This window comes from Arachis hypogaea, chromosome 11 (genome assembly GCF_003086295.3).
Source record: "Arachis hypogaea cultivar Tifrunner chromosome 11, arahy.Tifrunner.gnm2.J5K5, whole genome shotgun sequence".
In the NCBI taxonomy this organism is placed as follows: domain Eukaryota; kingdom Viridiplantae; phylum Streptophyta; class Magnoliopsida; order Fabales; family Fabaceae; genus Arachis; species Arachis hypogaea.
Genome location: NC_092046.1, coordinates 4,184,571 through 4,238,791, shown reverse-complemented (window position 1 = coordinate 4,238,791; position 54,221 = coordinate 4,184,571). Strand labels below are relative to the sequence as shown.

Sequence of the window (54,221 nt, the reverse complement as noted above, 5' to 3'; positions counted from 1 at the left end):
GAAATTTTTTTTTGGTAAAAAAATTCAAAAAAAATTTTGAATTCTCTCTTACCAAAAATATAACTTTGAATTCTCTTATCACACACACACCCAAAAAAGAAGGTTATGAATTATGGATTAATTTTGATTATAACCTATTTTCATGTTTGTATACAAATATGATTAATATTTGAAAAAAAAAAATTTAAAAGCCCTTTTTTTTTCATGTTTCCCAAACATATTAGCAATTCCTTGGAGCCATGGATCGGCTTAAGTGAGAAAACAAAATGTAATTAATCTATATCCTTATTCATAAAATCATAATCTAAGTATAACTAGTAAGTAGTAACAATGAAACACAATACACATCACAACCTCATAAATCGTTACTCAATAGTTAAATGGGGGATAACAAAATAATCAGAAAATTTAAAATAGACAAGGAAAAAAAAATAGAAGCCAAGGTACGTTTGATTTGTGTTTTTTTTTTATTCTCAGTGTTTTCTTTATTTAAAATTGTATTAAAAAAATAAAAAATAAAAAAATAAGAAGTAAAAACAAAAAATAAAATTTTATTATTTTTACTATTTTCTTTCCTTCACAAAATCCAAAACACACCCCAGGATGTCACCAGAGAATCACTGGGTGAACCCACTACAGGCTTGGTGTACCCCTTTAACAAAGATGAAACAAAATGGTTCTCTTTTTTTCATCTAAATTTTTGTTAGATTTTGGATTTAAAATTTATAATGGTTAAATAAAGAAATTAAGTTATATGCACAAAATTTTAAACTCAAAATTCATTATCATTGATTAGAAAATAAAAATTGAATAAGTATTGAGAACTAACTTTTTATTAGTGAATATTAGCTAATTTTTAATGTAAACTTTTTTTTAGCCTCATTTTTTAAAGGATTTAGGATTTAGAATTAAGATTTAGGGTCTAGAATTTATAATTTGGAATTTAAGTTTTGAAAATTAAAATTTAGAATAAAAATTTTAAAAATTTAATTCATATTGGGAAAAAAATTTAATTCGGTAACTAAATTTATAAAAATTGCAGAAGAATTTTAGAGGTGAGCACGGGTCGGGTTAGTTCGGATTTATGGTAAAATTATAATCGAACCAATTAAATTGTAATTGGGTTTGGTTTGGTTTTAATTTTTTTGTGTATTTACCTAAACCAAACCAAACTAATTAAGAACAGATTGATTCAGTTTGTGTAATTGGGTACCCGATGAAACAGAAATTTATAAAAATAAAAAATAAAAAAACAAAATTTTTATCTTAAAAATTTTATAAGTACAATAAATATGTAAAATCAATAGAAATAATCCAAACATGTTAAACACAAAATATATTAAAAATTAAACACATTAAAATCTAAACATATTAAACACTAAAGACATTAAAATCGAAATATATCAAACATCAAACATATTAAATTTTTATATTTTAAAAGGCATATATATTTTTTAATTTTTAATTTTTTTATTTAATTAATACATGGTCAGATTCACGGATTGGTTCGAATTTCGCACCCCAAAACTGTTACCTAAATCAATTACTAAAGAGAACTATCGATTTGATTGGGTCAGACCAATTGCCCATTAGTTCCAAAACCAATTTAATTAATTCAGTTCAAATTCGTACAGATAATCGAGTACCCGCTACGCATACCTACTCCTAAAAAAATTTGACTTGATTGAAAAAACTAGCAAAGCAAAAAGATTTGGACTGATTTGTGTCTCACTACTATACATACCCAATTATATTAAGAAGAAAGGAAGGTGAAATCAAATCAAATAAAGTCAAATTAATAACTTAACATGTTTGATAAATTAAACATTTGTCACCCGGATTCTTCATGATATCCCCCACAAGTATATCATCACGTGATGATGTACTATGTCTTATATAGTTCATCTTCTTTGTTTTCAAAACATTTACTATTGTGGCATTTAAGTATTGTTATGTTGCATTGTTTTAAGAGACAAAGAAAACGATGGTTGCATATTGATTAATATTAATTTGAAAATATTTGATAAATGAAAAAAATTAATAAAAAATTGTTAAAATTTATTGTTTTTTACTTTATTTAATATATTCTATAATTAATAAATACTAAATAAAATAAATTTAGACTGTTTGACCCGATTATTTTATATTTTTCTAGCATTATTGGTGTTAATTAGTTATTGCTCTTGAAATTTGGCATTCCCTCACTCAACCATATATGCTACCTTCAACAACATTTATTGCAAGTTACTATTCATTTTTTGGTATGCATTTCAAAGCACTGTATGATTACCATTTTCTACTTTATCATTTCTCTCTGAATATTCTCAATCCTTAATTAAATAATAAAAATAAGAATTTTGTTAAGATTACCTTTCCTAATATAAGAGTGTTAGTACTTTTGATTTAATCAATTGCTTATAATTTATTTTTAATTTTTTTAAATTTTAAAATTAATTCATTTTAGTTAATAATTTAATATAACATATGACAATTTTTTTACCAACACACGTTTAAAGAATTATATAGGGTATCGCTGTAATAATAATTTCCTAAAATTAAAAAGGAGTCACTTAGATAAAGACCCTTAAAACGCCTTTTTTTAAAGATGTTTTTAAGTAATTAAAATTTAATATATATAATTAATTAAATTATATTATTTTTTATTAAAATTATACCATATAAATTGATTTGGCCAAAAAATCGATAAACAATACTTTAAACCAGTATAAATTAATATTTTTTTATAAAAAATAATTACAATATTTTTATTATAAAAAATGACTAAAATATATATATATTTTAAGAACCCTAAATTCTAACCCTTTTTTTTCTTTGTGTCGTTATAGGGTTAGAATTTAGAATTTTTTAAATTAAAAAAATATATAATAAAAATATTTTAGTCATTTTCTATAATAAGGTTATTGTAGTCATTTTTTATAAAAAAAACATTAATTTAAATCAGTTCAAGGTTTGGTTTATTGATTTTTTAATCAAATTAATATTTCTGATCTAATTTTAACAAAAATAATATAGTTTAATCAATTATATATATTAAATTTTAGTTAATAACAAACATCTTTAAAAAAAGACATTTTAAACATTTTTATCGGAGTGTCTCCCAATTGAAAATGGGGTTAATTGTTTGAATAAATAAAACTAAATGGGGGGTGGGGGGTGGGGGGGGGGTTAAAAAAAGGAACATAAACCTATTTCATGAGTAATGAATAACCAAATGCATGAAAGATTTGAGCCAGAAAAAAAAAACACATGAAATTAAGATAAAATAATATGTACACTATATTTTGTTTTTACTGAATCAAAGTAAAAAGAGCTAAATAAAGTAATTTGTACATTATTATAGTTTGTTTTTACTAAATTATTTAATTCGATAAAAATACAAACTATAATATCCAAAAACACACCCCTAGGTCAAGCTTCATAGAAACAAGATGATGCATATTTAAGTATAATTTTTTTTTCTAAATCTTCGTAATTCGATCATATTTTAATATATTTTTAAGTTGTGCCAAAAGTTAAGAGCTAAGATACTACTATTAGAGTATTGACCTAACGATACTACCCACTATGAACATATAAGAGTTGATGAGTACCGTGCCATAAATTTTTTATTTTATTTAAAAATTTAATTTTGATATATTATCAGAAAAAAATAATTTTACACGTGCATCTAAATGTGTAACGTCACATCACTAAAAATAATTACTTTTCACTACGTGAATGATCATTTAAAAAACAAATGTGCTTGCATAACGGTATAAAATATTTTACACTATCAATGCATCAAAATTAAACTCTCTGTTTAATTATCAAATCACACATACATGAATTAGTCTAGTATATTACTATCTACTAGATTTGCATAGATTTGAGGAATAGTTTTCTAAAAGGCGTTTGAGTCATTTTCCACAAGTTGCTTTTAAGTAATTTTCATGGTGGGGTAAGCATTAGGAGAAAAAGAACATGCTTCAGTGGTGTCACATGGTGCCATTGTAGTGTTGGGATGTGATCTTATCTTGTCTTTTTTTTTTTTTTTTTTTTTGGGTCTAATCAGATTGGTATACCTTCCCCCCTCTTTGTTTTTCTTCTTTATTTTGCTCAAATACAATGATTCAATAGTTGTATTATTTAAGAAAGAAGAATTTGACTATTTTAACTTCATCTCTAAATAAATATAAAATTAAGTTAAAATAACAAATATTTTAAATCTTATAAATAGATCAAATATTTTCTTTTTTAAACTTTTATAGAATTAGACAAATTTATAGTGATAGAATATAGCTAGTGAATCGATGAGTTTTACAAAAAAAAGAATGTTCCATTAAAAAATTTACCAAAATAACATTTAAACTTATTAAGGATGTGGGTTTTATTGATAAATTTTTGTTTTATTTTTATTTTTTATTATTAATAAATATATAAATTGTGTATATCTAAGTTACAATTTGTTTTGCCATTGTTAATAAAAAAAAAGTTAAAATCATTTGAATTTAAGTTTTAAGTTCTTTAAACTCAAATGAGTGTTGACATCTAATTTAGGTTCAAATATTATTGTAGCTAATTTTAGGTTTAATTATTCTGTTAGTTTTTATAGTTTTATTAAATTTTTAATTATATTTTTATATTTTTTTTAATTAGATCTCTATATATACACTGCTTTTAATTTTATAATTAGATTATTTTCAGTGTAAAAAATATTACAGTTAACTTGATATTTTTTCGTAAATTAAAAGTATTCATAATTAAAAACATAACTAGATTTTTAATCGCATGTATTTTGGGAGAAATATTATGTTAATTTTAACGTTTTTAACATGAAAAAGACATAATTACAAAATTAAAAATAATGTAAAAATCCAATTAAAAAAAAATATAGAAATTTAATTAAAAATTTAGTAAAACTAGAGTAATTAAACCTTAATTTTAAGATTAAAACATGAATTACTTAGTTAAAAAAATAAATAATAAAAGAAAAAAAATGCACACCTACCACTAATAAATTTAACTAACATGAAGACCAACTTGTGTTCATTGGCAGACATTATTCTTTTGTACATGCATCATATATACATCCAATTATTGATAGAATCTCTATGTAGAGAAGCCACCATACATGGTTCATATAAGATTATAAAAAGATATAGCTAGATCTACTGTCTTCCTAACCCCTTCAATAATTAGGGTCATGACCACAAGGCTATCATTGGATTATTTTTCATAATTTTTTTTAACTGTTTTATTTAAATGTTATCTCAAGCATACTCTGGAAAAAATTCATGTGCTGGACTGTTTTTAATTATTAATTTTGGCACAATATTATTATATGTTATGTATCTTATTTGTAGCATATGATGTACAAAAAATATAAAATAGTACAATATGGCTTCAGAATAAAATGTCATGTATATTGTCTTTCCTGAATTATCTTATTATAACTTCTCCTTTTCAATAAAAACAAACAAACAGACATGGATGAATGATTTAGACATTCAACCAATATTTACAAAATTTATGATGATGATCACCATTTCAAGATAATTTAATTCTGGATTGCTTTAGTTGGACAAAAAGTGCAAATAAATCTTAAAAAACTTTCAATTTTTGTTTTCTTTTTTTTATGTAAAATATTTAATAATAAATTTAATTAGATATTTGTATTTAGATTTATATAAATTTTGAGACAATAAATAATTAAATCAAATATTTCTATTGATATAATAATATATAATTGAAGAGATTATATCTGATTATACTTACATGCATATTAAAATCTTAATACATGTTTGGTGTTGATAAGACCACTGAACTTAAAATAATGATTGGATTGGTTACACAACTCACTCCATCTTAGTGCACCTTTGCTTGATATGCAATATCATCCTAAACCTTTCTTTTGAAGTTTAATTAACCCTTAATTAAGGTAAAGATGGCTATCTAATAACAAGACTTCATTCTTAATTTATTAAGGTGCCTTTTTTTTAACTTAGGTGGTACAGCAATGAACTAATGTGTGTCTTATTCTCTTATAATAATAGTATTACACAAGCAAAAACAAACAAAATAATAATGTTTCTATCCAAAATTGGAGGGATTCTCTTGAACATCTTTGATTGTATGGTTCTTCATTCCCTTTCTAATTTTTCTACGTAAATGCTATGATGCCTATCACTTTGTACCTAAGTTACTAAAAAAAGTAAATAAATAATATTTAATAAATTTTATATGATATATTTTTTATTTTAAATATTTTATTTTTTACTTTAAAAAAAATTAGACAATTTAAACACCATAACAAAGGCACCATAGAACTCACCATTTTTCTAACTCTGAATACAAGGAAATGGAGTTGGTGGTGTTGCAGAGTTAGTTGCTGGTTGGTCTATTTAATCATTTTAGTCTTTGCAAAATTTTAATTACTAAATAATTTTTATATCATAATTTTTTGTTTACCTAAAAAAATTAATTTAAAAATTACTAAAATTCTTTAAAAAAATATGTTTTTTATTAAATATTAATGGAATTCGTTTTGTGTAAATTTTTAATATAATTTAGTGATTTAAAGTAAAATTAATTTTGTGTAATTTATTACTAACCAATAAAATTGCTGCATGAGATAATATTATCAGTCTTTGAATTTATATTTACGTCTTAAGCTGGTTTCTAAAATTTTCATTTACTCAATTTGGTCTCCTAATTTAATATTTATAATTCACATTGGTCCATAACATTGTTTTCATCACAAAATCATTAACAATATATTGAGATAGACTAAGGACTATTATGTTAGACTCCATAATAATTATTTGATGTAGCAATTAATTGAAGTAAAAACTTTTAATTATCACCTCAAATAGTTTTTAGAGAGATTAACGTGGCAATTATTAATCTATCTCATCATGTTAACGGTTTTGTGAAAAAAAAAATCGATAATTAATTTGAGTCATATATATTAAATTAGGAGATAAAACTGAATAAATTAAAATTAAAGATCAAATTAAAATGTAAATATAATTTGAGAAAAATGGAGGAATAAATTGATTAGTCCAATAACCTAAATTAATTTTTAATAGGTGTGTTTTACTTAGATTAAATGGTTAAATTTGTCCATCTAAGATCACTCGTTTTTAAAATTGGCTTTCAAAATATTTTTTTAATTAAATTCGTCTTTTGAAAATTTTAAATTAATCGTATTAGTCTTTTAGTCATTTTTATTGCTAACAGTGTTAAAATTTGTTGATGTGACATGTTAAATGGCACTACATTAACCACAATATATACCTGACAATCTTAATTGCCTGCTAATATAATAAGTTTATGCAATTAGATCAAATCAATTTTAAATTGAAAAAGACCTTAAGGCATTAAAATTCTTCAACTTAGATTTGATTTGATTTAATTTTATAAATTATCATGTTAACCTTCAATTAGGATAGTCAAATACATGCAATAGTGTTACTTTATATACCAAGATTTTATTCGATTTAATTTTATAAATTATCATGTTAACATTTAATTAGGACTATTAAATACATGTAATAGTGTTATTTTATATACTAATCTTTTAAGAATCAATTTAAAAAACAAATAATCTTTTAAGATTAATTTCAATATTTAATCATTTTACTTATTATTGTGTACCATTCTTTAATCTAACGTAGAAAAGCACATTTTTTATAAGGCGAATTTTTTTAGTGATGAAAACTCAGAATATGTTATGCTCAATTATAAAAAATGGTATGTTCGTGAAGGATATATAGATATTTTTTTTAAAATTAGAATTCACAAATTAGAGGTTTAATTTTATTTTAGAAATAAAATTTAGAATCAAATTTGAAATCATAAAAAAATTTGAGTGTCAGATTTGTGAGTCAATTTTTTTTTTAAGTGATAAACAAATCGGTGGATCAATTTCATAAAAAAAATTATAAACCACAAATCAAACCGTCAAATTTATAGTATCTACAAAACAAATACACCAAATATTCACATTATTAAAAAAAAAAAAAACACATGAACTCCAAGACTAGAAATAAAAAGCGTATTCCTAAAGCCTGAGAATTTCAACGCTTTGATCCTCTTTGTCACGAAAAACAAGATGCCAAGTTCAGTTTAGGCCATTGGTCTGTATCATCATCACTCACACCATCTTTCTCTCAAAAATTGCATCACCAAAATCCCAACAAACTTCTCTTTCCCCTTTTCTGCTACAACTACAACCTTTCTTTAATCTGTACTATCTTGTAACAATTCAATTCAAACCCCTCTCTCTCTCTCTCTCTGGTGAGTTTTAGAATGAAGCAAGTGAAGCAGAATGAACATCATCATCATTGTCTCCCTCAAAGTTTTTCACACCCCATGTTAATGTCTCTTCAAAGTTGAGAACTTTATCCAAAAGGGGTTCAAGAAAACCAAAAAAGGAGTCATAAAACAAAAATGCGTGGATTGAAGCTAAGTGAACGATTCAAGAGCACTCAAGTACATGCTCTTAGTTCTTCATCAGAAAAAGCCAATGGTGGTGGTGGTAGCACTAGCACTAGCACCTGCAACAACAACAAAGCTTCCAACAAAGCTTCATCAATGGCTTCCACCAAATCCAACAACAACAATAACAGTAAACACAGAACAAAGTTACCATATTCTTGGTCAAAGCTGAAATCCATCACCACCACCACCGCCACCAACAACAACAACAACACACCTTCAGCTATTTCAAACCTTGTTGCATCTCTTCAGCTTCCTTCAACTGAAACCATTGAGCCAACCATAGAACCTTTTCTTAAGCCAATTAACCTCATAGATTCCTTAGCAGAACTCTATAACAGAATGGAGTGTTCTTCTTCTTGTTCACCATCACAGCCACAGAAAGAAGCAATGTTGTTGTTGTATGTGGAACAGTACTCGCTTTTGCGTGGAATTGGAGACCAGAAGATACTGAGAAGGTGTCTGAGAATGGCGCGAGAGAACGCAGAAGATGTGATCTCAAAGGTTGTAACTTCGGCATGGTTGAGATTTGAGAGAAGAGATGATGAGCTTGTTGGTTTGTCTCCAATGGAGTGTGGTGGTTATGTTCTTGAATGTCCTAAGAAGAATCTAGAACATGGGTTAAGTAATAGGCTTTTTTCAGTCAATGATAAGTGCCAGTGTCATAAAGATTCATCAAAACAAGATAATTTCACTGAGATTGAGAATGTGAATGCCAATGTTTGTTTGGAAACTGAGAAAAGTGATGTTTTATTTTGTGTTGGGAATGAGGGAATTGGGTGTGTTAGGTGCAAAATTGCGGCACTTTCAGAACCATTTGGAGCAATGCTCTATGGTGGATTTTCGGAGGCAAAGATGAAGAAGATTGAGTTCTCAGGGAATGGGATTTGCTCTGAGGGAATGAGGGCATTGGAATTTTACAGCAGGACAAAAAGGTTGGAACTTTTTTCTCCCATGATTGTTTTGGAGCTTCTTTCTTTTGCTAATAGGTTTTGTTGTGAGGATTTGAAGTGTGATTGTGATGCTTATTTGGCTTCAATTGTTTGGACTATTGATGAAGCTTTGATTCTTATTGAGTATGGAATTGAAGAGAGGGCTAAACTTCTTGTAGGTTCATGCTTGCAAGTTTTGCTTAGGGAGCTTCCTAATTCTCTACATAATTCAAAGGTTGTTAAGGTTTTTTGTAGCTACGAGGCGAAGGCGAGGTTGGCCATGGTGGGGTATGATTCTTTCTTGTTGTACTATTTCCTAAGCCAGGTTGCCATGGAGGAAAGCATGATTTCCAAAACAACAGTGATGTTGCTGGAGAGAATGAGGGAGTGTGCTAGCGAGAGATGGCAGAAGGCACTTGCTTTCCATCAATTGGGGTGTGTTTTGCTTGAAAGGAAAGAGTATAAGGATGCACAACGTTGTTTCGAGGCTGCGGTTGAGGCAGGGCATGTTTATTCTATGGCTGGTGTGGCCAGGACCAAGTACAAGCTAGGCCAACCGTATTCGGCCTACAAGTTAATTAGTTCTCTCATATTCAGCCATAAGCGAGCCGGGTGGATGTATCAGGAGCGTTCTCTCTACAATATGGGAAAGGAAAAGAGTCTAGATTTGGATGTAGCAACTGAATTAGACCCTTCGCTTTCGTTTCCATATAAGTATAGAGCCTTGGCAAAGGTTGAGGAGAGGCAGACAAAGGAAGGAATCATGGAGCTAGATAAGTTCATTGGATTCAAGCTCTCCCCGGATTGCCTAGAATTGAGGGCTTGGTTGTACATTTCTCTGGGGGATCATGATAGCGCCATTCGAGATATTCGAGCATTGTTAACTATAGAACCGAATTACATAACTTCACATGGGAAGATCAATGCAGAATACTTGCTCCAACTTTTGAGCCGCAGAGTTCAGCAGAAGAGTCAAGGTGATTGCTGGATGCAATTGTATGATCAATGGTCTTCTGTTGATGATGTTGGTTCTTTGGCGATTATCCATCAGATGCTAGAGAATGATCCCGGGAAGAGCTTGCTAGAGTTTCGTCAGTCTCTACTCCTCTTGAGGTAAGCTTCTCCAGAACCAACCTTCAGTTATGACTTTTTCTTTAACTTAGAATGCCTATTATGTTTATTGCACTTTGTATTGGAATCATAGGACTTGAGTTTTACTGTAATGATGTTTTGGTATGTTAGGAATGCATATTGAATTCCTTGGAATATCACAATTTTGTGTTTGATTGATACTGGTTTTTCCAAAACTAGCACAATGTTGCTATTTTTTGTCTTCAAATTAAGCTTAGTATTTACAATGTGTATAGAATAGAAGTCCTCAAATCTACATAATTCACAGGTTAAACTGTCAAAAGGCCGCAATGCGCAGTTTGCGGTTGGCAAGAAATCACTCTAGCTCAATGCAAGAAAGGCTAATATATGAAGGATGGATACTATATGACACCGGCTATCGCGAAGAAGCTCTTGCAAGGGCTGACAGATCCATTGAAATTCAGAGATCATTTGAAGCGTTTTTTCTGAAAGCATATGTGTTGGCAGATTCTAATTTGGATCCTGAATCTGCTTCCTATGTTATCCAACTTCTTCAAGAAGCACTTAAATGTCCTTCAGACGGTCTTCGCAAAGGACAAGTTAGTAGTTTCTGTTAGTGTTCTTGATATTGGTTTCTGTGTTCTGTTCTTGTTTCATTGTTTTATGCAATATTTCGCAGGCATTGAACAACCTAGGGAGTATTTATGTGGATTCCGGTAAGCTAGAACTTGCAAGAGAATGTTACAGTAATGCCCTTGCAATTAGGCACACAAGAGCTCATCAAGGTCTAGCACGCGTTTATCAGCAGAAGAATCAACGAAAAGCTGCTTACGACGAAATGACCAAGCTAATCGAGAAGGCGGAGAGCAATGCTTCAGCATATGAGAAACGGTCAGAATATTGTGACCGCGAGATGGCAAAGGCTGATCTTGATGTTGCAACTCAGATGGATCCTTTAAGGACATATCCATATAGATACAGAGCAGCAGGTACTTAAGTTTATCATTCACTCTAATATCATTAGTCAGAATTATTAAATTTGATGGTGGTTTTTGTATTCCACAATCAATGTTATGATTCCTAAGCTCTCCTAGACTAGTAGAAATCTTTTGTAAAGTTCAGATGTGGTTTTAACCTGCAGTTAGAAAAGTTACTCGTTCCGTTTCATTTTATCTATTGCGATTACTTTTTGGTACATCCCGGAATCTAATATCCAAATATATTGATCCAAGGATGTACCAAAAAGTGATGGTGACAGATAACACATAATTGAGGATATACTTCTTATGATTACTCTAGACTCTAGAGACACACATCACTTGTAAAATCGACTATTTTACTTAGTCTCATTTATATGACCTCAATGATTAGTGATGATGGATGAGCAAAGAGAAAATGAAGCTGTGGAAGAACTTAGCAAAGTCATAAATTTCAAGCCTGACCTGCAAGTGCTTCATCTTCGAGCTGCATTTTACGAGTCGATGGGAGACCTATCCTCTGCTCTTCAGGATTGTCAAGCAGCTCTTTGCTTAGACCCGAACCATGCAGACACACTGGAGTTGTATCGAAGGACACAAAAGCTGAAATCTTGATACTAAACTCCGTCCGAATCGAAGTGATAAAATGTGGAGTTCCCAAGTGACTGAATGTTTTCCCTCAGAAGTCTGAAAAATCCTGCATGAACCATCTAAAATGGGAGGACATGGATTATGGAATCACAATGCAAGAAACAAAAATTGTTTGCATAGTGAAATTGGAGGATGATTCAGGTGTAAATTAGGATGATTTTTTGAGTGGTTACTCCATTGATTTTGATATGTGATATGTGCACAGAATTTGTCTCATACTATTTGCACATCCTCTTGTACAGTTACAGAGTTATAAAGAGATCCACACCTGTTGTTTCCTCTCTATAATTTATTATTCTGTCCTGAATTGTTTTGCCAAAAATGGAAAAGACAGAACAAATAATTAATAACTTGTCCTAAGATTTCATGTCTGGGAAAAGTAAGATACATGCACATGTCTATGTTAGAAAGAACACTACAACCCAAGTGAGTGTGGCAAAAAAGGTCATAATGATTGACCATCTTAGGTTGTGTTTGTTGCTGTTTTTCTTGGTGCAAAGGATTGTTATTGTTTTTGTCTTTATTTTAACAACCTGCATAGAATTATACCATTAGGTGGAACCAACTACAGGAATCAAATAATGTTATAATGCCTTGTTATAGATCATATTTGTGCTGAGTCTATTCATACTTAGTTATCTTTTGATAATTTAATTAAAAAATAAATAAATAAATAAAAGTAGAAAATTTAAGGAAGTATTTTCCATTCCTCAAATATTTACATACACCATTCTCTCCATGAGACAGATTCTCTCTTCTACACAAGTACACCCTACTTCTGTTAGCTTCACAAGAAACATGTAAAACAGAGTAAACACAGAAAGAAATAAAAATAAAATAAAAAGAAAGGAAGGAAGAATCATAAAATGGCATGAAACTGATTGCTCAGATTATCATCAAACTGTGGGGGCTAATTTCATGGATTAATGTCTGAATTCGCATCCATAATTTCTAATTCTGCCCACCATAGTGGTGATGATTTTGGAGTTGCTCCATCAGGCTCCATAGCAGTTATTTCCTTCAGCTTAGCAACAACCTCTCTCATATTTGGTCTTTTCTCTGCATTTGGATGCACACAACTCTTAATAACTTGAGACCATTTCTCAACTTCACTTTCTTTCAAATTGTTCAGCCTTGTATCCACCATATCTTTCAAGGGCTGCCTCCTTATATACTCTGCCGTCCAATCCACACGAAAGCCGTTTTCCACGGCGTAAGGAATCCTACCGGTTATCAATTCAAACAGTATCATGCCGAAGCTATAGACATTGTCCTTTATATGTGTCCAAGTTGTTTCAGAGAGCTGAATGGCTTCAGAATCTTTTATGTTGTTCCAGAAACTAAGGTCTGATAACTTGGCAGCATAGTCTTCAGTAAGGTATATAGAGGAAGAGATCAGGTCTCCATGGGCGACGGCCGGCGTCAGTTGATGCAAATGTTCTAGGCAATAGGCTATTCCCATAGCTATCCTCACTCTCATTCCCCAGTCTAGTTGTTCTGCTTCTAGGACTACAAAGGCATACATAAAGCATTCAAACAACATTAACATGTCAAGGACATAATCGACAATTCGACATTAACAAGCTGAAGTTGAGACTAGCTCTCCCAAAATGTTGGGGTGGAAACAGGTCAGGCCAAACCAGCCAGGTTCTATGGCCTATGCCATAAATTCGGGCCTGAGCTTGACATATTACTCGCTAAAGGCTTAATTCTCGGCTTGACCTAATCTGAAGCCTGTTTTCAAAACCTTCAAATATAACTAACAACTCCCTCCCTCCTAAGATGCAATTCAAATCCCTCCTTTCTTCTTGATCAAGAAATTATTGACTTTACATCATGAAACTTGCATACCTATTACTTGAAGGTATAAAGTGAAGGCCCTAGACTTGTTTTTCATTTATGTTTCTTCTATCTCAAGAACTTGCATCTAAGCTATTTCAATAACTTCTTAATTCTCCCATATATGTTTAAGTAAAATGAGAAAAGACTAATCAACTATAATTAGCATCTTATGGTTATTAACTTAATCATGTAATTAAAAATTTCAATAAGAAAACACATCTCTCACCATGCAGATGCTCAAATAGTGTTCCATTCGGAGCATACTCGAAAACCATAACCCTTGTGAATGGCTTTCTCTCTTCACAGTATCCAATCAGGTTCAAAAAATTCTTGTGGTTCACCCTTGACAATGTCTCTATCTAGAAACATCAAAATCAAAACAAAGTTGAGAAACAAAAACCACAGCATATATAAACTGCAGCGCATTCGCCACATTTTCTTTCATGCACAATGCACATACCTTCTTCCGGTATTGCGCTTCCATACTTTTCAACCAGTTTTTAGATGAAGTAACTGAAGAATATGCCACTGCTATCTCAACTCCACTGGAGAGTGTCCCCTTATAAACAGTTCCATCTGGTATAGAACCAATAATGTTGCTGAAATATTCACAAGCTACTTCAAGTTCTGCTCTTTTCAGACTTGGAACACCTGAAATTGCAATCGATTCATGAGTATGCTGCTTTAGTATAACAAATGAAATTGGAAAAATAATCAACATAAGACTCAAATTTTTAACCAAAATAAAATGAATGTCAATCTCAGTGTTAATAGAAATTATTTTAAACACGACAAAACGTTCTTACATGGTTTATTAATATAAAATTTTTACTTATCTAGGTATGAAAATATATAATGGAAAGATTAATTAACCGAATCAGTTCTTGAGGTTTTAATATCGTAGAACACTTTAGTCCTTCAAATTTTAAAATACACAAAACAATCTCTAACATTTACCTCCATTAGACAATACAGTCCCTTTCCAATTTAATCTGTTTAATTGCAATGACTATTTTAAAATTTTAAAAATTTGTTAGGGACTGTTTTGAAATATTTTAAACTCTTCGAGGACTGTTTTGTACTTCACTCTTCAAATCAAATTAGAAAAAGACGGTATTGTCTTAACGAAAATAAACGTTGAGAAGTGTTTTTTGTATTTTAAAATCTTAGAAACTAAAATGTCCCATTTTAAAAACCTTAAGAATGACTTGGATAATTACTCTAATTAGAAGTATCTATAAAGTATCCCACACGATACAACAACTAATGATTATAGAATTTCTGGCGTGCATTTTGAAGTTGAATTCTGTAGCTTACATGAAAAAGAAATAACTGTCAGTTAGCAAAAGTTAGTTAGTTAGTTAGTTAGTTAGTTACCTGTTACAAATGCTTTTTGAAGCTGGCCACTCAACCCTGTGGCCCAAGGTTTCACAGTCACAACTTTATTACTTCTGAAGCAAGCAAAAACAATTGCTGACACCAAAACCAAGAATGAGAATCCACCAACTGTTGACCAAACTATCACAAAATGTTGCCTTGAATAACTCTTTGATTCCCCTTTGTTTGCTGCCAATGGAGCCGGCGATGGCGCTGAAATCCAATTCGACACGACGCTAGGTGGACTGGCCGGTAATGGCGAAGGTAAAGGTGAAAGATTGCGAATAAAGGTATTGGATTTGGATGGAGATGGTGAAGGGGAATGAGAATCTTCAGGGGATAATGGTAGTGGAGATGAAGGTGAATTTGAAGGAGTTTCTGATGGTGAGAAACTTTCAGGATTTGGTGACAATGATGAAGAGTGAAAATATGATGGTGATGGTGAAGTAGTTTCTTTGATTTTATTATTATTATTATTGTTACTTTTGTTTGGTTTGTGTATTTTAAAAGATTTTGGTGCTTGTAGTTGTAGAAGTTGCTTCCTATGTTGTCCAATGTGCCTGTCACAAGTTAGAAATCTTAGAAACATGATCTTGATATGATATATTTACCCCACAAATGAGGAGACTATAGGCAATACTGGACTTGGAATACAAGTATATATATAATGGATATGTTCACTCCTGTTTTGATGATAATGTCATTTTTTTATAAATTGATACGAACATACAATGTAAAAAAACTTAAAAACATAAACGTGTGATCATGCGTGGATTGATATAAAAAAAAGAAATAAGAATAACAAAAATAATATATATATGAGAAAGTATAAGGGCAACAGATTTTGTGATTTTTAGCCATCAATTAGCCATCAATGATATTTTTAAGGAAAAGTATATGGAACAAAAAGGTAATCAGCCAAAAAGTAAACAAAACCGTTTAATTAGAATCATTTTTTGAATAATATGTTTGAAAACTGTTCCTAGGATCACGGAGCACAAACCAAAACCCAATTTTTCATGGAGCCCAAACATATTTTGGCTGGTTTTTGGCTGATATACTTTTGGTTCCCTAGTTGTTCTCTATTTTTAATGGTGTAGAATCATTCAATTTCCTTTTGATGGTTAAGTGCTGGCCAGAATTTAACGAAAGTGTTGGCCCCTAGCACTCCTCATATATATATATATATATATATATGAAACACCGACATTTTGCGGAATTATCATATCTACGTGTTTGACATATTTTGGATACGATATTCATCTATACTTGTCGACACACATGTCTTGTGTCCAACCTTATTCTTAGCATATATTCTTAAAATGGGTTTAGAAATAATATATATTATTATTTATTAAAATAAAAAATATTTTAAATATTTTATATAATTAAAAAAATATTAAAAATTAAAAATTAACTTTTATATAATGTGTTCCGTGTCTAATAAGAATTTAAAATTTGCCTGTTCTATACTTCTATGTCTATATATATATATAGTATTTATCTTAATTTGTGGTCAAGTGAATTAAATTATATATGAGAACAAAATATATGTAATACTAATATCAATGCACTACTCAGCCATAGTAACTGTCTTCTTTCATACAACATTATTTTCGGAAATGTTTGGTAACCAAAGAAAATCAGCCAAAAAGAGTCATAACTTATCTTATTTAGCATTTATTAATTGTTGCGACAATTAATTAATGCTAAATAAGACAATATAAAATAGATATATCTCCCAGCGATATAGATATATTAAAAAACTTGACTTATTAAATAAAATCACATGATAAATGATTTTACATATTAAATGTGTCATTCATACAAAGATTTCTTTCCAAAGATAATACACATGTCTATATTTGGTAATAATATTTAGAAAAGTAAAAGAAAACAAAAATTGAATTCTGCTTTTAAAAGTACTACCATTTCAACATTTTTTTTTAAGAAAATAAAATCCGCAATTTGTCTGTCCTCAACAAATTTTTATTACACTAAATTCAGGAAAATAAATTCGTCCATCTGTAGTTTTAATTAAATTTTTTATTTTTATATTATAAAAATAAATCTCTAATAATTTATATTAAAAAACAATTAATTCTTTATAAAACATTAATATAAAATAAATTAATTTTCTTCAAAATTAGGGAATAACCAATTCATCTTAAGAAAATAACTTTTAAAAATTTTTAAAAAATAAAAATTTAGTAAAATAATAATTGATTTAATTTTCAAAAAGAGGATAAAAAAAATTTTGAAAACAGTGTCCAACATGATAAGAAAATTGCTAAAACTATCAGAATTTATTATTTGTAACATCAATTAATCATTAATTTAATTTGTTTAACTTAGTAATTCAATAATATTTTTAAATATTAATAATTAATTAATAATAATAAATAATAAATTCTGATGACGTTCCAAATATTTGTCGGTTCTAAAATTCCTAAGACCAATTTGTGTATTTATTAGAAGAAAAAACAAAAACATGCAATTTTAACTAAAGGAATGAATGGGAAGCAGCAAAATCAGATAAAGCAATAAACAAAAAAGATAGATATGTGTATATATGTGCATGAAGAGTGCTTACCATGAGTTATATGTGCTATGAATTGTTTCTACTTGTATTTGATCATGATTGTTCTTTAGGGTCCAACACTGGCTCTTGATGCTCAAGAACACCACGCAAAGTACCACCATGCGCAGCCATTGCTGTAACGGAGTCATGATATATGGAAGAAATGCAGATTCTTGGTTAGATTTTAATTTGGGTCTAAGAATAATAAAGTAGGTGTTGACACGGTATGTGCAGGTTCATGGTTTTGGAATGTTTCTTGGTGGAGTGAGTCGTCAGCTCAGCGATCATTCAACTACTCTCCTTATATCTCTGCTCCACCGCTTCAAAACCAATCGCACGTGCCAATCATGTGCCCATATCACCATTGCTTATATGTCTTAGCAAATCTAATAGCTTTCTTGTCCCCAAAATATAGCTAGCTTCAGTCTTAAATTTTCAATAATATTTAAATAAAAATTCAGTATAAATAATTTAAAATTATCTTATTTAATATTCTTCTTTCTAAAATTAGGAAAGATATTTAAATTCGTGACCTCGAAATAAATAGGAGAAGACTATGTCATTTAAGTGATAGCTCGTTGGCTATCTTATTTAATATTTATTAATTATTATTATAATAATTATATAAATATTATGTATATAAATTATAACTATTATATTATATAAAATAATTTTAAATATTATTTTTTAACATTATCGTAAACTTATAAAATACGTGGGTTAAGCTTAAATATGAATCTTATCATATTAAAGATAAGATACATATATATTATATAAAACAAAGATTTAATTTAATTTTCACGTATACCGTCAGTTAAATTTTTCTTAAGTACAGCTAATAATATAATACTAAATCAATAAAAATAATAATTTAATAATGTATATGATTAATATTTTACATTTTTACTGTATTAAAATAAAAATCACAAAACAAATCAATAGCACATAAAAAAAATAATAGTTTTCTTTTGTTTTCAATAATTTATTAAAAAATCATGCATCTTTTATGATAAATATTAATGTATTTCAAAAAAAATAAAGACTCTAGTATTTTTTATAAATTTAAAATTTAAATTTTAAATTTTAAATTTTAGATTATAAAATCTAATATAAATTTTAAATTTTAATTATAAATATAAAATATCATCAATAAAAAATTAAGATTTATTTAATTGACAAACAATGTAAATATTTTTTACTTAACAAAAATTATTTAAGGATAAGTCATTTTTATATAAAATAATTATTTAAATATATTAATTTTTTAATAGCCATAAAAATATTAAAAGAGGCGCTTATTATTTTAAAAATGGAGTAAGGTTCTTGGATTTGGCATGGCTTTTCAATAAAAGAAATGGTGAAGGACTGAAGGGTATATAAAACATAAGGATTAAAGCCACGGCAAGCATGGCAATATGGAATCTTCTTTTTTTTTTTTTTTTTTTTTTTTTTTTGCGTTTCTTATTTGATGTTTTAAAAGTAGTTCGTGCTAACACTTGGCCGCCTCTGATCTTATGTTTAATTTGTTTCTTATTAAAATTATTTTTAGAATAACCACCGTTCATATAAACATGTGTAATTATTAATTAGGGTATTTGATAGGAAATACAGTTTTTAACTATCTTCTTACATATATAGTTAATAGTTAAAAGTTGTTGAATTTAATATATTTAATTAAATTATTATATAATAATTTTTAATTATTAATTTTATATAAAATAATTATATATAAATTTTTATTTTTTAATAATAAATTTGTAATGCAAAACCAAATTTATTTGGATAATATTAAGTTATTCAATGTTTATATTATGAATTTATTTGGATAATATTAAGTTATTAAGAAAATTATTTTTTTATTTTAATTATTTAGTAAAATTTTAATAATAAAAATAAAAATATAAACAGAATAATTTAAAAAAATTACAATTTATATTCTTTTAAAAGATTTTTTACTTTAAAATAATATTTTTAACATCATAATAAATAAAAAAATTATATTTTTATATTATTATATCTAAACATAATTATTAAATAAAAAATATTTTTATATAAAATATTTAAATATAAAATTAATTTTATATTTTTAAAAAATTTAAATAAATAATTTAATTTAAAAAAAAAACTCATCCAAACAAAACCAATATACGAATGATTTTGTGTTTATTTTTTTTTTTGCTTTTAGGCTTTTAGCGCGGATATGACCAATACATCATCATGAACCTAAAATATGTTTGAATCTATTATCTATTATCTATTATCTATTATCTATTACATATCTCTAATTTTAAGGCTAAAATGTGTTACATGTCACTCTCTCATTATAATTGAAATCAAATTTTTCCCTCCAAAATTAAAGAACTATCCCCTCTTCTCTCTTCCTTTCTCTATCTCTCTCATTTCTTCACTCACTCTATCTCTCTTATATATCATTATCAATGACTAATTATGAATTTGACAATCAAAATATACAACACAACATTCTCTAATTGTATTTAAATTAAATTAAAATTAAAATTAAAATACTAAAATTGAAATATAGCTATATTATATATTATATTTATATATTATTAACTAATTTAATAACTAAAATGTGTCACATGACACTCTCTTATTAAAATTTAGAAAAAATATTCTCCTCTAAAATTAGTAAACATCCTTCTTATATTTTCTTATCTACCTCTTTTTTTTTCTATTTCTCTTTATTCTTCCCACTCTATATATAATTTATAATTCATATTTTATATTAGTAATTTGACAAATCAAAATGTGTCACCAGATATTTTCATTATAATTAAAATAAAAAAATTTCTTAACTTCCAAAATTAACAAACTCCCTCTCTCATTCTTCTTCTTTATCTTTCTCTCTCTTTTCTCTCATTCTTTATTTTTCTTTACCTTTATGTTCTACAAAAAATAAAATTAACAACATAATATAATTTAAATAAAAAATATTATTATATACATATTTTTTATTTAATTTTAAATTTTTACTACTTATCTTTTTAATATATATTTTCATTTCTTTTCTTTTAAATATTTATTACATATAATTTAAAAAAAATATTAATATTGTAATTAAAAGTAAAATTAAGATTCAATTGTTTTAAAAAAATGAGTTAATTTTATAACTATCAATATAATTTTTTTTATGTTAATATCTAATTATATTTTTATATATATAAAAAAATATTATTTTTAAATAGCAAGCATAAAAATTAATTATTTCTATTTGTACAACAAACTTAATATCTAATCAAATGTAAAAATATACACGTTAAATTCTTTCAAATTTTAGATAACGAATATTAAAATTAAGTAAAAAAATTAAACTCTTTTATTTGAAAATAATAACTAAAAAATTTATTATTTAATTTTGTTTAAAACTCGGGTCTTCTTAGTCGACGGGAACTTTTGTCCCTTACGACCATTTTATAAAAGTAATTTAATGCTATAAATTTTTTGTGTCATAATCTATAATACCAGAATCAATATAATTTTAAAAGATTTATATTCCCGTAATAATATTAGGGATAAAAATACTAGTAAAAAGACTAAAAAGGAGTTCAACAATAAACACAGCAGAGAGTCGTAGTAAAAAAACACAATTTCAAGAAGTCATGGTGGATATTACCATTAACAATCCATGGAATCAAAACTTATACAAAGAGTGAGTCGCATTAAGTTGAAGAAGAGGGAGAATGTTTTTCTTTTTTAAAGACTTTATTATTAATCTTTATTTTAAAAAACATTTCTATGTGATATTTACGTGGCATTTATATTTAATATGTCAATATATTATTGTTTACTTGTTTACTAATTGATTACAAGCTTGTTTAGACCAACTTTTTAGATAAATAAAAATTTGTTAAACTTTTAAATTATGAGAAAAATTAGTTTGTCTTTCGAAAAAATAATCATAACAAAAAAATATTTTCTCTTTAAAATATAAAATTGATATAAAAATATTTTAAAGAGTAAAATATCATTTTTGTTCTCAACGTTTGTGATAAGTCTCAAAGTTGTCTCTAACGTTTGAATCGTCCTATTTAAATCCCTAACATTTTAAAATTGACTTCATGTTGTCCTGCTGTTAGGAATCTGTTAACGGAATTGACGGCAGGACAAAATTGTGACGATTTTGAAATGATAGGACTTAAATAGGACGAAAACGTTGGGGACGAAAATGATACATAAAAATAAATTTTAATTTTATCCTTCACTAATATCAGTCTTTTATGATACATAGTTATTCAATTATTTTTAATCACATTTAAGTAAATTACACTTAATCACATTAGTTTGATTCTAAATAAATTTATTTTTTTTATAATTTTACTTTTAAAGATTTTTACTCATCATGAAATGTTTATAAAATGACTAGAATCACATTATTTTATTATATATTTATCAATTTTTCCCCATAAATTTATACACTAGTCATTCTACAAATATTTTATGATGAGTAAAATTTTTAAGAATAAAATTATAAAAAATTAAATTTATTTAGAATAAAATTAATGTGATTAAGTGTAATTTACTTAAATGTGATTAAAAAATAATTGAATAACTATGTACCGTAAAAAATTGACATTATTAAAGGATAAAATTTAAATTTATTTCTCTGTATCATTTTTGTCCCCAACGTGTTCGTTCTATTTAAATCCTTAACGTTTCAAAATCGTCTCAATTTTATCCCGCCGTCAATTCCGTTAACAGATTTCTAACGGCAAAACAACATTGAGTCATTTTAAAATGTTAGGGACTTAAATAGAATGATACGATACTTTACTCTATTTTAAAATATTTGACAAAAACTAAAAACATACTTTATCCGAACTATTGTGTTGTTCCATTTATTTCAAGCTTAGGTTTTACGGTGATGGCTATCTTCAAATCTAATTTTCCGATTGGGGTTGGGGGAGATATTTGAAAGGGACCACAAAGCCACATATGTAGCATTTCATTGGAACACCCTAAAAGAGCTTTTGGTATATGCTTTCTTTCTTGACCTAATTACGCCCTACAAGTGCCTAATTTTTTTATATATTGTTTGAATTACTCAAATATTGAATAATTTAGTGTTTAATAAATTTCTAAAAGCATTTGTGATACAAATAATTTATTGGGAGTATATTATAAAAAATTACTTTTTATTAAAAAAAAAATACGGTCTACAAAAAATATATTATCAATTTACGAAAAACATATTATATAAAAATACTTTTTATTCGTAAAAGTACAATCTACAAAAAATGTCAATCCGTGAAAAAAATATATTTATTAATTTATAATTTTCTATTAAATACTGTTTTGTCTAATATATATGTATTTCACACACTAATATGTAATATCAAAATAAATAAAAAATCGCATACAAGTTCATGAGATATACATAAAAGAGTAATATTTTAATTCCTCCGAAAAAATTGTAATAGGGTAATTTAATTATTAAATTAATTTCTAACTTTTTATTTATTAGATGAATTATTTTTCATATCAAATTGTATTAAAATAATTGTACAAATTAATTCATATCTATTTAATAAAAATATAATAATTTCTAATATTTTTTAAAATTTTTAGATCAATCCCTTCGTCCAAATGAATAATATTAAATCGAATAATGTTCTTTATTTGTTCATTGTAAGTTCTACACATACATGGCAGGATTTAATAATTTAAAATATAGTTATCATAAAGATATAAATGTTACATCAAGATTCAAGAATCATGGATTGGTGTAATTGTCATGTAACATAATTCACCGTAAATTCGAGAGTATGCTTGTTTTTCCATTGAACTTCGGACCTAGATGCATGAGTGCCATGTGGACTAAACTGCGTGAACATAATTTTAGGCTAGAAAACTACAAAAGAAAAAAGTAAATTAATTAAGAATAATAAAAGTTGACTAAAATTATAGTGACCCTAGCTAGTGTTCAAATGACGGATATATAAATTATAAAAAAATAAGTAGGAAAGAATAAAAACTAATTTAAATTTATTCTATATTCTTTTTTTTATCAACCATAAAAAAACTCGAACTGACGATTTTTTAGTTGAGTATGAAAAGATCATATTATTTGAGTTATAATTTATTGATAATTTATTCTATATTCTTAATTATTAATAAATTTTTTAAATAATTTTATGTGTAATTAATATATAATCATAAATATTATAAATATAAATTTTAAATATTAAAATTAAAAAATTATTTTAGTTATTGTCTTTCTAATATTACGATAAATTATCCTACAATATTTTTTAAGGTTAAAAAAACACTTTAAATTGTGGAACAACCACTTAATAATTTTTTTATACCGAAAGGATGAGTTTTCTATTACTAAGTGGAAAAGGCATATGGCGTGAAAGACTCCAGTACATATAAACTTGGCTCCTCTTTTTACGAGTGGTTATCTTTTTTTATGGTGTCTTAATTCTATTTTTTTTTTAAGGTGATTTAAATTTGATAATACAGATCTAAATTTGAAAAGATACACTGAAGATTATTTTTTATTCACAAAAATATTTTTAAATCAAGAACAAATTTAGACTCTATTAGAAAAAAGAAAAAATATCTTATAATATTACATATTTTTGTATAAATTTAAGAATCAAATTCACTTGTTTGCTTTCATAAGGTATACTACGAAGGCAGAGGCACTGAAAGCAATACAAGAGATGGACCAAATGCGATTGTGGGGTAAACAGATCTTTGTGGGAGAGACTAAGTATCGGAAATAGTTTGATGATAAGGCGAAACATGTTACAGAAGATGCCGCTAATACCAGATATATTTAGCAGAGTTTAATTAGCTATGGGAACCACCAAGTGACCGTGGTGGATGGTTTGAACAGCATGAAGCAGATAGGAGAGGCAAGTAGAGTAGGATGCAGCCCAGAGTTGGAATTTGGCGTCCGTACTAAATCACAGGAGATACCATTAAAGATGGGGTGGGACAAGGCAGCGGAGATGGTGACACAGGTGGCACTGGCTGACGAATAAGGAATGGATAGAAGGGTCATTTCCCTCAAAGAACTGGATGAATGGCGTACGGAAATTTCGGTAAATTTGAAAAAAGCAACGAAAGCTCTTATAATTAGATCGACAGTTATGAGATTGCATTTAATTGATGAAGACGCTACTCCTAGGATAAGGGGCCCAATAACGTAGATCAGCATACTAAAGAGAATATGTGTGATGTAGGCCAAAACCACATAAGCGCTCATGAGCTAGCTTATCCGGGAGGATGGGCGGTTCGAGTAACCCAACCAGGATGTGGAACATGGGATGTACTCCCAGGTAGGAGCGTGGTGCCGCGTGAGGATAGGAAGGGGATTGGAGTTGATCACACTCATGTTGCTACCGTAAGGTGTGATGGTGACTTCATCATACTGCACTTTCACAAGGAGTTCTTGGCAGCTGCTGCGGGTGGTGGTGCAGGGGATACAATACATTGGACAGTGATGAGAGAGGAGGGTCTTGGGTATCACGTAGCTGTGGTGGATAACGTGAATCACAATAGCGACGCAGGATATGATGGAGGAGTAGTAGGGATGGAAGATGGCCGGCAGAAGGTCAACGGTGGTGCCAGCGGAGATGTTTGGAAAGCGGTCACTGTCATGGCGAGTGACGAGTTTGACGTTGGCGCTGCCGCCGCTGGTCCGCTCCGTGCCGTGAAGGAGCATGACGGTGTTGGAGGGCACAAGCCAGTGCCAATAGTGGAAACCTCTATGGTAATGAAGGTAAACGACGTAGGGATGAATGATTTCTCTTGTGCAGGGATACTTCATGCGGTCAACAACTCTGTGATAGATGGCGACAATCTATTGGATGGGGAGGAAGGGGGAAGAATAATAGGGAGCTTGAATGAAACTAATGTCATATCACATACGGTTCACGAAAGTCTCGATGGGAGTGTAAAGAAGAACATTGTTACAAGATTGGTAAAGGATGATGGAGTAAAGGAAGCAGATTCAGGGGGAGAGGATACTCTAAGGGAGGGAACATGCTTTGAAGAGGATGGGACGGTCAGGAACTTGGAGGATGTTGGACATTCTGAAAAGGATGTAATCAGTGATTAGAATATTGTGAAGCAAATAAAAAATTGGGATAAAGACTTGGGTAAAAACAGAGTTGTTTGGGCCTTGGCAGTGGAATCAGGGGATGTCTCATATGACGAGGAAGACGATATTATGGCAGCTCTTCAAGCTCAAAATGAAATGCTTGCATAGAAACGAAGGCAAGCAAAGCAAAAGGAGAAAGCAAGAAGGAGCCGGCCTAAAAACCGGAATAAGGTGTGTAATAATGTGCTTAAATTATTTATAGTTTTTGGAATGTGAGGGGTATTGGGGGTGTTGGAAAAGTGGGTATGGTTAAAAATTTTAAGAGAAAAAATAATGTGAATATACTAGGCTTGATAGAGACAGAGAAGAATGAAGTTACTAAGTTTGACGTAGTGCAAATTTGGGGAAATGATGCGGTGGATTGGGAATATGTAGGTTTCGAAGGGGCTTATGGAGGTCTATTGTTAATGTGGGACAAAATGATTTTTAAGTTGAGTAACTGTTATAAAGGGGAGAGGTGGCTGTGTGTGGAAGGGGTGTTGATGAGCAATAATTTTCATTGTGCGTTTTGTTTGGTGTATGGTGCGCATGTCAGAGAGGAGAAGCTAATTGTGTGGGAGGAGTTGAGTTTTATTGCTGGAGTATGACAGGTCCCAATTTGTTATATGGGTGATTTTAATGAGGCTGTGAGAGTATAAGAAAGAAAAGGAGCTAATGCTTTAACAGCATCAGCGGAAGATTTTAAAGACTGGATACGGGATATGGAGTTAGTGGATTTAGAACTGAATGATCACAAATTTACATGGTTCAGAGGCCAATCTTGCAGTCACATTGATAGAGTCTTCGTTAGCCTGGAATGGCTTGAACAGTTTCCTGAGATGCGGCTTAAAAGTGGGCCAAGAGGTTTATCTGCTCATTGTCTTTTGATAGTGGAGGATAGTAGATTAAGAGGGGGGGGCAAGGCCATTTCAAAGTTTGGATTCTTGGTTCTCACATGACGGGTTTCTTAGAATGGTGAAGGAGGAATGGAGGGGTTTAGGAAAAGTTCAATTTACTGAAAAGTTGAAGACTTTGACGATACCTTTGAGTAGATGGCACAAGGAGAAGTTTGGTGATATTGATTTGAAGGTACAGCAGTTGGAGGATGAAATCAGGAAGTTGGATGATTTGGCTAGTGATGGAGTTTATGATGGAACTATGGAGGCAAGAAGGAGGGCTCTAGTTAGCTTCTGTAAGTGTTGGTATGTCAGGAAGGAAATCCATTGGAAGCAGATGTCAAGGTCCCGACATGCTAAGTACATGGATAAGAACACTAGATATTTTCATAATTTAACCTTAGCAAGAAGAAGAAGTAATCGGATTGATGCGTTAGTGATAAGTGGCAGATTGGTGAGGAATCAAGCCAGGATTAAGAGTACAATAAGAGATTTTTATAAGAACTTGTATCGTCACGAAGCGTCACCTTTGGTAGGTATTCGGGATGGCCTAGTTAATAAGATACAGGAAGAGGAGGCTACAGACTTAGAGAGGTTGCCTTCGGCTGACGAAATAAAGGAAGCAATTTGGGATTGCGAGTCGTCTAAGGCCCCTGGCTGTGATGGCTACAATATGAACTTCATAAAGAAGTGTTGGGGATAAATTGGTCCTGAGTTTACTACAGCTGTCATGGATTTCTTCCAGTCACCTAAGCTACCAAGAAATTCTAATGTTACATGGGTAGCTCTGGCTCCGAAGTTTGTGGGAGCAAGGGAGATTAAATATCTTCGGCCGATTAGCATGGTAGGGTATGTGTATAAGGTCATTTCGAAGGTGTTGGTGCGGAGAATGAGAAGGGTAATGCCGAACTTAGTAGGGGAGACTCAGAGTACATTTGTGCAGGGGAGGAAGATTTATGATGGGGCTTTGATTGCGTGTGAAACTGTGCAATGGTTGAAGCAAAGAAAGAAGGAATCGACAATAATCAAACTGGATTTTCAAAAAGCTTACGATAGAGTCAAGTGGAAGTTTGTGGATATTGTACTTCAAAAAATGGGTTTGGGCAAAGATAGCGAGAGTGGATCAAGGAATGTGTGTGCACGGCATTTATGTCGCTTTTGATAAATGGCTTGCCTTCTAAATCTTTTAAGATGGAACGGGACTTATGACAAGAGGATCCTCTTTCTCCATTTCTTTTTATTCTTGTGAGGTCCTTCATATGATGGTAGGAGAGGCAATAAGACATGGAAGGATCTCTCCTTTGTTGGTTGGAAAAGACAATATTGAGTTGTCTCACTTGCAATTTGCGGATGACACAATACTTTTTTGCCCCCCGGAGGAGGAGACTATTTGAAATTATAAGCGGCTTCTACGGTGTTTTGAGATGATGTCTGGCTTGAGTATTAACTTTGATAAATCTAGCTTGATTCTGGTTAATTGCGAGCGAGAGTGATCACAAAGGATGTGTAGCTTGTTGGGGTGTAAGGAAGCAACATTGTCAGTCAAATATCTTGGTATTTCTTTGGGAGCGAATCTGAAATTGGTCAAGACATGAAAACCTATTATAGACAAAGTAGAAGAGAAACTCAATCTGTGAAAAGCCAAAACAATTAATAAAGCTGGTAAGCTGGTACTCATCAAATCTGTGCTTAATAGTCTGCCGGTTTACTACCTTAGCTTATATAAGATGCCCAAAGCAGTAGCAGATAAGTTGATATCTTTGCAGAGGAGGTTCTTGTGGAGTGATGAGGACAGAAGGGATGGGGTACCTTTGGTGAGGTGGGATATTATGCAAGCTCCAAAACGCTTCGGGGGTTTAGGCATGGGCGATGCAATGCTCCAGAATACAGCATTATTGTTCAAGTGGTGGTGGCGATTTTTAAAGGAGGATTACCCATTATGAAAGAAAATTGTGTGCTCCTGCAATGACTTGAATCCAAATGTCCATCTTTCTTGTCAGTCGGTTCCTAAAACAAAGGGTCTGTGGAGGGACATTTGTCAGTTACAGATAAGAGACCAGCAAGCGAGAGATAAGATGGTCAGATGGTTATCATTAGAGCTAGGAGATGGTAGAAGAATTCGTTTTTTGGAAGATAATTGGCTACCATGTGGTGTGTTGCAGGATGTATTTCCAAGGCTTTTCTCGGTTTCAATCCAAGTCGGATCTGTAATAGGGGACTGTGGGTTCTGGGATGCGCTGAAGTGGATATGGAACTTTCATTGGAGAAGGGTACTATTCTAATGGAAGTTAGAATTAGTTAACCAACTTCATGGAGTTCTACAATCTGTCAGGTTAACAAGTGAGAGGGAGGACAGAATAGTATGGAAATTTGATAGATCAGGAGTTTATTCTACTAACTCATTTGTGCAGGTTTTGCAGGCTGAGACTCTCCCGGAGGACATTATGAGTTATAGTTTCACTAGACTCGCCAAGAGTTGAACTATTCACCTTATTTGTGTTAGTTGGTAGGGTCAATACTAAGGAAAGATTGATTAAATTGGGCATTATTGATCACATGGATATAATTTGTGTTTTATGTAAAAAAGAAATTGAGAATGATTTTCACTTATTCATTGCCTGTGAATTCACGCGGTAGGTGTAGTGTGCTTGGTTATATGCCTATAATAAACTTTGGTCTATTCCAGGTATAGTTGTCAGAACCGAACCGGTGATCGAACCGGTCAAGCTACTGGTTCACTGGTTTATTAATTCAACCGATAAATTACTGATTGAACCGGTAAAATCGGTCTCACGTAAATATAAAATAGTTAAGAACTTAAAATTAAAATTTGAAATACATATCTTCACTAACATTTTATGAAGAATCAAGTCCAACTTCTAAAAATAACTAATATAAAAAAAATAATTAATTCACAAAGCCTATCATCTAACTATAATATCAATAGATTTTAACACTAATATAAAAATAAATAACCTTAATCACAATACTAGCATTGAAATAGATCAAGCAGATTAATAAATTTTTAGTGAAATTTATATTTATATAATGGTATATAATTAAAATATAATTAATTTGAAAAAAGAAAAAATAAAAATTAAATTAAATTAGATATTTATGTATACTATATAATTAATATTTGTCACATATAAAATTAAGAAGTGCAATGGTTGAGTGGCAAGTGAAAATTGTTTTTATTCCAAGGTTCTTGGTTCGAAACTTAGTGGAGACTGGAGACATTTTAAAAAAATTTTCAAACAAACTTTTTTTCTTAAATGGTCCAAGAAGTAAACCGTAACAGGATTTTCAGGAATTAGGAAACATGCCGATTAGGAACTACAAAGAGTGGATTGACTTTGTTCTATCAAGTTGTTGATGGCAATGCCGGAGATAACTACGATTTTTTTAAATGTTTATTCGTATTATAATTTTGGATTTTTTAAATGCTCCATCTTACTGTGTTGAGTTTTTTATTTAAAAAAAAAAGAACTAAATAAACTCAATTTTATCTTTATTCTTATCTTTACAAATTTTTTATAATTAATATTTGATTCACTTTTAAATTTTATTTCAATATACAGGATATCTATTTGTTTTTTTTTTTTTTTAGTTTAAGATTTAATTTTTTTTATCTGTAAGTACAATTATTTTAATAAAATATTATATTCTGTAAAAAATAAAAAAGTAGTGGCGTTGAGGCTATAACAGCACATTGACATCAGAATTGCAAGAAATTGATGCTCCGCCTTCTATATATACCAAAGACTATTTGGAAAATCATATAGCACCGTCATTTATTGGAATGTGCTAGGATGGTATAATGTATGTCAAAATTATTACAAAACCATGGGAGATTTATTTTCGGATGAGTTTTTTTCTCATCCCAGGTAGGAGTGTTCATGAGTGAACTAGGTTTAAGTAGATCCAGATTTAATTTTAAAAGGCTATCAGATTTATTTTGATCTGAGCCAAAAACAGCTTAAAATAAATTAGGATGTCAACTCGATATAAAATTAATATATATAAATTTATAAATTTTATATATTAAAGTAATAAAGTTTTACTTTAAAAATTAAATTTAACAAATATTATATTATATTTATATTAAAATAAACATAATATTGTATAATATTTAAAAATATGAATTAAAATATAAAAGTATAATGTGATATTACTAATTTTATTTTAAAATAAATATTTTTATTATAAAAAAAAACTTTGGATTGGACTAGAACCAAAACATAATTTAAATCCAACTCGAAAATAACACCAAACAAAAATAATAAATTCGAACCTAATAAAATAAGCTTTAAATTTAGACTAAATTTCGGGTCAAATCTGATCTTGAACAACCATGCTCCTGATAAAGTGGTGATGTTTTTAATTTAACTTTTGACATATTATTACTAAAAATACTCATGATTTAATTTGTTTAGAGACTAATAGCTAATAAATAAAGATGATGAATTAAAGTGACTACTAAAAAATAATTGGAGACCAATTTATATTGTTACCTAAAATTAAAACCTGGACAAAGAAAAGAAAACTACAACTAAAGACGTAGAAAGTGAGAGACTACTAAAACAAAATATAAATGGTACAAAAACCATGAACAATGAAAGAAAGAAAGAACAGTGAGATTGTATGTCACATCAAAGAAAATGATGATAATTGCTCTATCAACATCATTCAAAGTAGAAGAAGAGAGAATGAGAGATATAGAATATATATCGGTTGATGAATCCATACATTGATTATAATTATATTACACTAATTTAAAATCACATTTGTATTAATAATAAGTCAAATCACAATTTTAAACCTAACAATTCAAACAAGCCAATACAAATTCTATGTATCTATACAACATAAGTTCGTACATTCTACCTAATAAGATCATTGTCCCCTTGTCACTTGTGAGTGGTACAAAGTAGTATATGATATAACTTGTTGTTCAATTCTTGTAGGTGCAATGTTGCTTACTAAATAGGAATCAATGAATCATGCTCTCATCTCATTTCATGACCTAATTAAAAAGTGGGTCCATTTGGTTTCATATCTTAGATAAGATAAATGGACAAAGCAACCTCTTTTGTTTTAGGCAGAAAACGGCTTGTAACCTTTTTCAGAGTGTGACATTCATGATGAAAATTGTCTTCATACCTTACCCAACTTCTTCACGTGCGTGTTTCTAAATCTTTGTTGTATAGTAAGTACTAAGTAGTGAGCTTTTTTTAATTTAATTTGTTATTTTGTGTTACTTGACTCGTTGTGGAAGCTTCAATCATTGTATCTCCTTCTTCAATTCCTTCACATCAACAAGTTCTTCTCTCAATCTTTATTTCTTTCCCTTTTTCAGATGGAAAAAAAAAAACAGTTTTTTTAATTCTTATGAATTCAAATTCTTATTATCATTAAGAATTTGACTAATTTGCTCACTAAAAATTATTGAAATGTATTATTTTGCAACTAAAATTAATGTTTGAAATAACATAATATTGAAAAAGGAAATGATTTCTTAAATTCATAGATTTTTATTTTTGTAATTTAAATTTGCATCTATTTTGATATTTAAATAATAATGATCAAAATTTGTAAATATATAATAATACATGATAATCTCTTAAATCAATTTTTTTCGTTGACCTTTTTTTTTTTTGTTTTTTTGTCATGCCTTTTTTTTATAAATAACATGTATCCTAAAGTTACTATTGATAGAAATTTCTAAACTTTTACTTTAATAAGTAAACAACAAATGCATTAAACATTTAAACTTTGTATATTTTTATACAAACTTTGTATATTTAATCTTAACATGTATTTTGTTAGCTAAACATTTTTTTCTTTGTTTGTGTTTTTGGTCTTGGGCTAGGCCCAGAACCCTACCCAAAGCCTGAACCATTCCCTGCCCCGGAAGCAGCCCCCTAGTAGAACCCCATCTTATATTTCTCCGAAGAAAACCCAAATCGCTCACAGAAAATAGAGGAACAAAGGGGCCCAATTCACAAATGGAGGCCATAAGATGGGCTAAAGCCCAAACTAGAAGACAACCCAGCACATATGGCAATTCATTTCCTTTTCTGAGAGCTCGTTAAAATGTCCTTCTTAGTGTACTGTGTGGTCCGAAACAAAAAAAGGAAAAGGAAAGTTATTAACTAAAAAAAAAAAACTACACTAGAGTTCGAATCCCAATAGTGAAATATAGAATTTTTTTAATGTTAAAATATTATTTGTACGTCAAAATTAATCATCAAATTCAGTTATTATATATTTATATATGTATTTTAGCTTATTTTAAATGTGTATTTTATACTTAGTTGATATTGATATCCAATTATTCACTAAGGATGATTGTTTTTAGAGAAAATAACAAATAAGTCTTTAACCTTTTGATCCGTAGACATTTAAGTCCTACAAAATTTAAAAATACATTTAAGTTTCTAACTTTTTCAAAACCTATATATATTAATCCCTCGTGTTCACCTGGGTCTCCCGTTGTACTACTAAACTGGTTGATACAAATGAAAGTTTTTAAAATTGGACAAATTAAACTCAGGAATCGATATATCTAAATTTTGAAGAGTTCAAAGACTTAAATATATTTTTAAATCCTCACACTGCAGACCCAAAAATCAAGGATCGATTTGTCCTTTTCTCTTGTTTTTAATATCTGTCCGAGTGTAACGAGTGTGTAGCGTAAGGAAAAAAACAAAAAAGAGGGGGAGGGGGAATAGTAATAGTTGATGGTGGTTGGCAGAGACAAAGCATGGCGGAGGTGGAGACGGCAACCACAGTCAATGTTTGCAAGTGGGATTGGTGGATGGCTGGATGCAGCTAAGCTAACTTGATCCTCAATTTTAAATTGTATTCTTGTGTTATGGAATTATCTAAATAATTCTACATTAAAAATTGTTAAATTACCCTCTTAGTTAACATTTAAAATAGTCTTAACTTTAAATCAGAATGTTTTCTTAATCAAAACCTTCTCCGGCCAGATGTAAGCTTTAGAATGGCTGGTGAGTACATAATCACTACAGATATCACAAACTTATAAACTTAAAAATGACAAGAAGAGATACTCATATGAAAGAATTAAACTAAACTAAACCTTACAAAAAAAAACCATGTTGGGATAATCGAGTGGTCAGCCCACTCATCCGCTTAAGCAGGTATCAAAGATTTAAATCTCACCATGTGCATACAGCAATCCATTAGGCAGCGGCAAACCTTTAAAATGTTCATGCAAGCTGAGGTACAAACAGAAGCATACAACATCTTTATACGCACAAAATTACAAACAAATAAAGCAGTACTTGTTTATAGGCCAACAACCAAAGCTCCATGTTCTGTAGCACCCAACATGTTGAAAACCATACTCCAGTACATGTTTGATAACTATCCCGAAAGAACATTTCTATCTTATCATGGACGATTTTGTATCTTCCCTCTCGAGACACTTACCAAACACATTCACAAATTTTGAATTATATCTACAAGAGAAGTGTAAGTGCCTACAATCGCAATAGTAACACCCATCACAATAATTGAATAGTTTATGATCATTTCTGAGCCAAATCTCTTGTAAGCTCCAGAAATCTTCAAGTAACATACGGATGGGACAAGGATTGATGCTGAGACACTTAGCAATGCTCCAACAAGTGACATTAGGTAGCCAAATAAGGGAATTGCCACTGCCACAACAAGAGTGCTAATCAGCAATGTGGTACTAACAATAACATGTGTGAGCCTCTTTTTTCTGTAGTTGCATGAGATCTTGTTCTTTACTGCATTCACAATTGGGGTTAGCATCAATGCATATTTGGCTATTGGATTCACCAAGGTTGTGTATATTGCAACTTGTGAACTGAATTTCCCTGTTGGAAGGTTCAATGTAACCTGTGATTCAACATCTTCTCCAAACATTAGGTACCCTAGGATTGCTGCTGCTGCATAACCAAGAGTGCACACTAGAAAGCACACAAATAGGACCTGCCATTGCCATAGTAATTTCAATATCAAAATCATAACTAACCAACTATGCTCTCTTCAACCATGTTAAGAATACAATTAAAAAAAAGGTAATGCTAGAGAGACAAAAAAACAGCCAGAACTTGCCTTATTTAGCATTCATTAATTGTCGCAACAATTAATGAATGCTAAATAAGGCAACTTATGGCTGTTTTTGGCTGATTTTCTTTAGTTACCAAACATTTCCGTAAAAAAAAATGATTTGTACTTACACTTGAGAACTGATTCTTGTTCCTCATGGCATTGTAGAGTGTGGGAAGAACAGGGTGAGCACTGTAGCAAAATGCATACAAACTAACTGCAGCAGGGATGCCACTCCACCTGAAAACTGTACCTTTTCCATGAAAGCCTGTCCCATCAATGGTTCCATTCCACAACAGAGAGAGCAAGAACACTGTGGAAGCCAAAGCGCCACTAGCAGAAACATAAGACAACAAGCTAAGATCCTCCAACAACACTGTTGGCAAGATCACAATTGTTGCTAGTATTGCAAAGATTGTTGTTCCACCAATCACAAGCCCTCCAAGGTTTACTTCAACGTTTGGAATTAGCTTGTTAAGGTTGTCACCTTCCAAGATGAGGTAACCTGTCCACAATCATGGTGGTCAGAACCAAAAATTAATGGTGTATTTGATTTACGTTTTTGTTTTTTATTTTTTCTGTTTTGAGAATTTTATGAAAAAATAAATAATAATAATAATAATATCTTTTAATTTCTTTTTTTTATAAAATGTTAAAAAGGTTAAATTACTTTATTAGTATTCAAAATTTTCTCAAATTCATAATTGAGCTTTTACACTTTAAAAATTTTTAGTTGGATCTCTATAACGGTTTTAAATTTGTGATCACATTCTTTTTATCCCAAAAACCTTTAACTTAACCGAATATATTGAATCATATTTTCTAGTGGCGGAGATTGAAAACGTTTTTGTAATGTTTCTTGTTAAAAAAATCTAATTACAAATTTAAAATTGGTATAAGATCCAAATGAAAACTTTAAAAATATAGTGACCTAATAATAAATTGGCATAAACAATAAAAACTAACGGAGATAAAAATTAGGAGTTTAATTACTCCATCTAATTTTACCGATTTTCAATTAAATTTTTATACTTTTTTTTTTAATTAGATAGTTTATATCATATCAGATTTTGTAACTAAGTTTTTATCTTGGTAAAAAGTTAGATTTAACAGAAGAGAAAGTCTCATGGATCAACACTTTTATTAAAATTTAGTCTATATTTAACCATCAAAAAAAGAATGTATAATTTCATACTATTAGATGAAATTTTACACCATTAAAAATATTAATATTAATAATAATTGATTAATGACTATAAATCACAAAATGTGCTAACCCCTAATATTTCTGTTAACAAAATATTTTATTAAACAAAATAGAATATTAAGTATTAGACATATTTATTTTGTTTAATAAAATATTCTATAATTTTAATTTTTTATTATAACAAAGACTTAATTATAAAATATGATTTAATATAAAAATTTAACTAAAAAAATATAATAATCTAATTAAAAATTCGATAAAGTTATAAAGATTAGCCGAATAATTAAACTAAAACTAAATGCACCTTAATATTTATTGTGTTGGCTTTTAACAATAATAGTAATCATAATAATAGTACCTGTTACAACAAGGTAGAGCTCTGAATTCATGGCTATGGAGACCATTAATCTACCTTTGTCTCCAAAAGCACGTTGACCAATGTCAGGGAAGGTTCTGATATGAGGGTCCATGTCCATGCATCTCTTTACCAATAAGCCAGTGTAGTAGCAAGCAATTGCTATCATAAATAGCAGTGATATGCTTAGCCATCCCCCTGAAGCCAGTGCATAAGGTATTGAAACAATTCCAATTCCTTCATTCACACCATCAAACTTTGTTAATATTTTCATCCAATACTTTTGGAAATAACTTGAATCAAAATGTTAAAAATACAACAAAAATTACTTATCAAACCAATTATCGTATACAGAAAAATCAAACTTAATACTAATAATCAAATTTATTTATAATAATATAATAAAAATTTTTGTGATATGTCAAAGACATATTTATAAATAATAATTGATTAATGACTTTTTTTTATACACGTAAAATAATTAATTGAACTTTATGTAAAATACACTTCATTTTAGTTTAGGTATATTAATTTAGTTGAACTTATATTATTTTAAAACAAAGATCAGATAACGCTAACCATATAAAATCTATAAAAAAAATCCTTTATTAATATATATTTTGTGGCCAATTCAAAGGTGAAATGATTAATTGAATATGAACGTTTCATGTTTCATCTATCATATCACTTGTTATGATTCATTTCTAGAACATTCAGTAATGTTCCAAAAGTTTGTTAATGCAAGTAGTTGACACGTTGGAATGTATAACATTGACAGTTTGACACAGAAGTAGTGATTGAATCCATTACGAAACTTCATTCAATAATGTGAATCCTGAATAAATACTTAATAAATAAATAACAAAGAATAAAACATGGGAAGAGTTTCAAAGTGTACCGAAAACACTAATATTTTAGTTGTTTTAACTGTTATTTGAATTATAAAAAATATATATTAATTGAAATAAATGGTTAAAATAATTGAAATACTGGTATTTTTAGTACACTTGAAATTTTTTCTAAAGCATGTACAAGGATGACAATTTTTTGCCGAACACTTTAATTTTTTCACCAATAATAAAAATAATAGCAAATATTATGTCTACAATACTTTACACACCATAAAGCCACTTTCCGCCAAGAATTTCGCTAATATTGTTCCCTTGTATATGATAATTATTTTGTAAAAACTTATGGAGTTGCATCTGAGTAAATTCATATGTTTAATAATACATTAAATTATGAACATGTTAATAAAAAAGTTTAAATAACATAAAATAGGAAACAGTGTGTGTCAAAATAATAATCAGAAGAGCACAAACATATTATGAATACTTACACCAATATCCTGACAGCTTAAAAAAATAGCAATAAAACAAATATTCTGACATCGACCTGCCATATTTTTGTATTCAAGTGCAGAAACCAGATTCACATCTTGCCGTTGAATTCAGTAGAAAAATTATATTGTAATATCCTTTAGTTAATTTGCTACACATCTATTTATTAATACTTTTATTAAACAAAATAGTGTTTATATTAATAAAAAAATATTTCGTTTATAAAGGTATATATTAGTTTTATATAAATCATAGAAGAGAGAAGACTATCTCATGACCTCAAACACAAACTAGCTAGTACCGTAATTTACTCACATCTAACAGACATAAGATCTTGGATCTCGTACTACTTTTAATATAGCTGCAAATAAAGAATAATTATTCTTAATCTGAAAGGCTTGTATATTTTTTAAATATGATTTCTTTATGTGAAACTCAATTATTCTTTCTAGAGCATGTTAGACTATATATGGAATGATAAAAATATTATTTATATACAAAAATTAGTTATTAAATTAATTAAAATATTTATTTATAAATATATATTATTTAATTTTTTTAATATATATTTTATATTAATAATTAATTTTTTAATTAATTTTTTTATGTATATATAAGATGATTAATCTATTTATTATATTTTAATTTAAGTGAATTTTATAATATCTATTATTTGATGTTTAAATTAAATTAAATTTATTTTTTATAGTAAATTTTTAAATATTTAAAAATTTTGTATTTTATATTTTAAATTAAATATTAATTTTTATTTTTTTAACAAACTAAACACCATTTTTCAGATTAATAATGCTAGGAAGACAAAAAAAAAAAGTATTATTTGACTTTTAACGTTTGGGTTGAATTTTAATTTGGTTCCTAACATTTCAAATGTCTTATTTCAGTATCAAAAACTTTTAAAACATCTTATTTTAATTTAAAAAAAGTTTTAAGCATGTCCAATATTATCTTTCCATTAAATTTGATACAAACAATTTGCATATTAAACAGTTAATAGTATTCGATTTCAATAGGTAAGTAAAATTGATCCACCATCCTTTGATTTTAAAGTGATGATTGATTGTTAAGATTTGTAGTTTTGTACAAAAATAAAATTAAGGAGACAAAATTTTACAAAAAAAATTTGATTATATTTTTTTAATACATAAAAAAAAGATACGACTTAATTAATAATGTTATTAACATCTAAATCACACATTCTATTAATTATTAGTATTAAATTTAATAATAAGACAACATTAAACCTGTTTAAATTTTTTTAAGATAAAAATAGAACACTTAATTAAAATATATTATAGATCAAATTAAAATTTAGTCAAAACGTTATAAACTAAAAATAGTATTTTATTTTTAAAAAATAATTATATTTTATCTTATTTAATATTTATTAATTATTATTAAAATTAATACATATTAAATAAAATAAATAAGATAAATTTTAATTATTTTTTATTAATTTTTTTTAATTACAAAATATTTCCATTTTTAGACACAATAACAATTACTTTTAATTTGTTTCATTTGTTTTGTATAGGAACAAGGTCTTCCATCTTTCCATCCCCCACCTACCCTTTTAAACTCAATAATGACACAACCCTGTATAAAGAGTACAACAATAATTCAAAATATAGTACCATCCATCTTGGAGCAAAGATAGACTCCAAAGCTATGAAGCATGATACTTTTCTAATTTATATTTTGGATACAATATTTATTGATATTCGTCTGATATACGTGTTTTATGTGTCCAATCGTATTTTAATAAAAATAAAAAAAATTTTCTAATACACTTAGACAAATCTAAATACTATCACGTGTCAACGTGTTTAGTCATATTCTTAAAATAAATTTAAAAATATTATATATTATTAATTATTAAAACAAAATATATTTTAAATACATTATATAATTAAAAATATTAAAATATCATTATAATTTATCTAAAAAATATTTTATATTTTATATATATACTGTGTTTCTATATTATAAAAAATTTTAAATTTGTGTATCTTCGTGTTGTATCGTGTTTCATATCTATATCAGTGTCTATATATTATAGTAGTATAAAAAATATTTTTTGAAAGAATTTCCGGCATATAATATATTAATTAAAATTAACTATTGAAATGATTAAAATACTGATATTTTATAAATATTTAAAAAATTTTCATTCTTTAAATTAGTACCTATATCAAAAATAAAAACATGAAACACTTTTTAACTTTGATAATCACGTCAAAACTCAAGTGTGTATACACGCGGTCTCTCATCTCTCATGATAAAGCTACAAAAATCTCAGCAAAGGTTAATGAAATGGGAAGAGACAACATCATCTTGTGCCAGCAACAGCGATTGATGAGAGATTCAATGAGATTTAGAAACACATACATGCATACAACTTTTCTTGATGGGAGACAATATATACAAATAAAAGTAAAAAGATGACCAAAAAATTTTGTATCAACTATATTAGTTTTCACCTTTTTGAAAAGGCCTAAAAATATGCCTTACTTTTTTGTGTCATATCTTAACCACTAATCGCAATCTTGTTAATTAGTTTCTTTTTAATCACAGAGAGAGAGGGAGAGAGAAGTGTAACCTGAAATTGCATTAATCCCATGGAAGCAGGTCTTGAAAAAGGAGGTGTTACCAACATGAACTGAGTCTAAATCATCGGCAGATTTAGGTAGCTGATCTCCATTGTAGAAGCTTCTCTGTTCTACTTTTTCATCACCCAGAAGGGGTATGGTGATGGAGTTTTTTCCATCATCACCACCACTAGCCATAATGATGATAACAGTAATGAACAAATGAAAAAGATTTAATTTGTGTGCTTGTGATCGATCACTGCAATCACACACACTGTGTGTGTTTTTTATGATAGAATGAAGGAACAAGCGCACAAAGATGAGTTCTTTTCTTTCCTCTATCAATTTTATTTTTATATGCAAGACAATAGGCTACCCGCTACTAGATGGTGAAATAAACGAGTTATTAGGGAACTCAATTATATTAATTATTAAATTAAATTACTCTTTTATTTTTTATTTATTTTTCTTTTCATTGTCCTAGATCTACTCTGGACCCATCGCGTTTGGCCTTCGTATATGGTACCTGAACCACTCCTAATATAAAAGAGATTCTGTATCAATAATAAGTTTTTTTTTAAATATGATACGAGTACACTAAAATTAATTTTAGAATATAAATATACATTAAAAATAAATTAAATCACATATGTATTTATACATAAATATATTAATAATTAATTTTAATATATAAATAATTTTTTTATTTTTTGTTTTTTAAAAATATTAATTTATGTTATATTTTATATTTTTTAAAAAGGAATAAAAAAAATTGAAAACAATCTCAAGAAATTAAAGTAAAAGTGGGAATAAAAAACCGTATGGATCTGAAATGGTAAATAAGAAAGTAAGAGGGAAAATTAATAATAATAATAATAATAATAATAATAATAATAATAATAATAATAATAACAATAATAATTTATTATTATTGTTATTATTATTATTATTATTATTATTATTATTTGGATGGCAATAAAAGAAAGCAAGAATGGTTGGCAAAATTAACGGAAATTAAAGAAATTAAAACAAGTGGCAGGGTTCACATGGTTTGGACCAAATCTGCAAAAGTCTACATTGAAGATAAGCTCCAAATGCACTGTAAGAGGAAGGATATTGAAATAGGAAAGATATAAGAAAATTAAGGATGCAATTAAGTAGGATAGAGGAAAATAAGTTGGGAACAATTTTATAGAAGGAAATAGTATACTAAAGAGAAAAATGATTTCAATATTAAATTTATCCAAGTTTATTATATTACTATCATTTGTATTTATAGTAAATTTTATTACTAGTTAATAATAGATATGTAATTTTATTACTGATAATTTTGTATTTAAAGTTATAAAAAAATTATAAATTTTAATTATAATTAATAAAATAAAAATTTAATTTTAAAATAATATTTTTTATTTTATTTCTATTTTATTACTTAAAATAAAGATAACCACTAGGATTCTATTTTTTTTAAAATATTAGACTTTTTATGTGTTTAAAATAAGAATAAATAACTATTATTTCTGATCATGGAAGATTTATGCGCTGATAAAATTGATCACCAAAGAATTAAAATAGTGCTATATTTATAAAAAATGAATTATATTCGACAAAAATATTCAATCGTTAAATTTTTGTTGACTCAATCTAAAAAACACATCAAATTAAAAAATTAATCCTACCATCATTTTCAAACCCCTATTATGCCTCACTCTTATCCCACTTGCAATGGCAGGTTAAAGAAACGAGCTTGAATCTCATAGTTAAATTGAAATTTAATTCAACGTGAATTTGAAAAAAAAAAAACAAAAAAACATTTCAGATTTTTACTTAGAGACTGAAATTCCATCAATTTGTTTCATAGTTTACAAAGGATTCATAAACACATTCATTTCATATGTGAAGCGCATGTAACAAGATGGATACATGCAACAAAAACAGATCATACATAATTAGATGCACACTTGGTAACAAATCATCAATAAACTCTAATCATCTAAATCTAGAATTAAAACTAGAGGTATTGCATAATAAATTAAAGAAGCAGAGAACATACATTATGATCCTTTATTTGGAGATCCGAACAAAATAGTATTGTCGAGTAGTAGGGAAAAATGTGATTGTTATTAGAGAAAGTATAAAAAAATAATAATAATTGTGAATCATATGAATAATAGATTAAAAAGAAAGGTAAAATTAAAATTAAAAATTAGATCATTAATTATTTAGTTTTAAATTTTAAATTTTTAAAAATTAGGATTAGCATTTAAACGTATTCACACTATTTACAATTATTTTTAATTTCACCATAATCTCTAATATGCGTTCTCGCTGTCATCGTTCTCTGGTTCTTACCTCGTGCCGCTGCAATTCTTGCCGGCCGAATCGACGCCGCCACAGTCTCCGACCGACACGCCGAAACCTTTTCCTTAACCCATCACCCCTGTTAGTGCGAACTCTCTCCTCATATGTATATGGAATTAGTGCCTATCATCCTCTTCCGGTCGTGGCAGACAAGATAAGATTGTTGGCAATGAGCATTTTTGACAGAGGGATGTGGCTCCATCCGACCTTCCACTCCCAGCCTCTATCACCCTTTCGCCTTGCAATTTGTGTTTCTCCGGGGCTGTGCGACAACGATCTAGATTCGAAGTTGAAGGTAATTGTTATTGGGAATTGTAGAGTGTGTGACGGAATTCGCTCCTGATTTTGCTGTCGTTGTTGGAGATGCTGTCCATAACTCATTAAAATTCATCGTTTAGTCGTTGCGTTGTTTTCAACACGACCTTTCAGTGAAGTTACTTCAATAGCCAGTTCAAAATGGTCATTTTAGTAGGTATGTGGATGGTTATTTTAATTCTTATGTGGATGATTATTTTGATTGAATTGGGTTTAGTTATATATAATTAAAATATGCTGGATGTTCAATTCATTAGGTATGCGAATGATTATTTTTATCCTTAAGTGGATGGTTATTTTCATTAGGAGTGAGCGACGGTGACGGTGTGTGGCAAAGCCAAGTAGCAACGCCGATGAGGGTCCTTGTTGACGTTAAAATTTTTGAATTACTGAATAGAGTTTTTTGGTTGGGTAATTTGGGTGGAGTATTTTTTTATTTTATTGGGCCAAATTTTTCACCCATTGATCAAGTTATTCAGATTCTCCATTGTTTGTCTAGTGGAACTGTATTTATTATCCTTCTCGTCTATCTCCTACAAGAGTGATGATAGAGCAATATTTGATGTAAGGGTGAACACGTTCTCTTGCCTTAAAATAGATGTGTATATCCTGGTAGACACCAAATCCTGTTTGTTGAAAGAGCACTACAAGAACTGTTGTACTTCATCCTCCTCCAAAATAGTGATCTTTGTTTGTTACTACTACCTCCTCCTCCATGTCAACGTCGTAAAGCAAAGACATCACCGCCATTGACCATTCTAGTGCATTTGACATCAGATTCAAGCTCATTTCTTTGATCTGTGACCTACGACACCACAAGCGCATTCGAGCATTAATCTGTGATACCGCAAGGGCGTTCCGATTCAGAGTAAGGCATATTAGGAGGTTGAAGGTTGAAGATGATTGGTGATAAAGTTAATTTTAGAATTTAACGTGTGTTTTGAACAAGTCAACAAAAATTTAATAATTAGATATTTTTGTTGAGAATAATTCATCTTTTATGGATATAAAGTTTATTTAATTCTTCTATGATCAATTTATCAATACTTAAATCTTTCATTGTTAAAATATAGCTATTTAAAATGATTGTTCTTACATTTAGGGATATTCGTAACAGATCTAGAAACTCCAATTGTGGATCTAGAGTTTCTATTTTTAAATTTGTTGAATGTCTGTTGAGTAGTTGATCTGAATCTGAAAATGCTTGATTTTCTGAATTTGTTATGATTCTATATTTTTCTACTCTAAAATTAGTGGATTTGTACATGAAATTTTAGATATGGTTGCTATTCATCTTCTAATTTCAGTTCACATATTCTTACATTAAACTAAGTTTTCATCGTAGATTTGGGATTTTTACAAAAAAAATTCTGTCTGAATATGGATTTTTAATTCACTGACAAAACTTAGAAGCAATAATTCAGGATTTGTGATATTAATGCTTCTGTATAAACCATCAAATTATCATAACATTTTGAAATTGTACCAAATTATTTTTTAATTGAGTTCAACAAATCACCATAAAAATTAAAAACGGTGGTTAATAAAACACTATTATAAGAAAAATGATATTAAAATAAAAAAAAGTTAATAAAAATATGAGAGAATCATAAAAAAAAATTAAGTAGGAGAAAAAGAAATAAAAAGGGAATAATTTCATAGAAGAAATTCCAAAAAGAAAAATGATTCAATTACAAAATTGATCTATAATTGATTACATTTTTTTTTTACCAAAGATAGGAGACTCGAACCCGCAATCTCTTAATTGAGTATGGGAAGACTATGTCATTTGAGCTATAACCCATTGGCTATAATTGATTACATTACTACCATATATTTATTTATAGTAAATTCTACTATTAATAATAAATATTCAGTTGGACTATTAGATTCACTTTTACCCATTACATAAACACCAAATATCTTGTGAATATGTGTATTTTTTATTGATTGAAAGTTAAAAGAGGTGCCACACTATTGTAACCTTGTTATAGTAAAATAAATCTGGTTGGGCCGGTTTATAAATAAATCGATTTGTGAAAGATATAACATTTATTTATTTTAACTATTTAAATAAAATACTATTTTAATCTCTAATATTTAAATTAAATATTAGTTTCGTTTTTAATATTTAAAATATTTTATTTTTATTTTAGATGTTTTATTTTATCTTATTTTAATTTTTTATCAAAATTATTTTTTTTCAAAAATACAAATTTTTCTATTATTTTTTTATTACTATTCAATCACGTTCATTTTACATAATTACAACCACCACTATGATCACTATAATTACAATTTTACTGTTATCTAAAACAATAAAATATTTTAATATAATATTTAACTCTAATTATTTTTATTAATTATGAAAAACAAGATATAAAAAAAAAAGAAACACGTTAAAAGTTATTTGCTATATCTGATGGTTGGAGCTCCAAACGGAGGTGTCTCATAGGGAAGGAGAAGCCGTAATTTGACTCACTCACTTGTGTTGTACTTGTGTAATTGTGTTATTATATACTACAAATGTGACACGCAAACTTCTTCAATCCAAGACATAATAAGATATGACTTATTATTTAAGTGGCCCCCTTAAACAAGTGGCAGTGTTCACATGTGGCTTTGGATCAAACCTGCAAAAATCTAAATTGTAGATAAGCTCCAAATTTGGAAATACTTCTTGCCTTGGCTCTTGCTCCCACACTCCCGAATTTGGGGCCTAATACGGAAAGCAATAAGTTGACACTGAACCATCTAGAAATTTCACGCCTTCTATGATTATACATATCAATAATGCTCTGGATTCATGTAAAACATGTATCTAAATTATTCAAGTAATATTAACAAGACACACTTTTTTTCCTCTTCACTCGTTTGTCATATATGCGCTACATATAACATGCTGCAACTTAAAGTTTTACTCAACATAAATTTTTTGCTGTAACGTAAATCTTTTTTTTGCTCGCATTTTTCTTCTTCTTCTCTGCTCGCGTTCTTTCTTATTGATCTGCATTGCCTTCGTCGTTTTCTTCTTTCGATCTGGTTACGATACATTTATTTTCTTCCTATTCTTTTTCGTTTTCTTTTTCGATCTGCACTTCTGAATCGAAACAATAAATGACTCAACTTTAAATCAGTTGAATGTTATTCTTCTGAAACGAATTAAACTGACGAAGTTTGGATTATTCAATTTTGAATCGAATTTACTGGAATGCAATTGCTAATTTGAATTGAATTGACTTTGAATTGAATGGACGGAAGTGTACTGAATTGAATTGAATTGATAATCTGTAAATTATAGGTAGAGCTGTTTGAATTTGATTTTATATAATGGATTATGTTTCGTTCACTCAATACTATACAATTATTTCACCATGAGTACGTGTTTCGGTTCATTATGCAGAAAGCTGTTCGAATTTGATTTAATATAATGGATTATGTTTCGTGCACTCAGTACTATACAATTGTTTCACCATGAATACGTGTTTGGTTCATTATGCAGAAAGATGTTCGAATTTGAATTTATATAATGGATAATGTTCTATTCATTTAGTACTATACAATTGTTTCACTATAATAACATGTTTGGTTCATTTCTGTTCTGTATAATTCAAAACTCTTCCTCCTCACCTTCTAGTCTTCTACTGCTTTTTTACCAGAAAGAAGGAAGAAAAGACAAAAAAAAAAAAATACAGCAGCAACAACAACAAAAGAATGACGATAAGAAGAAAACACGTGAAGAAGAAGGAATGCGAAAAAGAAGGAGGAGAATGAGAAGGAGGAGGAACACGAAGAAAAAGAAGCGATAGACAAGAGCGGTTTTGTATGTGTTGGGCGCATGTATTTCACGTTTTATTTAATAGTATTGAGTTTTTGTAGTGTTAGACTAATTTGGATAAACTTAAATACAAAATTATATGAAGGTGTAGTATAACTGTATACATATTTAGTTATTTACAAGCAAATTGTTATTTATCTTCATTCATCTAAAAGAAATTTGACAATTAATAACTACTCTCAAAACTTAAACAAATACATTAAAAAATAATGTAAGTATAAAATGGGGAAAATTACATGAACAAATAAATGAGGAATCAATTTTATTCAATTGTAAATTTTTTAAAATAGTTATATTTTAATTCTTTATTTACTCTATATAAATAGTTATAAAGCGTAGAAATTTTAAAATGTATATATAAATTGCTATAGAGTGAGATTTATATAAGAATTTACTATTATTATAAATCTCTACAGAATATAGAGATTTATGTATAAATTGATTACTATCATAAATCGCTAAAAAATATAATAATTTACTAATTTACATGTTTTTATTTTTTTTTTCACTATTTTGTATTATCTCTCTCTTTTAATATCTATCTATTATTTTATGATTTTTTATTAAAATAAATATACTAAAAAATAATTTTAAGTAGTTAAATTTTTAGTATAATAAAAATTTGATTGGTGTTTAAAAAAATATTATTATTATTTTACTATTCCATTAAATGATAAAGGAATGCATAATAGTATTTTGTAATTATATTTATAATTTAAGTATTTTATGTTTTGTAATTAAAATTGATATTTTAATATAAAATTTTTAATATTATAAAAATTTTATTACATAACAATTAATATTACAAAATAAAAAATATTTTGTATGCATTTATATGTTTTTTATTTAAAAGCAAAAGACTAGTCTTACCATTTTAAAATTTTAAATTGAATTTGTTTTTGAATTTCTTAAATTATATTCTTAAAAATTATATTTCATATAATAAAATTCAAAAATAAAATAAATTAATAATTGAAGAACACTAATCCATGTTGATGAATTAACGAGCCTTAGGGGGTGTGTTGTTGAGGTATTGTTAGTTAGGAACAGGAGTAGATGGATCCATTTAGTTTGGTTACTCTAAGCTTTCTGGCTCAGGACTTATTGGTACTGTATCCTACTTTATTGAACTGGTCGTTAGAACAGCAGCTTTGTTTTGCTTTTATGTCATTTTATGTCACTGGTTAACATTCATTTTCTTTTTGAATATGCAAGCTCATATATATCATAGCTAAACTGGTTCCAATCAAAATGAGTTAATGATGTTTCAGAAACACATGTTATATGTTGAGATTTTTTTTAGAATTCAATTCTAAACGTTAGTTAGGCCACGAGGGTAATGATTATCCAAGCAAATTATTAACTCTGTTCTTGTATAGTTGGATTCTGATATAGCCCATTTTTTAGGTAATTATTATCTGATCTTCAAGTGGGATGAGTTATACCTCGGCTGTAAAAAAATAAAGAGGGTATGTATCTGCAAAAGATATTTTGACACTCAAATTAATATATAAAAAATGATTTTTATAAAAAAAAATATATTGTATTGTATGTCTTACCTCTTTCATTTATACTTACTTTTTTTTATACAAAGAGTGTATAATATTAGTTGTTATTAGTTATAATCATGCTAATAATAACAAATAAAGTTGTTTAGAATAGTTTATTATACTCATATAACATCAATGCGAATTACTGATCTATAACATACACAAGGTCGAATTATAATGCATAACTGTCTTATAACATTTCTAACGGATATATCATAACCCTAAAATTTCACCTGGTATAGTTTTAATAAAGCAGATTGAGTTTAAAGTATTGAGTTATAACTCCGCGTTTAGTTATAGGTATGGGACTTTCAAGGTCAACATACTTTATTAAAAATGATGTACTGAAAAATAATTAATAAAAAATAATAAATAATGCATTGTTGTATTGAAAATGTTACCTCTTCGGTTCACAATTTAGAAATCTCCACCGTTAATATGAAGGAGTTAGAAATGAGATTAATGGTGTGGATTAAGAGACAGTTATATTCAAATTGAAAGAGAATAAAATTGAAGAAGTCGAAAGTGTGTACACAAAAAGAAAGAATTGAAGTTGAAATATTTTTTAGAAACTAAAATGAATCAGAGAAGTTAGTATTAATCATTCATTTTCTAGCGTTATCTTCATCTTTTCTTTATATGAAAAATGATGGGAAAACAAAAAGGGAGAAAAATTGTTAACGACACCAATGACCCATATGCCCAGGTCGATGATGATGTTAAGATTCGTGGTTCGCTATTCATAATAAAGAGGGCATAGAAATTAAAAGATAGATAAAACAAAAGTTGTGAGGAAAGAGTATGGTATTCATATAGAGTTGATGCATGTACGAGAGAAGAGCGAGTAATTCTGAAAAGTAGGGCTTTGAGTTTTTTTACCTATATAGTTGTGTTTGGCGGATAAATTTGACAGTAATTTCCACAGTAATTTCGGCGCCAATTTATCTTTTTTTTTTCAATTATTACCATCAAATTTATCGTTGAAAAATAAATCCGACAATAATCTTTTTATCTGACAAATTTATTGCCAAATCCGATAATATTCAGTATTTTTCTTGTAGTGTTTATTTAAATCAGTAAAATCAACACACATATACCATTTACCATTATGTTTTTTCACCATAACTATATTGACCAACCAAGTAGTAAATCTGATTTCTCTGATAAAGCTGGCTGCAATTAATTTCTTTTGTTTCCTCTGAAGATGCTTGTCATTTATCAGCACCAAGATTCTGCTTTATGTAAGCTATAGGTGGAATAGAAGGATTCAGAGCCAACTTATGACAAATGACTGTTGAGTCTATGTCGGACATAGTCGCAAGAGTCTAAGCAAACAAATCGGCATTATGCCAAAGAAACTATACTAGCTTATCTTTCTCACTTCCATACAAAACAGTATCCATATAGATAAACTTATTTGGATCTGTGGTCAATGGTATCTTTTCCAATTCTTTCATTGGAGTTAGTCTATCTTGTAATTGTGCCCTTGAATCTAATTCGGCTAATTGTGAAAGATCAATCGAATTAAAAATTGCATTAACCTTTCTATTTATAGCTTTTTTAGGAGTATCTGTTCTTAAACTGGTATTGTAACAGTATCGAGCTTCATGATGATCACTATGAATGATTTTTTCTCGAAACTCTATTGGAGGTGATGATGTCCCCCTAATATGCTTCTAATTCATTTTCAAATTTTACATATTATTACATGAAACATTTAAATAAGGGTTATGCTAGGTAACCAATGATTTTCTTGAACAACATGAACAACAAGCCTTAAAATTGGTCTAATTCAAGTAAAACACACTACATTCTCAAATTACTCACCTAAATTTTAATATTAGAATAACCATCCGCACACCTAGTGAATTGAACATCCAATATATTCATTATTCACATTATTTAATATTTTCGTTGTCTACCTATACTTTTCATTTAAATAAACATCAAACAATATGCAATTATTTTTGTTAGTATATTCTAAATTATTCTAATCACCACCTTATTTTGCACGTCAAAAATGAAAAACACAATCTTCTCAACAAACAAACATAAAAGATCTCTACATTTTTTATACAGAATCATTTCACCTAATTCTTTAACTCTATCAACTTAAATATTTTTTAATTTATAAATTAATTCTAGTTATATAATTCATTAATTAATTTCAATTTCAAATAATGTTTAATAACACTAAACGTAATAAATTTTAATGAATACAAACCAAAGACAAATAAGTCTACGAAACTCCTTCACCCAACAGGAGGATAGCAAAAATATCACCAACAACACCGAATCCTCCAAAAATATACAATGAAATATCTGCCTTGTTAAGATCAAATGCAAAACTTCAAAAAAAAAAAAATTGAAGCAATCAAAACAATTAAAAAAATTGAAACTAATAAAAACTAAACTGATTTAAAGAAAGAACTACTCACCACGAACACAATTGCAGTCTTGGAATTTCGAAGAGAGACAAATTAGAGGTAGAAGTTGGAGAGGGAGAGACGTTTTAATTTTCGATTTTAATCTTATCAGCGACCAGGCCATCCGATAAATATATTTATTGACAAGCTCAAATGTTGTATTTTATTATGACTATCTATTACCAATAATCTGATTGTCGATATGATAATTTAAATTTTACAAAATAAAAAACTATCAATGGCTAATGACAACGATAAACGTATTTTCAATATTACTAATATTTTATTAAGAAAAATCTAGGGAATCTGCAACTTTGTTAAATTCTGACCAGCATATAATCAATAAAAAAAAATGAACCATTGGATGAAATCTCACACCAATTTCACACTATTAAAACCATTATTAATGGCTATTTGATGGTTACAAATCACAAAAATTGCTGACCCCTAGCATTCCTCATTTTATTAATTGTTATCAACGCTGTTGATAAATTTCGTGGCGGTGGAATTGTGATATATTCGTCGCAAATACCATGAAGGTCACTTGGCGCCAAACTGTTGGTAAAAGAGGAGAGTGTAGAAGCTATTTAGGCATTGATCTGACACACACTTTTTTTCTTTTAAGATACAACTATTTCATAAAAATGAGTCGAGCCAAAAACGAATTATTGGACGCTCTTGGCCATTTTCCGGTGACATGTCATATGGTGCCACATGCCCAATTTTACCCCAGATATTATTATAGGTTATGTTACGTGTATACTAAAATCAGCTACTAAAATCAACTATTAGTATAAAATATATGTTAAAATATAAATACACATTAAAAATAAATTAAACTACACATGTATTTATACATAAATACATTGGTAGCTGATTTTAGTGACTAATTTTAATGTACAAATAACATTTTTCTATTATCGTACATCGATAGAAAAGTACATCACAGATGAACCGACTTGACAACTCACATTAATTTCATTAAAAGATCAAATTAAATTGTTGAATTTGTAAGACACAACAATTTTTCAAATATTCTTGTATGCGTTAATTTATTACCAAAATTGGAGCAGCGAGGATTGAATAGGAAGGAAATAAGTAACAACGTGATGACAATTAATAGGAACATGTGGACGCAATATGATGACAGGGAAAAGATAATGTGGTGAGTGTCTCTGACTATGACTTCTAAGGTCTAAGGCTACACATATATACGTCTCATTAGCACCAACACTTGCCTTTGCTGGCAACCATGTACGAATAACGAGTACATACTCTTCTAATAATGCTGTCAAAAAATATGGTCCACTTCTTTGAGAGCATCTTTAGGTGTTAGATAAAGGAAAAACTAAATTATATATGTTTGAGAACAATACTATTCTACCTTTAACAATTATTTATTGAGAAAGTATGGAGAGTCAATGGAATATTTGTACAATACATACAATGAAAGTTTAGAGAGTATTAAAGATGAGAAAGTATGAGAAGCCAATAAAATATTTGTACAATACATACAATGGAAGTTTAGGGAGTATTAAAGATATAACCATTAGTATTACTTTTTTTCATCAGTTAAAGCTTTTGGGATGAGTGGTATCATGACATGGTATTAAAACTCTAGATCCGAAAAGTCAAAAATTTGATCTTTGGTAAATCCAAAAATCAGTTTAAACTTTTTGTACAAATAGTCAATTGTCTCTCTAACGGGACTCTTATTAATTAATCAATTTTTGAATTTAATTTATTAATTATAATATTTTTTAATAAATTTATATTCTAAATTTGTAAAAAAAAATAATATATTATGTAATTTTTTAATTAATTAAAGTTGTTATATTTTTTTCTCTCTTTAATTAAAAAAATAGTTATTTTTGAATTTTAATTTACCGTTTTTTTCTTTACATGGTTATTATCACTATGTACAGGTACAACATTATTCGTTTGTTCGAGACTTCTCTTCTACAATCTCTAGAAATACAAATACATCCAAAATTAACATAAACAATATAAATACATGTAAATTAGATATTAACATATTTAAATTATATTAATATTACAAATTTCAAATCAAAGAATAATAAATCAGCTTGACGACATTTAAAGTAATTATCACCCCACTTTAGAAACTATCATTCCCTAGTCTTAATGGAAATCTTAGTGTAACTGGACCAGAGATGATCGTATATCAATTTGATCATTTCTTAAGTACAAGCGTTATTGTTCAACGCAAACCTAACAACAATCTACAAACAAGAGCAATAATCAATCAACTTAAATTCATTAAAAAAAATCATAATCATTAAAACTTAAAACAATAATCAAATCAACCTAAATTAACTAATAACCAAATCAACCTAAATCTACTAAACAAAAATTATAATCATTGAAACTTTAAACAATAACCAAATTAACATAACTTCACTAAATAGAAATCATAATCATTAAAATTTAAAACAATAACCAAATCAACCTAACTTAATAAACTTCTAAATCTACTTATTTTAAGAAATTAAACTGAACTAACTTTTAAATTGATTGAAAATTAAAATTAAAATTCTAATCAAACCTAAATTAAAATTAAACAAATCAAATTTCATAGGGTAAAGTGTATCAAACTTGCAATATTAGGTAAAAAATCTCAAACATTTAAAATTCAAAAATGTCGGTCAATGAAAAAACAACAACTAACCAAACAGTTTAATTAATTCAAAATAGCAAAAACAACAAAACAACAATTAACACAGTGAATGAGCACAATCAAATAATTAACCAAATAAACTCAGCAACAATTTTTTTCATTATTTCAATCAGCAAGATCAGAATAGTTCTAGACACATTCAGCAACAATTCAGAACCTATAAATCTAAACTAAACTATCCTAATCCCATAAATCCACTAAAACAAAAATTTAAACTAACTAAACTAAAACCATTCTAATGAACTAAAAATAACTACCAGGATTTGGGAAAAAAAAAGCTCAAACATTGAACCTTGAATGCAAAGTGCAGAAAGCAACGAAGAAGGAGGGAGGAAGGCGACGACACCGACTTGTTGCTGGTGTTAGAGGTGGCGGTCATGAGCCGCCGGAGCAGGGAGCCGCAGAAGGGCAAAAGGAGAAGGAGGAACGGACCGCGGTGGCGTTGAGAGGTAGGAGAAG

At 28.6% G+C, this 54,221-nt stretch overlaps 4 protein-coding genes across 4 annotated transcripts; 2 read left to right on the top strand and 2 right to left on the bottom strand.

Annotated features, from left to right (window-relative positions):
- The first annotated feature begins 8,018 nt into the window (after positions 1-8,018).
- LOC112719968 (ethylene-overproduction protein 1) lies at positions 8,019-12,439 on the top strand. The gene is made up of 4 exons (XM_025770732.3): positions 8,019-10,544; positions 10,831-11,122; positions 11,203-11,512; positions 11,895-12,439. The coding sequence occupies exons 1-4, from the start codon at positions 8,452-8,454 to the stop codon at positions 12,113-12,115; spliced, it is 2,916 nt and encodes a 971-aa protein (XP_025626517.1). The 5' UTR covers positions 8,019-8,451; the 3' UTR covers positions 12,116-12,439.
- Positions 12,440-12,838: 399 nt separating this feature from the next.
- Positions 12,839-18,333, bottom strand: LOC112719970 (inactive receptor-like serine/threonine-protein kinase At2g40270). Its single transcript, XM_025770733.3, has 5 exons — positions 17,964-18,333; positions 15,371-15,930; positions 14,454-14,644; positions 14,220-14,352; positions 12,839-13,660 (listed from the first exon to the last, which is right to left on the bottom strand). Exons 1-5 carry the CDS (start codon positions 18,098-18,100, stop codon positions 13,068-13,070), a joined length of 1,614 nt encoding a protein of 537 aa, XP_025626518.1. The 5' UTR covers positions 18,101-18,333; the 3' UTR covers positions 12,839-13,067.
- Positions 18,334-27,033: 8,700 nt separating this feature from the next.
- On the top strand, positions 27,034-27,660 carry LOC112720843 (uncharacterized). Its single transcript, XM_025771939.1, has one exon. It carries the CDS (start codon positions 27,034-27,036, stop codon positions 27,658-27,660), a length of 627 nt encoding a protein of 208 aa, XP_025627724.1.
- Positions 27,661-34,213: 6,553 nt separating this feature from the next.
- On the bottom strand, positions 34,214-41,385 carry LOC112719967 (amino acid transporter AVT1I). The gene is made up of 4 exons (XM_025770731.2): positions 40,586-41,385; positions 36,632-36,865; positions 35,198-35,571; positions 34,214-34,946 (listed from the first exon to the last, which is right to left on the bottom strand). Exons 1-4 carry the CDS (start codon positions 40,770-40,772, stop codon positions 34,428-34,430), a joined length of 1,314 nt encoding a protein of 437 aa, XP_025626516.1. The 5' UTR covers positions 40,773-41,385; the 3' UTR covers positions 34,214-34,427.
- Between the last annotated feature and the right edge of the window lie 12,836 nt (positions 41,386-54,221).

Excerpts from the sequence above, each read along its gene's own strand:
- LOC112719968 (XM_025770732.3), top strand. The coding sequence starts at position 8,452 with ATGCGTGGATTGAAGCTAAGTGAACGATTCAAGAGCACTCAAGTACAT. Across the intron at positions 10,545-10,830 it reads CAGTCTCTACTCCTCTTGAG|GTTAAACTGTCAAAAGGCCG; the intron begins GTAAGCTTCTCC and ends CATAATTCACAG. Across the intron at positions 11,513-11,894 it reads ATATAGATACAGAGCAGCAG|TGATGATGGATGAGCAAAGA; the intron begins GTACTTAAGTTT and ends CTCAATGATTAG.
- LOC112719970 (XM_025770733.3), bottom strand. The coding sequence starts at position 18,100 with ATGACTCCGTTACAGCAATGGCTGCGCATGGTGGTACTTTGCGTGGTG. Across the intron at positions 15,931-17,963 it reads CATAGCACATATAACTCATG|GCACATTGGACAACATAGGA; the intron begins GTAAGCACTCTT and ends AACTTGTGACAG. Across the intron at positions 14,645-15,370 it reads TCAAAAAGCATTTGTAACAG|GTGTTCCAAGTCTGAAAAGA; the intron begins GTAACTAACTAA and ends TTGCAATTTCAG.
- LOC112720843 (XM_025771939.1), top strand. The coding sequence starts at position 27,034 with ATGGTGAAGGAGGAATGGAGGGGTTTAGGAAAAGTTCAATTTACTGAA.
- LOC112719967 (XM_025770731.2), bottom strand. The coding sequence starts at position 40,772 with ATGGCTAGTGGTGGTGATGATGGAAAAAACTCCATCACCATACCCCTT. Across the intron at positions 36,866-40,585 it reads TGGGATTAATGCAATTTCAG|GAATTGGAATTGTTTCAATA; the intron begins GTTACACTTCTC and ends GTGTGAATGAAG. Across the intron at positions 34,947-35,197 it reads ACAAGAATCAGTTCTCAAGT|GTCCTATTTGTGTGCTTTCT; the intron begins GTAAGTACAAAT and ends TGGCAATGGCAG.